The sequence below is a fragment of the Leuresthes tenuis genome, unplaced genomic scaffold (assembly GCF_036924035.1).
Source record: "Leuresthes tenuis unplaced genomic scaffold, fLeuTen1.0.hap1 SCAF_5, whole genome shotgun sequence".
NCBI lineage: Eukaryota > Metazoa > Chordata > Actinopteri > Atheriniformes > Atherinopsidae > Leuresthes > Leuresthes tenuis.
Genome location: NW_027325359.1, coordinates 686,722 through 758,810, shown reverse-complemented (window position 1 = coordinate 758,810; position 72,089 = coordinate 686,722). Strand labels below are relative to the sequence as shown.

Sequence of the window (72,089 nt, the reverse complement as noted above, 5' to 3'; positions counted from 1 at the left end):
ATATTATATTGCATTTCTTGAAATAAATCGCTGCACATGTCATAGACTGGGATTTAAATCGTCTCTGATACATCATGCACAAGATCATTATGCTCAATGCAGTCCAGGCCAGCGATTTACATTTCCATTGGCAACTTTTTCAGCCAAAAGAAGACGGCGTTACTCCCACAATGCATTGCATTGCACCGTCTGAGGAATGCGCAAAATTTTGATTGGCTCCATTCTAAGCAAATAGTTTAGCTGCTTCCCTTTTCCCTGGAAAGGGAAAGTAACATTAAACCAGTCTGAGTTGGTCAAAGGAAAAGGGATTTATTGCTTTGTGATGCACAACAAATATATACAACAGAAAACAAAGCTGGGAAAAGTTATGGAAAGGGGGGGAAATAACACTCACACACTCAACCGTGCAACCCTGAGTAGCACCTAGATGCTTAGAGACTAGTTGAGTAATTTCATAAACCCGAACTTCTCAAAATCAGCCTATGAAGCAGTCAGAGTTCGAATCCCTCCTGCATTTATAAAAACAACCATATCGGCAAGATGCTCACATTGAAGCACAGTGGCAACGAAAGACTGAAGAGACTGAACTTAGCTAGCTAAAAGGCTGAAAGTGATTGGTGGGTCAAGGCAAAGATGATATATCATCAATTTAATGTAAAAGCTACAGTGAGTAAACTAAAGACTATTTACAAATTACCTATTCTTTTCCATCATGTCAGCTGCCAGTATGTTCACCATTTTTCTCCTGGTTTCATCTGTAAGGGACTTGCTTCGATTGTATTCAGTCATTATGCGTTCCCCACCAGGTTTTTCTGTAAGAATGGATTCCACCAACTTCAAACAATTTAGCATGTTGAGAATACATCACATTAATAAGTAAACAAATGGTAAAAGACAGATAGTCTTTAAAGAGACCCTGGGGAGATAGAATATAATGTATAAAGTTAAGCAGCAAAGTAATTTCAGACTAATATCAAGGTTAAATAACACCAACGTTAGCTAGTTAGCTAGCAGCAGTTAGCTAGCACAGGTAAAAAAAAAAAAACGCACGTGCTCAATGTTGATTTGAACAGCCACTGTGGGGGTTAACGTTACAGTTTCCTCAACCCACGGCAATTCAACAGAATTTAAGTCATGTTTAATAAAACAGAACATGTTTCCTAAATCATATTGATAAGTTTATTTCCTTTTGCGGACATGGTCAAGTTGGACACGTGCGCATTTTAAGCTAGGTATTCACTCGGTCACGTTAGCCGTCTTTAATTTGGTGTTAAGATACAAAACCCGCTCAAATACGGGGACCAACAACACAATGTTGTTCTAAAACAACATTTCTGTTGAAATGCCAACATAAAATTGGGTTAGTAGGTGATAATAAGAGACTTACCGCGGCCGTTCGACGAGGAGAAAATGGCGTCCTTCTTCGTGGTGGGCGGGGCTTTCCAGAGTCAAATAGACACCAGGTCGTATAACTCTGGACATTTTCACCAACACTAGGGGGGATTTTACTCAATCGGTTGTTGTAATAACTCTGAAAGAGTCAATGAACACTGCATATTTAACACTGCGAAATTTACTGTGTAGCAACCAGTGATACAATGGAAGAACAGAGGCCAGGAGCCGTGCCTGAACTGGACCATTTTAGTGTCTAACCTGAAGCATAACCTTGGAAGCTTGGGTAACCCCCCCACAAACCTCCTAATTGTGGCTCGTTTACAGGTTTATAAGATTTGTCCGCACAAAATGAGGCATGTGATTGTAGCTGTTTCCAGGGTATTTGCTGAGTAATGTTTGATTTATATGTATCCATGGTTTCTGAGAGAAGAAAAATGGCACGCTTTACTGTGGGCTGTTGAAGGAATTCAAATTAGAACAATGACGTTGAACATGCTTTCACTCTGAAAATAGATCTTTTACACACTCAATATGGTGTTCTCGTGTTATAATATATCAAAACGGTGGGATCAAATGTCTAAATCATATCACCAAACCGGTCAAATTACTCAGGAGAATTTTTAGATTAAGAAAAACCTTCTGTCTCTTGAAGAATGAGCGTCATAGAAACACGACAGATGCCCACAGTGAGCAGGCGCTCCTCCTGGCATTTGGTTTTTATCTCTGTGTCTGTCTCATTCTCTCTGTTTGAGGACAGCAATGTCGTCAGTGGAGATGTGAGATGGCTGCCAGGGCTGAGCAGGGCACACACATCTGTCCACGTGCCCTTCTGATCCCAATCATTCATAAATTCACCCAAAGAGATCTGTATCCACCATCCGCCCTGTAGTCTTTCTTATCTCCATCCCCAACTCCCATTGGCTATTACGAAAGAATGAAATGCTACAAAACACGGTGGTGATGACAGCTGTTTCTTTCCTCCTGTCATCCTGCTCTTGCATCTTTTAATTCTCGACCAATTACTTTTACATTAAATATTCTCCCAAGAGTTAACTTCCTCCATCTTTCTTAGCTTAGTTCTTCCTCTTGCTCTTTACAAGTATCTCCGGTTTCTCACCATTTTCCCTGCCCCTCAGCCAGAAAAAGAGCAGTGAAATTTCCCCTCAGTCATTTAGCCCAGATTCAACACTGCAGGCAGGCCGTGTAAAGGCTGTAACTTACCAGAATGTAAATAGAGCAGTGTTTTTCACATTACTTCACCGCTTATTTTTAGTCGCTGAACAAGAGCAGGCGAGGGTGTGCCTTTCAAGCCACAACTGTAAGTCTTATCAGTTGAATACACAGAAAAAAAGGACAGAAATTATAAATCAAACATAACAATAATGGCCCAATACAGGAAGTGATGTGTTGATTTATGTTTTAAGTTTTAATTGTAAGGGGCAGACAATGCCGAAGGAGCTTTTTTAAACATAGGGAAAGAATGTTGTCTCGCTGTTTTTCTGTGCTGCACACTGACATAAAGTTTCATTTTAACTTGAAACCACTTCATTGTATTTAACTGGATTTTTTGGTGCTGGATTTATGCAGCATTAAGTGATCAGAAGCAAAAACCAGACTTCCGTCAGCTGGATATCCCCCCCGGTTCCACCTGTAGAAGGAAGATTAGTCAAACTTTAAAAAAGTTTGCCTCATCCTGCCAAATTTAAATCTATAAACCATTAATTGATTGAGAGTACACATCCACCTCTTAACATCCCCTTACTTTCAGTTATTAAACAGTGTGGTACGGTGGCTTTGTGCCTGTTTTCCTCCCAGTCACCCCTCTGCTCACATCAGGAAATGTATTTTTCCAAATCACGCTCCAAGGTTCTTAATTCCTCCCAACTCTCCAGTGACGAAGCCAAAGATAAAAGAGATAAGTTGGTGGCTCTGATTAGTACTTCTTATAATTTTTCCTTTAACAAAAATACTAGAAAATCAAACCTTACTGAGCAGAAAGTGCAAAGCAAAGCTCTCACTTTGCAGTGATCGTGCATAAATGCTTGAAAGCAGTTCAGGCTGATGTTTCTTTCTGAGGGTGTACCTGTTCTGTGGAGATGTTAAACACTGGATTCAGTCACTGAACACGATGACTCAGTTGAATTTCCACTGTGGTTAGCTGTCGCCTACTGATGAGCAGAGAAATCAGAAGCTCTGAGTCATCCACGTGCCATCGATGTCCCCAACGGGCTCACAGGCCGGCAAGAATTATACGCAGAATGTTTTGGATTGAGCCATCAATAAACAGCAGCTCTCTTTTGCTCTCTGTGATGATTTTGGTGCACAGCCATGTATACACACACACTTGCGCTTGGCCTTGTCCCTGTCCAAACAGCCCTTCTATAGTGAGGGGCTCCAATGGAGTGGATCGGCTCCAGCTAAGACACCCTTTCACACTTCCTCCCTTCCTTTCTCCAAAACCCTCCCTCCTGTGTGACTGCAGGGCCTTCCTTCCTTCCTCCTAATACAGAGGCCTGGGGGAGTCACAGGGGAGTCAGGATGGCCGGATGTGTCCCGATCATACAGACAGACATGCAGAAATGCAGACAGGAGGATGCTGCTGCTACTGTGGACCTTGGGCTTGGTCTTCTTCCCATCCGGAGCTACAAGGAGTATGACATCATTCCTGTTTTGATAGGACAGCAGGAAGGTGCAGGGAAACAAGAGGCCAGCGGAGTGTGTGGGTGACAAAAAGAAGGGGTATGTGGACACAAAAGAAAGGATTAGTGTTGATCAAATGGAACAGAGCTTCAGCCATGTCGCTGGAGGTATTTTTGACCTGCAGGAAGTTTTGATTTAGCACACAGAAATGTTTTTATTATCAGAAATATACACAATTTACAGCTCTTTTATGCATTTTTCTGAACATAATGAAACAAAACAAAGTGAATGGGGACTAGAGCTGGATTTGCCTCACAAGAGGTCTTTTATACACGAGCCTGAAAAACAGAGCGTAGGGTTAGCAGGTGCAAGGCCTGTTCCTGAACAGAGAACAGCCACAGCAGCTCGGTATTTATTAGCATTACAAGACTCAGGATCGTGTAGTTTCACAACACTTTTCAGTACAGTTTATCTCCTCTTCAAGACAGCCATTTCCTCTCCCATTCTCCGGGGGAAGAAAAGAGATGACTTCAAGTGGCTGGAGGAACAGAAGAAAGGGCAGAAAGACAGAATGAGAGAAAGGGAGGATCAGAATAATAGCAATCTCTCTTCTCTCCCCTCTTCTATTTTTTTCTTTTGTCTTTTGGAAGAGGTTACAGTGAGTGGCAGCTGTGCTCTGCTGCTGCTGTACAGTCCACACTACTTCAGTGGAGTCAACCTCACTGCACTCCATCCATCCACCCCATTGAACTGCCAGCTCTGGTAATCAATTCTGAGCCTTGTGCTGTCACTGCAGGCCTCTGCACACAGCAGCTGGCTGCAGGAAGACAAGCGCTCTTCCACAGTCTGTCCAAAGATCAGCTGCACCCAGCTGTCCAGCAGCAGCCCCACCATTCAGAGCGCTGCCGCTGCTGCTGGTGAGGGAGTCCTCTTTCACTGCTGTCACCGCTCTCTGCTGACTAGAGTCCCCTTCATCACACTTTCTTTTTCACTTCTTCCTTCCAAAATTTTCAACTGCACAGACACATCCGCCCCTTGAGCTGCACAGAAGGCCTCATATGTCTGTCTGGGCTCGCTTCCTGTCTTTCCTTTTCTTTCTTCCCAAGTCAAATTGTCCATCTGTCTCTCCATTTACCAACTTTTCATCCACTGTTCTCATCTTGCTTTCTCTCCTCAGCTATTCTCCTCCTGTCTTCCATGTTGGGCGTCTTAGATTAACTTTCCTTCTCTTTTGCAGCAGTAACTTTTCTTTCTGTTAGCTCCATCCATGTGCCTTCTGTCTGTTTTGTGGTACCCATTCCTCTTTTCCCTCTTTGTTGGTTGCCATGTCTCAGTTTCTGAACTCCATTCTCCACACTTCTTTCCCTTTTTTTTGCCAGTTACTCTTATTTCCGCACAATTTCCATCTCATTCTTTGTCACCCTGCAGCAGCCTAAACTATACCCCCTTTTTTCCAAATGTCACAATACTGTATCTTTTCTTCCCCCTTTCTTTAGAGTAACTTATTTTTCTGTCCCCCTTTCTACAGTATTTTTTTCACAGGTGTCTGTAAGGCGGGGATTTACATTTTCTCAGGACAGGCAGCCCGTGGAGAGAGGCCTGCTGGCAGATCAAAGGCTCCGGCTGTAAAACGATCTGAAAGAGTCCGGCATTAGCATCCATCAGGGTACCTTGAAAGCTCCCTGATCAGCCGAGAGGGAAGCTGAGGGCCCCCCAAAGTGAAAGCCCAGTCTGGAGAGGGGTGGAGTGAGGGTAGCATGAGGTTGTACAGAAAGGGAGAGGAGAAAGGGAGGAAAATTCCCATAACAAGTTGCAAATGTTATGATTTCTCTATTAGTTTTATCCCTTTCTCATCCTTTATTCACCCCCTAAATCTCATCCTATCTTCCTAACTTTGTTCTGCTACTTCAGGTAGTTGCACAGTTTAACCTGTTGTCTTCATATGGGGTCATTTCTGGTTGAAAGATGAGGGAGGGGTGAGGGAAAAAAACTGGATTAGCTTTTTATTTAGTACATCTTTACATAAATAACTAGAAATGACAACAGGGGAGAGGAAGTGTGCTTGTTCTTTTGTGCAATAGGTACCTAACATGTGTGATAGGGATCAAGATTAGAAGTGCATTCCTGCTGTGTTCCAGCACTTCAGTGTTTGCCTCCTTTTCAATAACAAAAGTAAGTCTCGTGAATCTTAGAAAGTAAATCTGTATCTTTCACATTGATCTTGAGGTAGAAATCCCTCAAGAAATTAGATTTATAGACTCGGAGAGCCGTGAACGCTGAGCTCATTTTTCTTCGGGAGACTTTTGAGCCTCAGCGTGTTGTACTTAAATATCTTTCAGTTTCACCATTTTGAAATGTATAAAGTCAAATTAAATGTTATCACCTTTCCTGTTGTTTTAAATGACATTTTCACACTGATGTCCATTACCTTGGTGCTCAACTAACTCGAGTTCTGACAGTTTGTACGACTTCAATGATCCATAGTTCTGTTGTTTTTTAGGTCACTAAAACCATCATTTATTGGTCCAGTCTAGTGTGAATTATTGCACTGAAAATGCATGCGTTATAGATGTCTGCAGAGTCAAAGAGGACTGGGAAAGTGAAGCTAGGACTTGTGAATTAACCCCTTTTTATTGCTCTATAAGCAATACAGCACAAACATAAAATGTGCCAGTTTTTTCTTCCTTACCATCCTTGCTGCTGTGACACTGAATTTCCCCACTGTGGGACTAATAAAGGACTATCTTGTCTTATCTTATGTTTCTTGTGTTGTGGCAGCTGGTCCAGTCATGCTTACAAGTTGCTGATGTTACTACATGAAAGTCCCTGCAGTGCAATGCTCTATAACGATCATACTTCCAGAGTTTTCTCCACTAAATAAACCATAAAAAGCTGTTTTTTGAAAGGTATAGAGGTTGTTTGAAGGGCTCCAAGTTAAGTTTTACTCTCAGATTCTGCTTCTGTGGCGCAACTCACAGCAAAAGTTGGACCTTTAAAGCATTTTTATGAATGTTCCAGCCAGGTATCTTGAAGAATTATGTTCATACTGCTCTATTTCACTTTATTATCAGAAATCAGGCATCAGTGTCCAGTACTTTAAGGTCTTTCTGTGGTCAGCACTTGTTTGCATTGTTGCTAGTTACAGTTTAGCAGCTGCACATCTACCTGCTATCATTACTCTTGTTCATGTTTGTGCTCTTTATTGTGAAGTTTGATAGGCAGGATTTCTTTCCCCACACTGTTTTGTCCTTTTGGAGGCTGCTGATCTTTGGAAATTGAAAAATGTTTCTCTGCTCCCTTAAACCAGCGTAATGTCTTGTTTTTCCCATGCTAATACGTCATCTTGGGACACTCTTTTTGGTCCTTTGGCTTCGCCCCTCCATTTTTAAACACTGTTATTATATGACTATGTGTGGTCAATGATTAATAATTCAGTTAAATAGCAAGTTTATTTATTTTTTTTGTAATCTGTCAAAAATCTTTTGTTTATGCAAATACGCTTGAAACAAACTGACTATTCTGCGAATGTGTCCATACTGAGGTGGTTAATTTACTCATAATCAGCCATCGGGTTTCCAGATGGGCCCAGGTTTCAGAATAACTGTTATTCAAATGCCGTTCACTGTGTTCTGTGTCTCAGAAGTTGAAATAAAGATCCAGATAATTCAATGTTGTTTCTCTGTCCCTTTTAATTTCTGTTAAAAAGTCACCAGCTGGCACTCAGATAATACAAGCTGTGGAAATATTGACATTTTTAATATGCCAGGCAACTTGTACACTGTTATCTATTTGTCTATGTTGACAGGTTGTTGTTTTCAACCAGTCTGTCGCACTTTAGCGCTGTAAGAACTGGCTGAAAATGAGGCACCAGCAGCCAGAGTGGCTCTTCCAGTCCCAGCGCTGCCAGGACAGCTGTCACAGCCTCGGTGGTGGTTTTGTGTTTGGCTTGCTTCTAATATTGTTGGCTGGATGTACTTTGGTGACAACTAAACTCGCTGATTCAAAGCGGAGAGAGCGAGTTCTTCCTCCTGTTCAATATTTGACTCTAAGAAAAGAAAAAACTGTTGGTATTTGAAGAATATTCCAATATTGTCACTTTAACAGTGCTAAAGAGCTACTTAAAAATACCAAAAACAGCACAACCAGCATGTCTGAAGTCTGCGTATTTATTTGTTTTACACACTTTTCTGCTCTTTGTAGTGAACTCTGTAATGGGTGATGTGTTGTTGACTTGTTGGACGACTGCAGCCAAGCCTCTTTCTTGGCTAAATTCCCATAATCCTTCACTCTGCCTAAGCTTAGAGCTGCAGAAACGGATGCAACCGTGCAACCATGAATAAGCTATAAAACGGAAGTAGTGTTTCCCTGATGAACCAGGGTAAAGTTTGAAAGCATTTCTCACTTTTTTGTTATAATCATGTCCATTTTTAACAGTTTTAAAACACATTTTGTTAAAAATCATCCAGTATTGGCCACTTCTTTTTGACATTGTCTGCTCTTTTTAAATTAATTTGTATAAAATCTAATAAATAATATGCTGCATGGACAGTAGATGCTAATCTAAATACATTTCTTGCAGGCAGTTCATATAGTTATGAACTATAACTATATACTTGCATTCTTACAGGGCTTCATACTGTAATACATGTTTATTGCTATAAGGCACACTCTCAAAAATGGACTGTTACAGATGTAAAGTACCCAAAAACACATTTTGTTAAAAATCATCCAGTATTGGCCACTTCTTTTTGACATCATCTGCTCTTTTAAAATTAATTTGTATAAAATCTAATAAATAATATGCTGCATTGACAGTAGATGCTAATCTAAATACATTTCTTGCAGGCAGTTCATATAATTATGAACTATAACTATATACTTGCATACTTACAGGGCTTCATACTGTAATATGTGTTTATTGCTATAAGGCACACTCTCAAAAATGGACTGTTACAGATGTAAAGTACCCAAAAACACATTTAGTTAAAAATCATCCAGTATTGGCCACTTCTTTTTGACATCATCTGCTCTTTTTAAATGCAGAATTGTAACTATGAAAATGAATTTGTATAAAATCTAATAAATAATATGCTGCATTGACAGTAGATGCTAATCTAAATACATTTCTTGCAGGCAGTTCATAGAGTTATGAACTATAACTATATACTTGCATACTTACAGGGCTTCATACTGTAATATGTGTTTATTGATATAAGGCACACTCTCAAAAATGGACTGTTACAGATGTAAAGTACCCAAAAACACATTTTGTTAAAAATCATCCAGTATTGGCCACTTCTTTTTGACATCATCTGCTCTTTTTAAATGCAGAATTGTAACTATGAAAATGAATTTGTATAAAATCTAATAAATAATATGCTGCATTGACAGTAGATGCTAATCTAAATACATTTCTTGCAGGCAGTTCATATAGTTATGAACTATAGCTATATACTTGCATACTTACAGGGCTTCATACTGTAATACGTGTTTATTGCTATAAGGCACACTCTCAAAAATGGACTGTTACAGATGTAAAGTACCCAAAAACACATTTTGTTAAAAATCATCCAGTATTGGCCACTTCTTTTTGACATCATCTGCTCTTTTTAAATGCAGAATTGTAACTATGAAAATGAATTTGTATAAAATCTAATAAATAATATGCTGCATTGACAGTAGATGCTAATCTAAATACATTTCTTGCAGGCAGTTCATATAGTTATGAACTATAACTATATACTTACAGGGCTTCATACTGTAATACGTGTTTATTGCTATAAGGCACACTCACAAAAATGGACTGTTACAGATGTAAAGTACCCAAAAACACATTTTGTTAAAAATCATCCAGTATTGGCCACTTCTTTTTGACATCATCTGCTCTTTTTAAATGCAGAATTGTAACTATGAAAATGAATTTGTATAAAATCTAATAAATAATATGCTGCATTGACAGTAGATGCTAATCTAAATACATTTCTTGCAGGCAGTTCATATAGTTATGAACTATAACTATATACTTGCATACTTACAGGGCTTCATACTGTAATACGTGTTTATTGCTATAAGGCACACTCTCAAAAATGGACTGTTACAGATGTAAAGTACCCAAAAACACATTTTGTTAAAAATCATCCAGTATTGGCCACTTCTTTTTGACATCATCTGCTCTTTTTAAATGCAGAATTGTAACTATGAAAATGAATTTGTATAAAATCTAATAAATAATATGCTGCATTGACAGTAGATGCTAATCTAAATACATTTCTTGCAGGCAGTTCATATAGTTATTAACTATAACTATATACTTGCATACTTACAGGGCTTCATACTGTAATACATGTTTATTGCTATAAGGCACACTCTCAAAAATGGACTGTTACAGATGTAAAGTACCCAAAAACACACTCTGTGGTGATGTGCCTCGGTGTGCAGCTTGCTGACATGTGTGCAGGGTCAGGGCTGCATGCCGCTGTCTCAGCTCGGTAATGAATGTCCCGTTTGCTGCACACACACTGTTGCACACGCACAAATAGACAGACGGACAGACAGGCAGACAGTGGCGGGGCTCAGCTTGGCCGTTCTGTCTAACCGAGGATGAGTTCCTTCTCTGTTTAGAGAAAAGGATGTGATCTCACTCACTAAAAATCCAACCTATGTCGCTTGCCACTCATGACTTAATCCAGGCTTCTCCTTTGTGCAGAGCGCCCTCCCCTTCCCTTCTTCTCCTCTTACGTTCTCTTGCTCTCTTTGTCACTTCCTGTATCTCTTCAGTCCGTCTATCAGTCAGTTAGTCCCTTTTATTCACCTTCCCACTTGTGATAAAAGCCTTCGGGGGAATAAAAAGAGCGTTGTTTGTGTTATTAAGAGTAGGCTCGTTATTTCCGAAGGTGCATTTTAGATGTTAGCTGATATCCGGTCAAGGCTTTGAGAGTAGAGATGAGAAAGCTGGAAATCCTAAAGTGGATTGAACCAAGTTTTGTCGGAACCTCAACCAGCAACTGCAAGAAAAACTCAGGATATAAGATTCTTTGTCCAGATAAGTCCCATTTATTCCTGATTGCAGCTTTATACATAAATATGCTGTTTCATGTGCTTTGAAATATTCATTTTTAAATGTGTTGCAGTCAAACTGAAAGACTGCAACTAACTTTATTTAATTAAAGCGTCCTCTCTTGCATCCTTTCCACGTAGATTCTCAGTCAACCGGGTCGCGTGATCCAATGTGCCGAAGAAGAAGGCATATCTCCAACTCCATTATCAAAATCAATGCACGCCAAAGTGCATTTTGCAAAGTAGGAGGAGGAAATCAATCAAGATGAATTTCAACACAACTTGGACTTTACATAAATTATCATACAGCGTTAATCTGCACCCAGGAGTGTTGAATGCAAGGAAAGTGTGAAAATTATTGAGAATCATAGATATTATTAGTTGTATTATCCATGTTTTACTCGTGTAAATTGCTGTCATTTGTTGCAAAGAGAATATTTTTTTACTCTGTGTGGGGTGAGAACAATGCAGATAGTAATCAACAGCTGCATGTGTTAGTCATAGATTGGATATACAAGATTAAAGCAGTTAGTCGGTGTCAGACATGCCTTAAAATGCAATACCACTGACAGCCAACACATTAAGGCGATTATGCGTCTCATTATTTAGATTCTCTCCTTTAGAACAGAGTTAAAAATGACCATACATTTTCCAATTTAGTTGCAGTTCCCCTAAAAACTGTTTGCATACAGAATAATCTAATAAGTATTTTACTTGAGTCTTACAGAATCAACAGGAGCGAGCAATAATTAGTGCATGTGTGAGCGAGAGAATGGAGAACCTTAACAAAGCCTATTGTTATCATAATGATGCCGGGTGGGAACAATGCTCAGGAGGTCGTCGTCTACCTTTGTTCTCAGTCTGCAGCCTGTTGTCGCCTTCATTCGACCCTTTGAACTACCGATTTATTTGTCAAAAGAAACAAGTATTCAGACCCTCTTGTGTCTCTCAGGTCCCCGGAGTTCAGATGTGGAATCGGTGAGTGATCTCAGTTTGAAAGAGGCAAACTTCTTTTAATATTCAATGCTCACAGAGCTTATTTGGTGAGGAAGTTGCAATGAAAAGAACATGTGGCAGAAAGAACTAGTTTGTTGAATGGACCGTGAACTTATAACATGAAAAACTGCACTGATGGAACTGAAGAGCATCTGCAAGTTTTTGAAAAGCAGAATTTAAGTCATCAGTATAATTATGTACACCAGAGACTGAATTGATGATAAAATTCAGTTCATCTGACAGCTTTGCAAAGGAAGAGCTGCATGAGTCACGTCTAATTATTCATAAAGTTGATACACTTCACTAAAAGTATGTCAAGATGCATCTGCCCTCTGGTTCAAACTCGGTCACTTTTGGCTCAAATTAGACCGAGATGGTGACAGCAAAGCTGCAAAAAATGACAGTTTAAAGATCAAAGTATGAGATCATGGTGGCTAACACAATCGCTGAGATACAGTCTACGATGCTAAACCCAATTTGATCACTTCCTGTTCTGCCAGTTTGATGGCTCAAGCATGCTGTAAAGTAAGAACAAGGAAGCCAAACAAGAAAAAAAGAAGGAAGCAAAGATAGTATGATGTATGCCAGTGACGGGCTTAAGAAACAGACAGCTTGGTTTCAGCTGTGCTTGCACTAGATTCTTCCATGATGGCCAGAACACTCCTGCAAAGTGCAAGTATACACAGATGACGTGTTGCACATCCAGTGTGGTCACAATTCATTTTAAAGAAGAGATGTGAACCACCGGTAGCCTCGTGATTCGATTAGATTTGATCATAATTAATCTGTTAACAGTTAAATGGATTTAAAGAAGGCTATTTAGGCATTTCGGTGCCTTGCATCCACAAAGTTTTCAATAATACAAATAGTCAGATTATTCTAAATCCCTTTTAATTTAGTGCTAATATGAAAAGCTGCATCTTTTCAGGACCATAATCTGACTGATCCACCTCAGTAATGTACTTAATGTTTGTTACATACACATTTGTTGCCATAAAAGGCTTAAAATCAAATGTAATAACTGCTGTCTACTTTCAGAGTCCTCAAAATCTGGTGAAACCCAAGCTTCTCCCTAACCAAATAAGTCCATAGATCCTAAACAACGAAAGCTGCCACGGATTTGGTGATTCATTTCTATTTCTCTGTCGATAAAACCCTGTTAATTCTCGGCTGATTAGGCGGGCTGGACCCGTTCCTTCAGGTCTGGGTGAAACCATTTCAGTCATTATACAAAAGAGCTTCCTTTTTGTGCGGCACATTTTGCACACTACGTTTTATCCAGCTTTTGCTTCTGGTAAATTCTTAAAATCTGAAGTGAAACCTAATTTCTGCTTTCAAAACACTCCCTCCCCCCATCAGCTGCTAACCACTGTTTTTCTTCTGCTGCGTCACGGTAACATTAGCATAATGTTGGAGCTACATCGCTACATAGCTTCTTTTTTTCTTCTTTTTTCTGTTTTTTTCTTCTTTTTCTGTTTTTTTCTTCTTTTTTCTGTTTTTTTGCAGCAGTTGAGCATAATGCTACTCTGTGACTTCATCTTTCCTTTGAGGCAGGTGTTGAATAGTCACTAATTACTCGTTATTAGTGACTATTTACGTCCAAATCAAGATGCATCTTAAAATGTGCACATTTTCACACTTCACACCCTTTAATTCTGCAGTTTGACCATTACTGCAGCTTGTTTCTTACTGCAGATTAAGCCCCTTTGGTGGCTGTGTGAGACCTTCTTCTCTATTGTTCTTATGCTTTCCATTGCTAGCGTAGGGCTCCATCAAAATGACCCAAAAAACTCAGCATATGTTTTGTTTTTTTCCCATCAATGGCCCGTTGAAAGGCACAGTTATACAGAGGCCCCTAATCTGTGTTCTACAATTACAGAACAGAACTGGACACCAGCTTGCTAAGGTCTTTGTCTTTTTGTCTTGACCAACGGTGTGTTTGTGTGATTTTTGTGTGTTTGTGTGTGTCTATATTCACATAATGTGTTTGTTTTCTTTGTTATCGTGTCCTATGCATGTTCAGTATATTAATTTGTCATCACCGACCCCCCCCTGTTGTCCTCCTGGCCAGTGATCCCCATCTCCCTCCAGCGTGTCTTGAAATCCTCACTTCATTCACTGTCTCACTTGTCACAGTTTGTCAGGGCAGCTGTCTGCATGCAGCAGTGATTGTGGCACCTCATAACTCAAAGTGCAGCACAGGGCAGAGAATGAGAACCAGGAACTCAATATAGTTCATGCCAATGAAATCTGCAGGACTGCTTCTTTTTTTTTTGTTCAAAACCACTTGAAGCGTAGTGTTTCATTTTCAAACATCAGATATCTCCCTGTTAATTTGCAACATGGTTATTACCTCTTGCCGGCCGGGTCCTATTACGTAATGCATGGGTCAGGAATATTAAAACATCATAGTCTCTGAAGACAGATGGTTGTATTGAACAGAAAAAGAAAAATGAAGGTCCCAACATTACAGATCCTTAAAATGCCTGCAATAATTATTAACTTTTTATTGCTCAGATGTTAGTTCGGACGTTTCTCCCATTTGATTGGCCTTTAAAGGATTTTTAGGTAGATTCTCCTTATCCACAGCAAGGGTGCTGCATGTCATAAAGATTGTAAATCCCCTGATTGGTATTTCAAAAGTGACCCGACATCTTTATTCAGTAAAGACTTTGTTTCAGATTGGTTTGATGTGGAAATGCATCATGGATAAATAGCTGATATTTCACTTATCTTTCAGATAAATGAAGCAACTCTCTCTTCGTTGAGAGTCATTGAGAAAAAAGTATATTTAGATTTATTATGTTGAGAAAAGGGGAGCTGAAATATGTATGTGAACATGATAATTGTCTTACATGATAAGTACTGCAGATGCTAACCTCAGCGTCTGTAGTTATGATTTATGATTTATTCATAGAGGTGCAATAGATTTGTTAAAAGCTTTTGGGGACGATATATATGCAGGCTCTAGAAATATGTGCTATACCACTGGCTAAAGACACATTTACAGATATTTTCTTTCTTTCTATCACACATTAAGCCCATTTACATGACACTATCCATCCATTTTCTATACCTGCCATCAGTCGGGTCACAGTGGGGCTGGAGCCTATCCCAGCAGTCATTGGGCGAGAGGCTGGGTACACCTGGACAGGTTTCCAGTCCATCACAGAGACAAACAACCACAACTACACTCACTCTCACTCCTCAGGGCAATTTTAGAGACACCAATTAACCTAAAGTGCCTGTTGGTGGGAAGAATCCAGAGAATCCTGGAGAGAAGAACCTGCAAACATGCAAACTCCACACAGAAAGGCCCCACCACACCACCACCTTATACTATACTTACATGTTCTCTCACAGAGAAAGTTAGAAGAGTTGAGCTAAAGTTAGAGTTCAATCTGACTATTTGATTGGCTCGGGAGCTTTGAGAGTTTAGATTTTGTCAACTTTTGGTCGGACTAACGTGTTTAGTCTGATTTTGGTCTGGCAAATACAATAATTCTTTTGTTTTGTGTCATTCAAACGGATTTTCTAACCTATGTCGAATTTCTGGAGTCAACTTTTGTCTTGCTGGAACCCCGGCGAAGTTGTGAGATCTATAGATATCTATTAGCCAGATCTATTTACATCAACTGTCCCCTGTTAAAAAATAAATAGAAAGGAATTTATAGTGACTTTCTTTGGGCAATCTTTAACAGGTGTCAAGATTGGCATTGACAGAAAGGGAAATATTGAAGCTGACTCTATCCTGACAAGAAGCTGAAACATGACACATTTATTACCTTCTGCATTTGCATTACCTGGGGGTATACTGGCTTTCCCAAATGCATGGGAACGAACCGTCAGGCATCTCTTAGAAGCTTTCATTAGACAAAATTATGTGAGAAACTGGACCAACCAGAAGCTAACTGAATTAGCACCTGGAAATGTCTCCCGGGCTCAAATACACTGCGGATTTACTTAAGCTCTATATGTTAACATTAGCAGTAGCATCTTTAGTTTTAGCAACATCACACGCATTTGTTAGCAGAGAAGCTAACTACCAAACATCTTAACAAACTGTGTCTCTTGAACGATGATTTTCTTCCTTTTCAGTAGGGGCTGAACCATTACCACACATCTGATTTCCTTCCTGCATTAGTATAACCAGAATGGAGCTGATTATCAAGCCTCCATCAGCTGTTACCCCAAACTATCTGCATAACAAAGCATTGCTGAGAATAGTACCACTATTGTTATCACTGACTGTGAAATTCGAATGCCGGTAACCACTGACTAAATCACATGACTGCAACATATTACTGATTTGTTTTATATATTTAAGAATAATTGGTCTAAAAGAGGATCTTCTCAGCTCAATTATTGTTAATCACATGTGTGGTCAGTGTCATATTTTACTGCAAACTCTGCAAAGTGGAAGTTTTGGTATCAGTTATGACCACACAGTGTGCCCTCATTCAGCCGAGGAATGTCTTATCAGCTGTTTTGTCTGTTTTGTCTGAGGGGCATCCGAAGAGGGCTTAGCGTTACGACTGATAGCTTTTTGGAATACACGCCTCTAACCTCTTCCTTTGCTCATCCTTGTCTTATCCTGTATAGTCCCTCCTTTCCTAGTCCTTCTTTCTTTCCTCCATATTAATTGTTTGCCTCCATATCTTCTGCCACTTTTAGTGAAGCTGTTACAACTGTATGAACATGTTTATTATGGATTATTATGGATTTAACCATTAACCATTCAAGAAAACACCTGTAAGTCGCTTTGGATAAAAGCAACTGCTAAATGCATAAACATAAACATAAACATAAACATAATCAGAAAACATAAACATAAACATAAACAGAAACAGAAAACAGAAACAGAAACAGAAAACAGAAAACATAAACATAAACAGAAAACATAAACATAACCATAATCATAAACATAAACAGAGAACAGAAACAGAAAACAGAAACAGAAAACAGAAACATAAACATAACCATAAACATAAACAGAAACAGAAACAGAAAACATAAACATAAACATAACCATAAACAGAAACAGAAACGGAAAACAGAAACATAAACAAAAACAGAAACAGAAACAAAAACAGAAACAGAAAACAGAAACAGAAACAGAAACAGAAAACAGAAACAGAAACAGAAAACAGAAAACATAAACATAAACATAAAACATAAAACATAAAACATAACCATAAACATAAACAGAAAACAGAAACATAAACAGAAAACAGAAACAGAAACAGAAAACAGAAAACATAAACATAAACGAAAACATAAGCAGAAACAGAAAACATAAACATAAACATAAACATAAACATAACCATAAACAGAAACATAAACAGAAAACAGAAACAGAAACATAAAACATAAACATAAACAAAAACAGAAACAGCAACAAAAACAGAAACAGAAAACATAAACATAAACAAAACCATAAACAGAAACATAAACAGAAACAGAAACATAACCATAAACAGAAACAGAAACAGAAACAGAAAACAGAAAACAGAAAACAGAAACAGAAAACATAAACATAACCATAATCATAAACATAAACAGAGAACAGAAACAGAAAACATAAACAGAAAACAGAAAACAGAAAACATAAACATAAACATAACCAGAAACAGAAACAGAAACAGAAAACATAAACATAAACATAAACATAAACATAAACATAACCATAAACAGAAACATAAACATAAACAGAAAACAGAAACAGAAACAGAAACAGAAAACATAAACATAAAACATAAACATAAACAAAAACAGAAACAGCAACAAAAACAGAAACAGAAAACATAAACATAAACAAAACCATAAACATAAACAGAAACATAAACAGAAAACATAAACATAAACAGAAAACATAAACATCAACAGAAAACAGAAAACATAAACATAAAACATAAACATAACCATAAACAGAAAACAGGAAACAGAAAACAGAAACAGAAACAGAAAACAGAAAACAGAAACAGAAAACATAAACATAAACATAAACATAACCAGAAACAGAAACAGAAAACATAAACATAAAACATAAACATAAACAAAAACAGAAACAGAAACAGAAACAAAAACAGAAACAGAAAACATAAACATAAACATAAAGCACCTCAAATCACTGCATAGAAACAAATAGGAAGCAGAAAACTGTCAGATTCATCAAATTTCTTTAGTGTATAATTTCCAAAGCTTTAGATCAAAAGCTGTTATTTCAAAGGATTAATTCAGACATAAAGGCTTTAGATCTTGAAGCATCACGAAGGAAAGGTTGGCGTTTCATTTAAAATTTACTGGCAAAATAAAGACATAAACCACATAACCACACCTATATACCCTTTTTTTCCCATCATGCCGTGTTGGAAACTCACAAGAAGAAAAAATGGTGAACAATTGGCCAGATTTCTTTTGTGTTGTTTCCTTAAGGAAAAAACAGCTAAACAAAAAAAGAATATGCAGAATATGGACTCAACCCTGGAGTGTTCGGTTCAAAGTCAGTTATAACCGCAGCAAAAACCCTTCATTTGATCTGCGAATCCCACAGATGCCGGTCCAGTCTCATCAGAAAATATGTAATATGTATGTAATAATTATCCAGATATCCAAAATGTATTAGTTTCACCTTCTATTATTAAAAACTGTGAGATCTAAAAGTATTCTTTGGGAGGCGTAGTTCACAGGACATGCCTGGAATCACGACCCATTATGCATATCCCCTCACCGTGTATTTTATAACATGTAGACCTAATCATGTACGTTTAATCAAACTTTAACGATGTACTCTGAAGCATAACCTTTTATGTGTGAGAGTGCAGTAGGAAAGCAACGAATCCTGAGTTAGAGAAGACCAAGAAATGTGAATATTTTGTGTTAAACTAGAGATTCTTTGCGATAAAAGTCTGCAGATTAGCGGTTATGCATCCCCTTGTTTCTGCATTTAGCAGATGCTTTTATCCAAAGCGACTTACAGGTAGGCAGATAGGGTAAAGGGGGCCTTGCCTAGGGACCCCTACTGGAGGTAATACCTTTAATGCAGGGGATTTGAACCCACATGAAAGGTGGCAATCTTACCACTACAGTATCCAGTCCCCGGGATACTGGGGACTGGATACTGTAGTGAAGCCCATCTTTATCCATTAAACTAACTGTGGCCTAATGAGCTCTGGCCCAAAGTGGAAATTGGATGTAATGCTGAGGCAAACATACAGAGGCATGAAACGTGAAAAACGTAGAAAAATGTTGTTTTTTGTACAGTTTTTGGGCCTTTATGGTGAAACTGCAACTCTTTGTGCTCTGGACCAACGAACCTATTGTGTCTTCTATGTACTTCCTGTTTTATTTTGACATGTTTGACATCTTTGTGCATTTTGGTTCAAGTTATTTCCTGTTGTTTCCCCACACATGAACTGACTTTTGTCATTAGTCACCCCCTATTTATTCCCAGTGCTTCCATGTGTTCTCTGACAGATTGTCATCGTCTCTATGGATGTACATCCGGTTCAGCTTTTTGCAAACTGTTTGCCTGGTTTCAGCTTTGCCTGTGCCGTTGGACTTTGTTTTTGCCTTTTCACTGATTGGATTTGTTTGGATTTTGTTAGTCTTTCAGTAATTGTCTGACTTGCTACTCGCAGGCAAAGTTAATGTAAAAAGATGCACCCCACCTTATAACCACACTTATCATGTTAATAGTGAGATCTGATGAGAAGGTTCTCAGATTTTATGCTTATTTTTTTACCTTTTATCCTTTCTCGTGGTGTTAATTGGAAGAAAATGTTCATTATAATGTTTTCCTTTTCCGCTGCACCTTTTAAGAGTTCATTAAACTTTTTTTTTGATGATTATTGGATCGCCATAAGGCCTTTATTCTAATGAAATACTGCTAGCCGGTACCTTGTTACCTTGTTCCCAGAACTACCTCCTGCAGCACCCGTACCCCTGACCCGAAACAACCAATTGATTTATCCTCAATTGTTAGGAGGCCTCCGGTGCTGCATCTCAATTGGCTCCATATGAGAATAGTGCCAAGAGGTCATCTATACCAATCATTTTCAGTGGCTCATTATTCCAAAGCCAAACAACCCAAAGACCCAATTTCCTACCACACTGTTCATAAAAGTGACAGATGGCCAAAACCTGGAAAAGCTTTCCTATAATCGTTAGCCTGCTGAAGTGCTACATACAATGCTCTTTAGTATGGTGAATGTTGGACTTCGTTCCCACTCCATTTTACGCTCACCAACTTCTTCCACCTTCCCAATCCTGTTAATTTTTTCCATTGTGAAGAATGTGAAGGAGGAAAACACAGTGTGTTTAATAGCTTTAGGCTATATTCCACCCGGTCCAGATTTCCTCCTCTTCTTATGGCCTACAATGTCGATCCAGCACTCAAATATTTGCCAGGTAGTTTATTTCTCTCTCAAGGTTCCCTCTACCTTAACCCGGGACAGCTTTTCAAGTCACATGGACGAACAGAGACCAAGACAAGGTCTCCTTTCATCCCACAGACCTGCCACTCTCTGGTATTCAGGGTCATCTATAGTCACTTTAGCAAGCCTGCACCCCTCTGTGGCTGCCTGTGAGGGTCTTTTCTTGTTGGGGAAGTGCCTGTGTGATAAATGTGCGGCTTGGAACAACAGCTGAGAATAAGACTTGGCTCAGCCTTCCAATTCCCTGTTTCTGTCACAAGTGTGGTTTCCTCATATCTTGGCTCTTTTTCATGAATGACCTCTTTCATTTCCCCCCCACCTCCAATAATAACCAAAATCCTCCTGTCAGCATTTTAGATTTTAAAAAAGAAAATACCTTTTTTTGTCATATTTGTTTCCACTTCTTCCTTTTTGGCAGACTGGAATTCTAGGTCATTTCAGAATCTGTATTCACTGCATGTTAGCCTGCTGGGGGGGGGGCAGATGCACAGTTTAAATTATGTTTAAAGCAATCAACCTCTTGCCGGTGAGGTTTTTCTGTCACTTTTACTCCAAATCTCCGCTGTTTTGGCTTGCACATGTGGGCCCGTGTCCACTCTTTTCTTTTCTTAGAGACAGAAATGTCATGTTACAAAAATGCCACCTCCTACATAAGCTTTTTGTATAATTTCCATATCTTTTATGGTAAATAAATCATGCACTAAAGTCCGGTCCACTCACTTGAACCCCTTGCAGATTTACCTTCAGTCAGTTCATTCATTGTGGTGCCACTTCAACCACCGATTCATCTTATGAAAACAAGGGGCCTAACCCCCATCTCCCTCAACCATCTTTCATCCTGGTTTTGTGGCCCTCCCATATGTGCCTCTAATCTCTCCCTTGTGTCTCTGAAATGTCAATGCGGAGGAGCGAACATGTACTTGCTCGCTATGGATTTCCCATGGAATGCACCATTTTCAGTTCACCCTGCGTACGTTGCCTGTTTTGATAGGCAGTGATTATGGAGTATTTATTTTCCTACTGGGTGTGGGAACCCAACCTGTTGGTACACTACCATTGTGAGGTGGGTTGCTGCTTCTTCTAAAGTTGTGACTCATACATGTTGACGCACTGACTCTAACAATTAGATTAGGGAGAATTAGATCATATCTGTAATTAACACTTAAGCCCACACCACAGCCACCTAAGGTATTTTGTTGATAGTGGAGGATGAAAGGAATGAACTGAACCACTGGGAATTAAATAACCAGAGAGGGATGATTGTTAAGCTAGTTGTAAAACACCCTACAATAAAAATGTGATGTGTTTACAAGTTTATCTGTCATGCATGCTCATATTCATGAGTTTCATGAGTGCATACCTTTTCCTGTTTGTTTGTGTTTGATAGAGAGAAAAAACTAGAAAGTCAGAGGTTAAGCTCCGACTATCTCACTCATTGCTGAATGTGGAGGTCTGGCATTGTGGCTCAGTGGAGGAGGGGTCAAAAAATGGAGAGAGTGAATGATGGAGAGAAGGGAAAAAAGGGAGGCCCCACAAGACAATTCCCTCGACGTTGGGTCATTCACAGACACAGGAAATGCTTGACCTCACACCCTGAGAAATGTCCACAGCGGCCCACTTGTGTTAAAGGTGTAATTGGGCATAATTAGAAGCTGGCAGAGGGAGAAATGTAGATGGACTTGCCTTCCTTCCCCATGCTTGCCTCTGTCTGGCAGCCTGCGACACACGGGAGCCAAGCTCTCGCTGCACAGATTTACAGCAAATACCATTTCTAAACAAGCAAGGAAAACTTCACAACAACAAGGAACCTTTCAGCTCAGCTGCTTATTTTCAGGCTATAGCAGGAAGGGTCTCATTCGCAGAGTTTTTACTGAAATATTTGCTCTCTGTGTTGTGCAATCAAGAACTGCAAACATCCCTATTATTTTTCCATGCATCGATTACATAGCTTTGATGAAGAAAATCTAAGCCATCGCAGCTGAAATTAGCTCTTCTGTCTGACCCTTCACCTTGACACCAGCTTCAGTTCCTCCTTTGTCCTGGTCTGCAGTTCACAGGAGCAACAGCCACAGGTGGTGTGACAGCGTCTCCTCAGATATTCTCTGTGCATAAACCTCCCGGGCACCATGTCTTCTCCTTCTTCTTCTTCTTCTCTTCATACTCTGTCATATGATGCCTAATTCTCCTGTGCAGAACATGCATTTAAAACAGACATCTTTTACGTGAACTCACCAAAGAGACAGCTGCTTCCTTTCAGAGCCGAGGCAGGAATGCACTTTCATTTGGGTCCTTCATTCATAAGAAATAAACCATCTACCCGCATGCTGGGGTTTTAGAGAGAGTAAAGGCTGTCAGCCATTGATGTGATGGGGGTGGGGGTGTGTTACAGCGGGCTGGAGGGAAGGTGGGTGGGCTAAAGCATGGGAATGGGAGCACTATGCATGTAGCATGGTGCAGATATCTGGACAGAAACATGAGGCTCCTGAGACAAATTCCAACTGATAATTTGGCTTTTTAGTTGTATTTTTTCGAACTGGAAAAGTTAGATTTGTCTTGTGACGGGGAAGATTACACTAGGGAAGGCGTGAGTTAAGCAAAATAAAAGCTCATGATTTGTATCTCACCATATATACATCTCACCAAAACGTGCACGACATTTTGCAGCAGTCTTTGAGGTGTGTTTTCTGCATTTTGGTGGGTGTCAGAAGGGTTTCCCAGTCAGCAGTCGCACCTATTTGGGCATGATATAAACCTTTAAAAAGGACTTTGCATGAATAACACAACAAGGAGCTCACTGCCCCACTGTCTCCATTTAGATAAACTTTTCATCTGGACTAAACACAGAAAAAAAGCTGCTGAGGCAAGAGGAGGAATGGATGGTCGGTCTGTAGGAGAGCAGAGGGGGGGTTAGCAGGGAAGTCAGAGAAGTCAGTGATCACTCAGGAGGTCTGGAACTCTGACCTCTGACCCCATAGCAGAGCGGATGCCACCATGGTGAAAATGCGAGAGGTGAGGTATGTGAGCCCCCCGAGCCCTGGCGGAAACCATTCCCCCCATGATGAATGGGATGTTAGCATTGACACAAATTGGCCCATAATAATGACACAAGGCCACTAAGCACACAGAAACAGAGTGACAGAGTGGGAATTACAGAGTGAAAGGCAAGCAGAGCGAAAGAGAAGAAGAAGTGGAGGAGAGAAGGAAGGAAAAAGGATAAAAAACTCCTGCAGGAAAGCATTACCTTACCCAATGGGACAGTCAGGAAAGGGGGAGAAGTAGATTTATGACTGAGGATATCTGTGGTGTTTTCTCTCCACTCTCCTAAACGATGGGATTGCAGAGACCTGGTGCTCAGAGCCACTCTCTCTCTCTCACACACACACCCTCTCAGATTGTTGGCTTTCCATTCTTGCGTGTACCCCAGTTTTTTTTTCTCTCCTTTTTTTCTTCTTCTCTCCTCTCCAACCCAAATTCAGCAGCTCAAGTGTTTACATCACCCCCCGACACAACATACAGTATATGTCCTTCTAAAAATAGATGCTGACTTCCGAGGCTGAACTAGGAGAAAACTGTGGCATCCCTTTTTATAGCTTCGGCATGACACAGCATGTTGATGCATGCTTCTTTTTTTCCCCTCCTTCTACCCAAACAAGGCATCCCTCTGTCTTTTAGGAAACACATGTATTAGATTAAGCATGTTGGGAGGCAAGGGTCACACTCCTGTCAGTAATTGAAATGCGATTATGTATGAGCTAACATGATTACAGGGGTGAGGGGCCGAAGGGAGGGGGGTGATTGAAAGGTGAATGCCACCCTGTGATGTGCGGCTGCTCCCTTATTCCACTGTAGACATTCCAGAGGTAATGGAACATGAATGAGGCTGCCGCCTTCATGCCAGTGGGGAACGAACAAAAGTTGAGTTTATGTGTATTCCTCATGGTTCTTCCTTTGGTAGAAAACTCCTTTGAACCACATACTGTGGAATTACATTAGACAGAATGGCCTCTGGAAATAGCCGTCTTCACTGGTCCACTCATTTGCTGGTGACCAACACTTGAGCTTGGACTTGAGTTCCCAACCAGATGAGACTAAATGGACTGAGGATCCTGCTTTATTGATGGGGGTCTTAACCTTTGTGATGCCTGAACGATTCTGAGCAGACTTCAGTCAGTTCTGATCATGTGGGGAAGCATAAAACTCGCTTTAACTATGGAAGATGTTGTGAATGTAGGTCTTTGCAACTCCAGATAAACATGAGGAGGCATGCCCTGAAAGATCACCCCACATGCCCCTGGTTTTCAGCAGTTTGACACCACCAAACAGTTGCTTTGTTTTGCTTTAAAAAATCAACCAAGCTAAAAGGATAACATCATGGTTCGGGATATTTAAGGCCAAGGAGCAGTCACGGTCATGGGTAAAAGAATCTACTCTAAAGACCTTTTAATACCAAGTCCTCTTGTGTCAAGTTTGCAGAGCAGGTTTGAGTCTTGTAATTATTCAAAGTGACTTCTGACAAACAGATTCACTGTGATTCAATGACTTTATGACGAAAAATGTAAAGGAGACGGAAATAAGTGGTTCTCCTCTTTAATGTGTGATTCCAGTATTGCCTACAGGGTATCAAACTTGAACACTGACATACTGAAATACATCTGGAAACTATAGAGACGATTCCGCAGCTCTTCTTTCAGCTGGTGAAAGCTTTTGTTGCTCTTGACGCCGGATCGCCAAGATTCACGATTTACTCAGAATAAACTAAAGAAGCGCAACGTATTTCATCTATTTTGCCTTGTTACAGATAGATTAATAACCTTTTAGCTTTAGTTTGCAGGTTTTCTGTGTCAGATGTCGGATGGCGGGATTAAAAAATGTGACTTTGGACTGCAAAGGTCTGGAAGTGACCCATGAATAACTTCACCTGGAAAAGATACGCATTCACAGAATTTGAGAATTTTGATTTTCAAGGACCTTCTAAAATTTCAAAGTGTGGCCCCTGGGACCACCCTGGGGCTGGAGGAGACTAACGTGCAATAAACTAAGATATAAAAATGATTGGCTGACAGAAAGAACCAGAAACATAATCCCAATAAGTGAGTTTGCATGATAAAAACCTAAAAACCTTGCAGAGGAAAGGTGTCATACTCAAAAAGAGCGATAAATATTTTCCTATTTGAATTGGCTCAAGTACCTTCTGTTTTTTCACAGTTGAGTTGCCATTTTGACTGAAGATCCTCTGTGTAGAAGTTACCAAATATACCCAGTATACATATGGTAATGGTGTAAGAAAGAAGACAGAAATGTACCAAGAAAAGGAAAGTGTCCATCAAAAAAAGGGAGTAAGAGAAGAAGATTCTTCAGCTGATACTCAAGGACTGTTTGCACGTTTTTCTGCAAATGTTTACTGCAATTTCAAGAGAAAAAACATATCTAGCACATCTTTGGTTCCAGTCATTGAGGAAGCAGTCAGAAGAAAAAACACATTGAGAATAAAACAGCTCGGGCTTATCAAATCAATACAAACTGATTACTGGTAAAGGCATGTTTTCGTTAGCTGAAAGAAGGGCAGAGAAGTTTGGGGATATCCAGATGCTCATACATCACTTACAGCAGATGAATAAGAGAGGAAAGGATGTTATCTTATTGATGCAGTCACTGCTGGATTGGTTTTGAGGGAAAATAACTAATCTAATACTCTAATCTAATTCATTTAGCTGGAATACAAACCATATCGATTTATTTTCCTTTTTTTTTTGAAAGCATGTTTGTTTAATTATGTTTTTGAGTCAAATGTCAGTTTGGATTGTACCAGCGAGACATTTTTCCTTGGAAACTTAACTCGCCTAACCTGCATGTCGATACTCTCCTCACAGGAATGATCTTCATTCATAAACCTGTTCCGAAGTGACAAGTACGAGCAGACCGACGCTGATGTGAATTCAAAGCTGACAGCTCTCATTCAAGTAAAGCTGAACCACCTATATCACATGTTCACATGTCTGCAGACGCAGCGAAAAGCAGTTTCACTTTGCCGATTCTTATTCTGCAGCAGAAGAGCTGCACCTGACTAGCTTCAGGACACTCAGCCAGTGAGCACCTATTGCTCTAAATGTGGCTCAAAGTGCACCTTTGCTCATATCCGGCACTTTGAGAATCAATGCTTTCAGCGTACTTCGGTGTGTTGCAGGTTTCTCTAATTAGGTATAAACAGTCGTCACCCTTGCAGAACCCAGAGAAAACACGTCTGCAGCAGCACAGCAGATAGGCAGATAAGAATAAAGTCATCGCAGGCAGCCACACAACAAGCAGGTGCAACCAACAAACACAGGAACTGGTCTTTTCTTACCCTCAAATGGGCCCTCCAGCTGCTTTGATTAGTCAAGGCTATGATGCAGAGTTACAGTAATGATCACGTCTGACTTTTAGGAGCACAATCCTCTCATTGATCCAGTCAGAATGAATGGGTTTTAATTGCTGCTGTGGAAAAACTGCTGTCCCTCGTATGTTTCCACAGATCCATCACCAAGGAAAGCGTAAAACTGTGAATCACAGGAAATATGCATCATGTATTTGAGTTTGAAATAAAGTACCTCACTGGTTTCCTCTTTTATAGGTGGGAATATAATCTGAAGCTTCCAGTTTTATTTCACTAGAGGACTTCAAATTACTCATAGGAAGGCTGGTGAGACAGTCAGTGGGGGTCTGCACATGTTCTGTACTTAACTAGTTCCTTTTTTCTTTAATTTTATTATTATTAATTATCATATGTTCCTGTTTTTGTCTCTTGTACCTTCAGTTAATCTGTAACTTTGTGTTTTGCTGCTGCCTAAAACAGGTCTCTCTTGCAAAGGAGACCCTGGGTCTCAATGAGATTTTACCTGTATAAAGAAAGGTTAATAAAATAATGTTAAAATAAACCAAATTAATATATTTTTTCAAGTTTCGTCTTGTTTTCAACCCACTAAACACATGTGGGTCATTCCGCTGTTGGATTTTGAGGACAGTGTTTCTTTCAGGCTGTTTACATCTTGCATTATTACGTATTTTAGGTGATTCCAACACATATAGACAGCTTTTAAGTGCAGTTTTAAATGCTCTCCGAGGAAATTGGGGATCCATTCTATTCATTTGAAGTGGTCTCAGACGAACGTGGCCACATTCTTATGAGTTTGAAATATAGTACCTCACTGGTTTCCTCTTTTATAGGTGGGAATATAATCTTAAAATAAACCAAATTAATATATTTTTTCAAGTTTCGTCTTGTTTTCAACCAACTAAACACATGTCACATGACAGTGTTTCTTTCAGGCTGTTTACATCTTGCGTTATTATGTATTTTAGATGATTCCAACACCTGTAGACAGCTTTTAAGTGCAGTTTTAAATGCTCTCCGAGGAAATTGGGAATGCAATCTATTCATTTGACGAACGTGGCCACATTCTTATACCAAATGTGTCCTGAACAACTCTGAAGAAACTGGCCTGGATGGAGTTTCATGGGGCGGTTTGTCTGATTTCTGCCAGAGGAGGTGTATGTAGGGATCCTTCTGGTATCAATACCAGAACTGCTCATTAATACCGATGCTTTCCATGAGTTTGAAATATAGTACCTCACTGGTTTCCTCTTTTATAGGTGGGAATATAATCTTAAAATAAACCAAATTAATATATTTTTTCAAGTTTCGACACGTGGGTCATTCCGTTGTTGGATTTCGAGGACAGTGTTTCTTTCAGGCTGTTTACATCTTGCGTTATTACGTATTTTAGATGATTCCAACACCTGTAGACAGCTTTTAAGTGCAGTTTTAAATGCTCTCCGAGGAAATTGGGGATCCATTCTATTCATTTGAAGTGGTCTCAGACGAAAGTGGCCACATTCTTATGAGTTTGAAATATAGTACCTCACTGGTTTCCTCTTTTATAGGTGGGAATATAATCTTAAAATAAACCAAATTAATATATTTTTTCAAGTTTCGTCTTGTTTTCAACCAACTAAACACATGTCACATGACAGTGTTTCTTTCAGGCTGTTTACATCTTGCATTATTACGTATTTTAGGTGATTCCAACACCTGTAGACAGCTTTAAGTACAGTTTTAAATGCTCTCCGAGGAAATTGGGAATGCATTATATTCATTTGACGAACGTGGCCACATTCTTATACCAAATGTGTCCTGAACAACACTGAAGAAACTGGCCTGGATGGAGTTTCATGGGGCGGTTTGTCTGATTTCTGCCAGAGGAGGTGTATGTAGGGATCCTTCTGGTATCAATACCAGAACTGCTCATTAATACCGATGCTTTCCATGAGTTTGAAATATAGTACCTCACTGGTTTCCTCTTTTATAGGTGGGAATATAATCTTAAAATAAACCAAATTAATATATTTTTTCAAGTTTCGACATGTGGGTCATTCCGCTGTTGGATTTTGAGGACAGTGTTTCTTTCAGGCTGTTTACATCTTGCGTTATTATGTATTTTAGATGATTCCAACACATATAGACAGCTTTTAAGTGCAGTTTTAAATGCTCTCCGAGGAAATTGGGGATCCATTCTATTCATTTGAAGTGGTCTCAGACGAAAGTGGCCACATTGTTATGAGTTTGAAATATAGTACCTCACTGGTTTCCTCTTTTATAGGTGGGAATATAATCTTAAAATAAACCAAATTAATATATTTTTTCAAGTTTCGTCTTGTTTTCAACCCACTAAACACATGTGGGTCATTCCGCTGTTGGATTTTGAGGACAGTGTTTCTTTCAGGCTGTTTACATCTTGCGTTATTATGTATTTTAGATGATTCCAACACCTGTAGACAGCTTTTAAGTGCAGTTTTAAATGCTCTCCCAGGAAATTGGTGTATGTAGGGATCCTTTGGATTTTATCTACGCTGGTATCAATACCAGAACTGCTCATTAATACCGATGCTTTCCATGAGTTTGAAATATAGTACCTCACTGGTTTCCTCTTTTATAGGTGGGAATATAATCTTAAAATAAACCAAATTAATATATTTTTTCAAGTTTCGTCTTGTTTTCAACCCACTAAACACATGTCACATGACAGTGTTTCTTTCAGGCTGTTTACATCTTGCGTTATTATGTATTTTAGATGATTCCAACACCTGTAGACAGCTTTTAAGTGCAGTTTTAAATGCTCTCCCAGGAAATTGGGAATGCATTATATTCATTTGACGAACGTGGCCACATTCTTATACCAAATGTGTCCTGAACAACACTGAAGAAACTGGCCTGGATGGAGTTTCATGGGGCGGTTTGTCTGATTTCTGCCAGAGGAGGTGTATGTAGGGATCCTTCTGGTATCAATACCAGAACTGCTCATTAATACCGATGCCTATCAATAAGTTGGGACTCTGGGTCACATGTGAATTAAAAACAGAATGCAATGATTTGACAGCATCAAAAACATCAAAATATTGTATTTACAATAGAACACAGAAAACATTTCAATGTTCAACGATTTCATCTTTAAACGGATCGCAGCAACATGTTTTTTGTTGTTTTTTTAAACTATTAGTCACCCGATTATTTACCATTTGGACATTATCTGCACCGGCTGAATATTTTATTTATATTAATATATTTTACTCAGCTGCCAGTTGTTATTCAAGGTAAACAACAACTATAATAATATTGTTAGTAATAATTATCTATTTTAGGCCTCATTAGTGTTATATGTTTATTTGATTTATTCTCATTAGCTATGGACATTTGCTTTCTTAAAATAGATCTACTACAGCAAATAGAGACTATTAAGATCTTATAGTTTCAAATTTGGGTTTTCAGCACTTTGTTGACACTAGATCAGTTTTTATATAGATTATATACGTGTAAATCTTTAAAAATGTTGTCATTTTGGCTTCACATAGTGATAAACCCAGCTATCTAAATGCTCATTAGCTTTTGTCACAAATTATCTGATAATTTGTAAGCATTTTTTAAATGAATTTTTAAAAAAATGAATGAGTTAAACTGAATAAGACCAACAAATATTTACATTATTTTCCAAATGCTGTGAGTAACATGTGAAATTAAGATGTTTGCATTTCCAAGCGTTTGTTATGGATTGAATTAGTCTCTAGAAATCTTCATTTGAGTTATTTATTAGTTGGTTATCTCACACAATGTGTCTTACAGTTGTTTTTAGACTGTGTCGTGCCTGTTGAATGCAAACTGGCCGACTATTAGCTACTATTACAGCTTCTATGGTTCATTCATTCATGTTCCATCAAGCTGAGGGGAACAGCTCAACAAGCTGTGTTACATTTTTCTTTTTTTAGCTGGTTTATGCTACCACAGAAACCCGTTACTAGGTCTCATACAGTCTCACACTGCATATAACTGAAATTAATATCATTTCTGTAGCTTCAATTAAACTTCCACTAAAACGTGTGCTTTGGCAGTGGAGAATAGAGCTGCCAAATTTTATAAATAGCTGTAAACATAGTTGAAAGTAAGAGTCATTCTTTACACAGCAAGGCTCGGGTTTGTGATGTGAAACTTATTCAAAACCTCTGTTTACTCTAGATAATTTACCATCACATTTTGGCCCACATGCCTTCACTCGGCATTAAAGCCAGAACAAGTAGGTCAACAAGGATCAAATGTTCAAACTAAAGCCGAATCACTTTGCATTATTGTAAAAGGACTCAAATCTCAATTTGATCCTCTTTGACCCTCTCAAGCCAGCTACAATCTGCACAAATTGTATCAGGAAAATGTAGATAAGATGCATTCAAAATGATGGAGTCAAATGACATGACTGTCATCTGATTTTTCCACAAACACCTTGGAGCCCTGCAGCTGCTCCCCTTAGATCTCACTTAAAGTCAGGATTCCATGATCGTCTTAACAATATCACACATATATATATATATCATACACAGTTACTCTAACCTCTACCATAACTGCTAGTTTTCTCCTTCCTTCTCCCATTTATCTTCCTCCCCCCTCCTCACCCCTTCCCTCTTTCTCCCTCTGTAATGTCTCAGCTGTTCCCTGCAGGCAGGACTCTCTGACTGAGTGCCTGCTCTGTTATGGGTTCATTGGGCTGGTATGCAGCAGGAATCTTTGGATCAAGGTAATTTCACACTGTTCAACTTTTTCCCAGGCTGTTAAGCTTCCCTTTACCTTTGTGCCACTCACAGAGCGAGATAGGGAGCGACACATGTAGCCGTTAAACACACACAGTGGCTCAGCGGCTGACGCCACCAGCAGATCCGAGGGAAAGACATGAAAGATACGGCCTATAAATTACAATCCAACACCTCAGTTTCCCAAAAGGATCAGATTATTGCAGCCTGATCCAGAGTGGTGGGGAGGATGGCGCACATTCATGTGTGGTGCTGTAATGAGGCTTCACGTCTGCCAGGGGAGCCACTGTGGTGGGCTCCCCCTCGTTTGTTTCTATTACTGATCACCAAGCAGATCAGATACTCTGTGTGTGTGGGTGTGAGTGAATGTTTTAAATGCTTATCATTTTTGTGCACTTTTATCGTAAGTTGTTTCTGCTTTCAGTCACTACATCTGCATCCTCGCCTCTCTCTCTCTCTTTTGCACGTGTGCAGCTTCTTTATTAAGCTCTTCGTGCCAAAAACAGAGCACAGTGTTATTATTAGTGACAGTAAAAATAGGTGAGCACCTGATGCAGCTGCAGAAGGAGGGAAACCCTCTATAATTGCAGAAATAATCGCGTTCTCATCTCTGCTCCGTTGGATTTTACATCCTATGCAACATCTGTTAGCACCTGCTGCAGAGATAGAGAAACAAGGGCAACAGTAAACATCACGTTCCCTCAGCTGTTCAGGTTGTTGGGCTTATTTTTAACAGCTTTGGTAACTCTATGGTTAACTTTTTCGTGCTGCCATACTGCTTGAAAGGCTGAGTGTCAATAGGTAGATTTCCTTTGTTCATAATTGGGAGCGGTATGTGAATCATAGACTAAACAAGGTTTGTATGAATGGGCTGACGTACGAAGTTATACCAGCAGTTCATTCACTCTTCATTGCAACGAAGCTGTTTTTAACCTTTATTTTAGCAGGATTTTTCATTTTTTGGATGCTGTGTTTTCCAATTCGTGTCATTACTCAAATGCCAGCGAGCTTTGTTGATAAGCTGCAGGATCTCTTTGACCTCAAGCCTTGTGTGTTTTAGTCTGAGCTTGTTGTGATCCCAGGTGGAAGTCTTCAGGATGTTGATCCTCCCAAAGCACCAACAGACACAATTTTAGAATTTTTTTTGCACAAAAAGTCCTTGCATTCTGTATGTGTCAAGGTCTGAGTAGGATTAACAATGCCTTTGTTCTTGGTGTGCATAGCGAAAGAGGGGGGAGCAATAGGCTGCAACAGTGATGTGGTATCAGCAAGCAGCTGTTGAATGAGTGACAAAGTCAAGGGCTAGTGATATGAACATGGGAAAATCCTAAAGGAGCTGCAGGGGAAGAGACAGCAGCAGCAGCTGAGCTCAGCCCTCACTGCTGCTGCTATGTGGAGAAAAAAGTGAGAGAAACGAAGAAAAAAGAAAGCAGTTTAGCCTCTGTTAGGGCAAGGAAATATTGACATTATTTAGCTGCCACTGAAACAGACCCTTGGCTCATTTAGCCCAGATTTGATGAACATATGAATGGCTGTTTGTTGAGTTCAAAACACAGGGTCAAGCATGTGAAAGAAGGGAGGGATGCAGGGATGAAGGAACAGGGTGGAGGGGTAGAAGAAAGGTAAATGAATACCAGACGGTTGATGTCTTGTGTTAACTGAAGGTTTGGCCAAAACTACCAGACCTTATTGTTCCAGTGGCGTTCCTTCCACAACAGGGAAACTTATCTGTCTCTCAGCAAGCTGTCAATAATACCTGTGATGGATTGAGACACTTTTAGTTATTAATGATGCTTTCACTTTGTGTTTTCAGCCGCTTGTGTGTGAAAAGATGGACTTTTTCAAAAGGGGAAAAAAATGTGACATTAGTTATTTGGGCTGATGACAAAGAAGAAAGAGTAACAGTCATCCAAAACTATTTTCCCATGGTCGGTTGCACCTGCAGCACGGTCCTACCCAAAGAGCAGTGCAACACAGTAACACCACCAATATGTACAAGTAGTTATTTATTATAACTTACACTTTGTTTCATTCCATTAACAGGAGTGGAGAGCAAAAAAAAGCCTATAAATGAATTGTTGCATCTACTTAAGTGTCCACATAGGCTCTCATATCTGTAATATCTGCAGCAGCAGGTGGCAAATGGTGTTAAATGGTGACTGCATTTAAGTCTTATTGACCTCTCAAAGCTCTTTGTGCTCCGAGACACATTCACCCTTTAACACATTCATACAGTTCTTCTTGGTCTGTACATTTTTCTCAGCTTATTTAGTGCTTTTTTACCCCATAAGACCCAATATTGCAGTACTTTTCTATTAGTTGCAGCCAGTTAATGTTCCACATTATAAGTGGAAGGTTAGCATCTCATAACTTCTGCACTTGTGTTGAAGCAAATGTACATATTACACATTATCTTGTTAAACTGGACTCAGAAAAGGGAGTCGTTCCTTTCCACAGTCCCTCAGGCTCAGGACGGGAAATTGGACTGAAGACAAGTTTCGGTCCAATCTGTTGGTTTCCTTAGCTCGGATATTATTTTTAGAATTGGCTCCATATGAATTAATTGGATTATGATTACAATGAATTGAATTCCAATTGGCTTGAATTGGACTTTATTACTTAAGTGCCTTGAGATGACTGTAATTGTTGTAATCTGGCGCTATATAAATAAATTGAATTGAAATTGAATAGATGGATGAAGGCATCAGGGGAAATGTGGGGGAGGAAGATATCTCACTATGTGAAATGCCAAAGCCAGTGAAAAGGCATCTTTTACTGAGCCGCAGTTTTAGCTGACGAATACGGCTAAATGCACAGGTCACTTTATGTTTAAAAGTAACACAAAATGATAGAAGAGACTCACGTTGACTTGCTTTCTTGAAGTAAGATTTCCTCTGTATGAACAGCCATCGGATCGGATTAAAGGCTAAATTACAATGAAACTGAGTTATTCAGCTCATGTAGACGCCTTAATCTGACTAAAAACGGATCGGATTGGATTAAGATCGAGATAAATTGATCCAAATGTTCCCAGGATCATCACCAGGAAGTGGAAGGAGACGATATTCCTGTTGTTGTCGTCAGAAAGAAAGAAACAAGGCGATGGAGAATGTTGTGCATCTCTGTGCCATAACCAGCTCATCACAGATGGAGAGGGACGCAGCTTCATCTCGCTCTGCGTTCGCCATCTTTCTGAATGCCTGAGTTTGTTGCTGTTGGCGGTGAAGACGTCAACAGGAAGTGGCTCTATTAGCGATAGCTGAAATGGGGACAGCGCCACCTATGGTACCGGGGTATTACACGCTTTGTGCCAGTGATTCCATTCATTCACCGCCATATATCCAAGGATAATTACCCTCAGATAAGGAGCAGAACCCAACTATAATCCAGTTAATCTCATCATGGAGACCCACTGACTGTCTTCAGAGAGTTAGTTTTTAGTACTTTAGCTTCAGATCAGGAGTCGAATCCTTCAGTTTTAACCCAAAACTGAGGCATGCACTTGGGTTAACATTGTGTGCACCCCTAAAAACAAAGAATTACTAAAAAAGTATGATTTGGAAAAGAGTGAGTAACCAAACAAATGATCTGGCAAAGAACAAATAAAAGTAAAAGTGAAATGGGGACAGCGCCACCTATGGTACCGGGGTATGACCTGCTTCAACAGGAAGTGGCTCTATTAGCGACAGCTGAAATGGGGACAGCGCCACCTATGGTACCGGGGTATGACATGCTTCAACAGGAAGTGGCTCTATTAGCGATAGCTGAAATGGGGACAGCGCCACCTATGGTACCGGGGTATGACACGCTTCAACAGGAAGTGGCTCTATTAGCGATAGCTGAAATGGGGACAGCGCCACCTATGGTACCGGGGTATGACCTGCTTTGTGCCAGTGATTCCATTCATTCACCGCCATATATCCAAGGATAATTACCCTCAGATAAGGAGCAGAACCCAACTGTAGCTTCAGTTAATCCCATCATATAAACCCTCTGACTGTTAGCTTCTTGCAGTGTTGTCGAAAACCTTCGAGACGACAAATATCAGGAAATACTGATGTTAGGCAGATATTTCTGTGAATCCCTGTTTATATCGAACATATACTACTACTGTCAAGTAAAAAAGCCAAATATTTCTGAATTTTGGCCATTACAAGTCAGGATAACTGCATGAAATAGATCGATTGATCAGTTACTTCAGCTTTAGTTTAGATGACTTCACCACTTAATGTTAACTCGCTCTTTGGAGCCGGAACAGAAACTTTCTCCGGTTCATTTCGGTTGAGTTGATGGATTTAATCAGAGCTCGGGACTGATTGTGATTTCTGACTTTGTTTGTAGCACAAACGCGGATTAAAGAACCTGCTGAGTTTATACAGCGCCACCTATGGTACCGGGGTATGACCTGCTTCAACAGGAAGTGGCTCTATTAGCGATAGCTGAAATGGGGACAGCGCCACCTATGGTACCGGGGTATGACACGCTTTGTGCCAGTGATTCCATTCATTCACCGCCATATATCCAAGGATAATTACCCTCAGATAAGGAGCAGAACCCAACTATAATCCAGTTAATCTCATCATAAACCCACTGACTGTCTTCAGAGAGTTAGTTTTTAGTACTTTAGCTTCAGATCAGGAGTCGAATCCTTCAGTTTTAACCCAAAACTGAGGCATGCACTTGGGTTAACATTGTGTGCACCCCTAAAATCAAAGAATTACTAAAAAAGTATGATTTGGAAAAGAGTGAGTAACCAAACAAATGATCTGGCAAAGAACAAATAAAAGTAAAAGTGAAATGGGGACAGCGCCACCTATGGTACCGGGGTATGACATGCTTTGTGCCAGTGATTCCATTCATTCACCGCCATATATCCAAGGATAATTACCCTCCGATAAGGAGCAGAACCCAACTGTAATCCAGTTAATCTCATCATATAAACCCTCTGACTGTTAGCTTCTTGCAGTGTTGTCGAAAACATTCGAGACATGAAGACAAATATCAGGAAATACTGATGTTAGGTTAGATATTTCTGTGAATCCCTGTTTATATCCAACATATACTACTACTGTCAAGTAAAAAAGCCAAATATTTCTGAATTTTGGCCGTTACAAGTCAGGATAACTGCATGAAATAGATCGATTGATCAGTTACTTCAGCTTTAGTTTAGATGACTTCACCACTTAATGTTAACTCGCTCTTTGGAGCCGGAACAGAAACTTTCTCCGGTTCATTTCAGTTGAGTTGATGGATTTAATCAGAGCTCGGGACTGATTAGGATTTCTGACTTTGTTTGTAGCACAAACACGGATTAAAGAACCTGCTGAGTTTATACAGCGCCACCTATGGTCCCGGGGTATGACCTGCTTCAACAGGAAGTGGCTCTATTAGCGATAGCTGAAATGGGGACAGCGCCACCTATGGTACCGGGGTATGACACGCTTTGTGCCAGTGATTCCATTCATTCACCGCCATATATCCAAGGATAATTACCCTCAGATAAGGAGCAGAACCCAACTGTAGCTTCAGTTAATCTCATCATGTAAACCCACTGAATGATGTGACTGACATCTTCTGATGAACTTATATTTCTAATGTGTCCATTTAAAAGTCTTTGAAATAAGACACTTTTACCTTTTTACCTTTTGTTTCTTAAACAGAAGCTAAGTGGAAGTCATTGGTGCTGCTTTGTGTTTCCAAACGTTTGGGGTAATTCCTCAAAAAGCAGCACATGTACTTTAACTAAAGTCCCGAGTAATGGGGAATATCTTGAACAAAAGAAGAACAGATGCACTGAGATGTTTTGCAGTATCTGGAGGTTCTGAGTCTTAAGAAAGCTTTAAGTTACCTGTCGAAGCTGTACTTTTCTTTCATTAACTAAATCACCGAGGATTAACAGAAAAATGTCCGACATGTTGTTTTCATTATAGTTTCTGACCATCCTGGCAAATTAGCCTGATTTATTGCTTGATAACACACAAGGAACATGTGTTTAGGGTTTGCTCTGAAAGGTACTTGTACCTGAGATAGATGTTCTCACCTTTTCCAAAAGACATCTATATGTTTTTGGCTGTTTTTAGCTAATGATATAAGAGCATGTCTCAAAGAATTCGGGAGGAGATGTTTGCATGAAGAATTTCTGAGGCAGCGCAGGGACTCCTTGCCAAAGCTGCTTTGTTGTAACATCATACATGAAGGGAAAATCACGCAGATCCCTCAGGTGGTTAGTGGAGATGTCGGGGTCGATTGGGAAAATGCTCCCAACAGTGGGGGAGGTCTTAAAAAAAACTAAAAAGCATTATTTGTCTTATCAGCCGGAGATATTCACCTCGGTATTCACTTTTTGGATCAGTTTTAAAGTTTTCAGAAGCCGGTTGTGTGGCTCTTCCTTTGATGATTTGAGACGAAATGACTGTTTCTGTTCTTCTCATTTATTGTCATTTTTCTCAGAGCCATGATTCAGATGCTTAATCATTCAAAATCCACTCTGTAACTGTTTAGATCCCAAGCTAACGACGACACTTACTGACAAGTGAGATGCAAAAGAAAACAGGTTTTATCAAGATGTGTCGATTTAGCCGGTAACAGTTTGTGTTTCGAACCAGTAGCTTTTCCTGTGAAGCTTTGCATGATGTCTGGTGTTATTTTTATCATGGATGAGTAGTTTTTCTCTGTGTTGTTGTTGTTTTTTTTGCCCACACATCTGCAGTTATTCAAGCACAGAAAAATAGAGCTAAAATGAGGAAATGTGGGCATGATAAACAAATGATTTCCAAAGCTGTGTGAGGGATGTTTTTATGAGAGTTGAGATGTGATTCAACAGTAGACATGAGATAAGTCAAGCCCTATTTGACAGCATATGTGCGGCATGCATTTACAGTTTTAATTTTTATTAAATGCCTCTTGCACAACTGTTGCATCTGCATCCCGCTCTTTTTTCAGCTGGCAGGACTGTCCCTGAAATCTTGGCTGCAGCAGAGGGAGAAAAGGTTGCTGGAGGTGCAAGTCAGAGTTGCTGAACACGTCTACCCAGAACTTGATTATTCAGATAAACATTTTTCTTATTAATCTGTTCCTTTGTAATACGGTTTCAAGACATCTATAATGTCTCTATGTGTGAATTGGTATTTTTAAGAAAAAAAGGGAGCAAGTTAACAGACTAGATTTGTTCTCCTGCCTCTAATTTCCACATTTGGAACCATTTTCTTGCATCTGATCCCTTTTATTTCAGTGGTTCATACATTTAATACACTCACAGAATCCAAATAAAACAGAAATCAAACACAGTTGTTATTCAAAAAATTAATAATTGACAACTGGCTAATTTTAAGAATGAAATTATGCATTTTATTCCTTTTGTTATCTTACAAACAATTAAATATCTGAGCTAAGTCCCAATAATAAGCTGGTTTTTTTCTCCTATTTAACAATTCTATTATATATCTATTATAGATATAATATCAATAGATTTCTCAAAACTCTTCCAAAAATCATTCTAAAGACCAGTTTTGATGAATAATTATGATAACAGATATAAACAGTTTAAACTCATATATATTTAGTTAATGCTTGGGTCAGACTGAACAGACACAGGTGGAATTTCATAAATATTTGCTTTATTACATCAGATTTCTGTTTTTTCTCTTCTTTTGATACTTAAAAGAAATATAGCGTCTCAGCCTACAGTTTATAATCATGCAAGTAATCCTTTATTTAATAGTATTTAATTTTATTTCATACAGAAGTTGTTCCTGTATAGCAGTGGCTGAGGCTTGTTGTTTTTAGATAGCATCCTCTCACATACCTGAGCAGATCTTATCAGCTTAAACAGGTTTATCTCCAGGTTTTCAAAGCCTGTTATCAAAAGAATCAAATAAATAAAGCTCCTAATAATCCTTTTGTTGATTTTAGTTTCACTTTGAGGTTAATGGGAATTAAAAACCAGAAAACCTGCTTCACACCCAGCTGCTCTTTTAGTCCACATATATTTTTGTGCATCAATTTAACGCATATAAATCTATTATTTCTCCTTTGATTCTGATAATAAAAGGTCATAAAACCCCTGTTTCACGTTCTTAGGAAAGCAAAAGGTGTCTGATGACAAATTAGCAAACAGATGTGACGTTCTTTTTATTATCGGGGCTGTTGTTATTATCTAAATCGGTTTCATTTGGCTCTCTGTGTGTTTTACTTCAAAACACAGTCAGACATGAGATGCTGTCATTTCACAACTGTTCGAGCCTCGATGGGAGTCTGCCAAATTCCCCTCCGACACTTTTCTTGTGTTGTGGGACAGTTTTCTCAGAGTCACATTCCCGTGTTGGTGCCGGTAAAAGGAGAGATAAAAGAGTCGCGCGGCGGCTGTCATTATCGGGCTGTTGGCTGATTGCACGTGATGGCTGTACTGGTGATCTAAACTGTGAAAGGTGCGGTGATCGTGACTCACTGGTCGCTGCAAAAGATGACTTGTTACTATTTTTAGACGTGACTTTAAGTCTTCTTGTTTTCTGTAACAAGGCTGAAAAATATATCCACTGTTAGAGGGAAGTAATTAGATGCTTTATGTCGTTAATTATTTTTGTTTTCGGAGATTTCCTTGGTGGCTATAACACAAACAAAGAGGAATAAATGTGGATTTATTGGCTTCCAAATGATAGAATTATTTCTCCAGGACCTGTCCAGTGTTCCCAGGTAGTTTCTCTCCAAAGTTTCCCTATAAAAACACGGTTTTAATATTTGGCAGAACAAAATTACGGATATTTCTTGCAGTGTGCAGCGCCGGAATATCCCAAAACTTTTTAAAAGCTTCAGTATGTATGGGCTGCTGCTCTCCAGACGTGCTTTGGACCGTGCTGGTGCAAGCCGTTGCCGTTTTTAAAAGACAGGGTGTGTGCCGACTTTATTTTGGTGTGATAATTGAATGCTTCCGGGACAAGAACGCGCCGCTGCTGCATCTCACTCAGAGGAGCGTCGTCACTGCAGGGAATAAGAAAAACTAAAAGAAGCTGAAAAACTTCGCTTAATACTGGAACTTTCTATGGGCTGCTGTGCTATCTTGTCAGTGTTTGAGTCGGGGACTAGATGGGACTTTTCCCTTTAGGTTAGACAGGTTTCTTGGCTCTCATCAGCTTCATTTAAAGATATTTATTCATTTAAAGAAGACCCATTTAAACGGGTGAATGCGCTGTTTTAAATTGAGCCCAATTTGAAGATTGATGAGCACCCCTGCGTGTGGGTGAAGATTTAGGAGTTTTTTTCTCCTATAAATTGATTCTTTTCCTGTTAAAGCACTTCTGCCTACATAAACACGTAATAAATGCTGCAAATGGCGGCTTTAAGGTGCGTAATTGCGCACCTGGAGAGCTGCGAGCAGCTGTTGGATGTTTATAAGATTTTGATCATCTGCCTCTGCTCTGTAACGCATTGTTAAGCCACGTGTTGATTGGTTTGGCTCCTATTCTAACTTTATAAAGGTTTTTTTGTTTGTTTTTTATGTTTTAATCAGATATCGTATATTTTTTCTATATAAAAATGTTTTTCTCATCCTGTGCTGCTCTGTATCAGATAGAATACGGTGGTGAAGGTAAAAAGGGCTCAAAAGCCTTAATAAGCAACAAAAGGTCCATTTTCACAATGAATTTAACCCGCTGGAGGATAGAAGTCCACATTTTTCAATGGAGCACCTGTCGTTATTTGTACTTTTTTCGATTTTTTCCGCTCTAAATTCACAAGTCTGAATCATTTTAATGAACTAAGAGTCATTTTGTTGGTATCAGAGGGTGAACTGATGTTGCTTCCTTGCAAGATACGGGCGCTTGTAAGAAAAACTGCAAGTAGCTGTCACAACTAGTGTCTCACAACAGACTTAAGATTAAAGTTCAGTCCTTCCTGGTGTCAATCAAGACATTCAAAGTGTCTGTCAGGTAGGCTGGCAGCAGCAGCGACATCCTTTAGGGGTGTAGACTTACAAAATGACCACGCCGATGTATGGAGGAGAGGCAGAGAGGAAGGTGATGAAGTCTGCCCAGTAACAGTCGCTGAGGAGCTATTGGCTATGCAAATACACTCAAAGGGAGGAGGAAAGAAGTTAGAGTGGGAAGAAAACTTTAAAGAGACATTTCCCCCCGCTTTTTCTCACATGCATCGCTATACAGACACCAAACTTCGGATGGAAATTAACAGCTCTAAAGCTGTGTGGACTTTACAGTCCCCAGTCTTCCCCTCACGCGCTGATGTCTCGTTTCATTCAAGGCTCGCTCTTTGAAGTTGACGAAGAATGGGACGGGGATTAACATATTTACCCATGCAGATTCTCTTTGTGACTGTATGTGCAGCTAAATCATTTGGCAGTTATTTTTTAATTATCCGCCCAGTGACTGACACTCAGCTTCGTTTCCACCTGCTTGTTTTCCATGTAAATGATACTTAAAAAAAGGAAAAGAAAGAAGCATTTGAGTGGAGAGAAACCAATAAGTCTCATCTTTGTTTTATCTTTAAGAGAAGATAATGAAAGAAAAAAAGTCAACCCTGCCTGAAATTTCCTAGAAAGCTATCTCATAAACCACAAGCAGTTTGTGGCTGCTATTAAAAAAAGGGTAGCTAAGACCTTATGTCCGCGTGTGTGCGTGTGCGTGTGCTTTGTATGTACGTGTCATTGTGGGTGGGTGGATGGCTTGTGTCCTATCCGCATGCGCTTGCATGCATTTATATGTTCACATGCACATTGATACATGCGTCATGTTCTGCTCTGATGTTCGGTGGGTCCACCCCAGAAAAAGCAGACCAGAAAGGCGAGATTAAGCATCCATCCATCAAAAATCTGCCATTTGTGTTCATTTCCATCCGAGCTAATACACTGAATTATTTTTCATACTTCATAGTGCACGGTTCACTTCCTTGAAGCTTTTCAATGCCTTATATACGCTTAATTATGACGTAGAAATCAATAAAATGTTCTTTAATTCTTTCAGATAGTGTTAAGTGACTCAGTTAAGCATCACCATAAAGAAATCCATCTATAAAGGGATAGAAATGTGCCTGAAAGTCTTCAACACTGACCAGTGAACACTGGCTTGATATAATTCGCCTATTGCAGCTTAATACAGACAGTAAATAAGACTAATCGTGTTAGAAAAGAGTTTAGATGCATGTTTTCTGTACAAGTCGCTCCACTTTGCTGCATCTCGTCCAAAACCTTCTGAAACACAACAACTTGCTCGGAGTCTTCCTCACCAAAACAGACAGAAAGAGGGGCAGGAGTGCAGCGTGTTGCGTCTGGCCCATACAGAGGTAATGAAGTGAATTGCGTCAGTGGCGCACGCAGGGCTGGCTTGAAATGCGCCAGGCGGATGAAAGTAGATGCGCACTGTGGGGAGAGAGGAAAAAAGTTCTCAACAAGGAGAGGCAGGACTACTCACGGAGCCCCTGCAGTCTCACTTTTTATGCCTCTAAACCACCTTCCCTGCCAACTTATTGCATTTTTCCTCCGCAACGCTGCTTTTACGTTTCCGAGGGAGAAATCCTACTTTTTGACTTAAGTGAAAGCCCCAGCACCATGGAGCTGCTCTGCCTCGAAATGGACACCAACATACGAGCACGTCCCGATCCGAACCTTCTGTGCGATGACAGAGTCCTGCAGAGCTTGTTGACTATAGAAGAGAGGTTTCTACCCCAATATTCATATTTCAAAGGCGTCCAGAAAGATATTCAGCCGTTTATGAGGAGGATGGTCGCTACTTGGATGTTGGAGGTATACCGAAACATCGAGTGCTGTGGTGACAAGTTATTTCCGTGCTTGGTTTTAAAGCCTCCCGTGCTGTTGCTTCAGCCTTTTGAGCGATGTCTGTCATTTTTGAACAGTATATATGTTATATTGATCGTATTTCCGACTGCTAATTCCTCACATGCACCCGATATGTCGTTTAATGCGTTTTCTTTTCATTTTTAAAGTCCGGTTAAAAGGACCGAATTTATTAAACTGCGAGCTGTGTTATCAATGACACCATTTGTATGTGCCTCACGCGACGTGTGAACGATGTGCCCGATGATTTTTTGAAATGTTATTATTTTAGATAGGCTGAATATTTCCATGAACACGTATGCACTCCCCATTGCAATGCTGCCTTGCGCTGCTCTCGCCATGTTGGTTTTTAGATGAGCGCTTGTGCTTTTAAGAGGATTTACAGTGTCACCAACGGAATAACAGCGCTTATAACCCATCGGCATTGACAGAGGAGAGTCTTGGGTGTCCGCTGAATGTAAACATAATCGCAAAAGTCGTTGCAAACATTTTAGGTATCTATTTGAAATGTCGGAAGGGGCGAGGGCCTTAGCTGTTCTGTTGGTCTTCCTCCCGTCCCAGTGTCTCACTATGGAATTATGTTCATTTTTTGACACTTCGTCTCATATTTGTGGTCAACATCTGTCTGTAAACAAACCTGAGACTTTGATCTTTATTTTCATGTGAATATCGTCAAAGTCCGACGCACTGGGTATTTTTAATTAATTTTTGAAATAAATATTTCGAGGCGGCGGTGACGCACCTCAGACCAGCCGCTTGGTACTTGCTCGCAATTTTGACATTTTATTCATATTTATTCTTCATGGATTTGGATAGGAATTGTCGGGTATGATGTGGAAGACCCTGCTTAACATTATGATGTGAAAAAAATCAGTCTAGGTAATTTATTTATATTTTTAATTATTTTATGAAAATATGACGAATGCAAAAAAAAAAGCGTGTTTCCGTGTGCTGCGCTGTCGGGGTGTTTTTTTGGCTCGGCTGATTGTGACTTGAATTCATTTCTTAGTGAATGAACTGCAGGAATGCGACTCTATTGACAGTATGCATTTGATACGTATTTCATTCTTTATAAAATAATCGATTTTAAATTAATGTATGATGTCGCAACCGATATGGGTTGGGCGCAAATTCTTGGCCGGGCCCCAACTATGTGTGTCATTGAATTTATGTGTGTTCTTTATGCGATTAGTCTTTTTTTTTTCGTTTATTCATAAAAGTTTTATACACATTTAAAGAGAAATGGGAACTGAAAAATAAGTCATGTGACCGCTGGGGCTGCAAATGCTCATCACTGCTACATTGTCTGCTGTCTCTTTATTCAGGTTTGCGAGGAGCAAAAGTGCGAGGAAGAAGTTTTCCCCTTGGCCATGAACTACTTAGACAGATTTTTAGCAGTGGTACCCACCAAAAAGTGTAACCTGCAGCTGCTGGGAGCAGTGTGCATGTTTCTTGCATCCAAATTGAAAGAGACTCGTCCATTAACTGCAGAGAAGCTTTGCATCTACACAGATAACTCCATTAGACCGCAAGAGCTGCTGGTAAGCAACAGTTGGTTCAACATATTTCACCGAGTTTTCTGTGACACCTCTGAGGATTCATGCTGTCATCATCAGCTGCTTCAACATAAACATGTTTACATGTTTTTTCTTGCATCACGTGTGCTGTATAACATGTTATGAAAATCAGTGGTTATATCAGCTGTTTAAGATATGTTTACTTTGCTAATCTGAACACAACATATAAATCATGGGGGCTCTCCTTATTCCACTGAGGCTGCTGTCCACTCTCCACTTTGCACTGCATCGTCATCAAAGGCACATGAAAAGCGAAATCCCCACAGTGGATGGTTCCACAAGGGCTCTCTTGACTGTACAAGACTTTTACAGTATCAACCCAGGCTGTGCAATGGTCTCCATCGCCATCTTGTGGCAGATATTTACACAGAGCAATGAGGTCAGCTGAACTCCAGCCAAAGCTCTGACTGTGTTCCTGTCAGCCAGAGAGGGAGAGACACAGAGAAATTCAAGTTTGCCTTTTACAGTTTAGCCTTCATCCCAAAATAACCATAGATGCACACATTTCTGATTCTATCAGAGGCCTCGCTCTATCCAATTTTAGCACAGATCTGCAGTGCATGGCCAGTGATTGTTTTAAATGTACATATAACTGATGACGTTTGGAGTCAAAAATGTCAATTTCTGGCTTTCTTGTCTTGATAATATCAAGAGTGTATGACAGGATAAAGTCATTAATTAGCTCAGTTTCACATCAGATAAGTATTTCCACACTGCTCTGTGGTGCTACATAAACATTCCTCAGTAAACAACAGCCAATCCCACCCATGTTGTGAAAGAGGCCACATATTATGATTCAGACGTGGCTGATGGTTGGAGGCCTGCTCTGCTGCCTGAGTGGCGGCTCGACCCGCTGAGCTGATTGCCACAGTGTATTCAAGTTCCCGCGAAGCTGCTGGGAGTTTTCTTGGTGTCTGATCATTTTCTGGAATGCTCTCCTGCTTGTGAATATGCGACAGATTTAATTCCCCCCTTCTCCTTGGTCAGATGTCGTCTAAAAGTGCTTTTTCCAACAGAACGTGCGTTTAAAATGTAAAAGTGGCTGCAAAACGCCGCACTTCACAACAAAAACCGAGTCTATCTGACCTTTACAGCTTGTTCAGACAGAAGACAAAGCCCCCAGTCCTTGAACTGGTTTGCAGAGGCCTCTTCTCTGAGTTTCTGTATAAGGCAGTATTTTGGCTGAGATGCAGATACAGGAAACAGAGATCAGCTGCTCAGGGCATGTGATCGTTTTTTTGTCCTCATCTTTGGTAACAATTTCTTGTAAAGAGAACCGCAATCTTGCAAAGAAGGTGTGACCAAGAGGAAGGCGGAAGCAGAAGGAAGTGGGTGCCTGCCTGCTTGCCACTCTGTCAGCATAGTGTCTATGTTGCAAGTTTTGTCACATCTTTGGCTGTTCTGTTGGCTTAGATATTGCATTGATTGCAAAGGCTTTTTAGACCAGGAGGTAACAAGGCTGCTGAGGAGAAGTCAGTCATCAAACACTGGGATTGGGATTGGTATGTGTTCAAAAATACTTTGCGTTTATTTCCTCATATGCGAGCAGCAATAAGTGCATTTAAAATGTTCTATGTCTGTGATAGAGAGGAGATCTGGGTCTGACAAGGTCACTTTGATCAGTAAATTACAGGCTGGTAGCAGCGTCAGAGGCAGCCATGTTGAATTGTCTCATGACTGAATCCATGTGGTCTTTCTCTCTTAAAGGGAAAATGAAAAGCATCCGTCACATCAGTCACAAGACTGCAGTGTGGAACCAAACTGATTTTTTCTTTCCCCAAATTAGTCACCAACTCTTCCATTAATCATCTCCTCCTTTAGGAAGTGAAAGTAACAATGCGTTCTAAGAGAAAAGACCACACCTGATACAACAGCACCATCCCACGCTGATTTCACATTTGTTCATTTCAAGTAGCATGAGTCAGATTTAGCTCAGATTCACGGAGGTTGGGAGCACCTTATTCTGGTGGATTTGTTGCTAGAATGTCAAAGGTTTCTGTAGAAATGAAACATTTACTCCTGATCCTGCTCAACGGATGCAGGCTTCCTATGAGTCTCCACTCCACACTCACACAGTGGAACCTCTGGTGGGCCTCTTTAGGAAAGTCCCCAGATGCCAGACAGACAGACAGACAGGAGGGAGACAGTGTTGTGAGGTCACCTGGGTTGGTGGCGCTGCTGGTTTGTCTCTGATCCAGAACCAGCAAGGCAGAGACTAATCTAAAAGCAAAAATGCTTATCCTTTACATGTGCATCACTGGATAGGACCAGGGCCTCACAGAGTCTCATTCAAACACTTTAGGCTAAAGTGCAAAATTCAGTAAAGTGCTTTGTGTAATCTGTAATCTGTCTTGTAAAAAATGTAGACTTGTTTTCACTCATTTCATCGACTTTCTATCCTCTCTTTTCTCTCTTCAGGAATGGGAACTAGTAGTTTTGGGGAAGTTGAAGTGGAACTTGGCAGCTGTAACGCCAAATGACTTCATTGAGCACATTGTGAGGAGGCTGCCGCTGCCCAAGGATAAGCTGGCACTTATACGGAAACATGTTCAGACCTTCATTGCCCTCTGTGCCACAGGTAAGACCCAGTGATGTCACATTTAACAGCCTTTGTTATGAGGAGATGAATTCTGATGTTTGACCAGAAAAGATGCTCATCAGTATGCATCGTTGTCTTGGTGACGTTTGTTTCCTCCGGGATCGTAACTATGCTAAAGCGTTTCATCAGAATTGCTTTATCTGTGCATTCTTCTCTCTCAGCACCGTATCAAAGGTCTCCTTTCAGAAACATGCAGCAACAGCTCTGTTCAGAGGTGTGCTGTGGGCCAGTCACGGCGAGCCGTAACTTTAGCAAAAAGCACTGCATCTGATGAGAACACGTGCTCTCTAAGTAAAGCAGGCATCGTGACAGACATCTCAGCGTTAGACGCTCTTAACGCTCAGGCCCAACATCCATCATCTGTCTTCTCTGAGGCTGCTATGTGGTCATGTTTTGGAGGTGTATCAGTGGCTTCCAGAGCATCCAATAACACTTCAAAGCCTGGTTGAAGGGCATTCCCATGTTACACACGCTTGAAAAGAGGAATGTACAGGGTTGAGGCAGGCAGGCAGGCCATTGTCTTTGTCTTTTTGTCTTTCTACATTTGAGGTGAGCTCTTCCCTCGAGATCAAACATCCAATCAGTCATGGGAGGCACAAGGAACCTTTAACTTGATATGAAGAGACTGTGAGGTTGAGGTGGAGAGGATGCAGGAGGGACCAGGGGAGTAATGAAAAGCCAGAGGAGTGTATTGTTTTTGTTCTGCCAATTCTAAGGCATGTCGTGTTTTCATATCTCTTTCTCCTGCCGCCCTCCTTCCCTCTTTCTCTCCCCACTAACTTCTCACGATTCCCCGCCCTACAGCTGGAGGATATGATAGCTTTCCCATGCTGAGATTCTTGGTAGGGCGCATTTGCGTCACCTCTCCAGCTCCACATTCAAAGAAGACAGGAGTGATAAGCGAGAAGCACCTCCACAAGAACATCCTTTAAGAGTTATTTAAACTGTTTCATGAAGTTCAGCCCCGTCTATTTCTGCATAATCTTGCTCAAAGATGAACAGACAGAAATACAACCAAAAAAAAAAGGCGTAACTGTGCAGTTTGGCAATCCCTTCTTCCTCACTTTCTGTGTGACCCCCTCCAGCAGCAGCTTCCCTTTCTGCAGGCCAGAAACAGGAATGCTAACTGCACCCCCCATGGGAAGCAGCTCCTTGTGTTGCCATCATTCAGAGGAGTGTGCATAGTTACTTCAATAGATACAAGGGAGGTGACAAGTATTTACACCATTAAGCACTGATTGTGCAACGGATATGATAGAGTAAGAAAAGAAGAAGAAATGCTTCTTTTCACTCTTTCACTGTGTCTCAATTTCCTCCATTTTCCCCTCTCTGGATCTCTCACCCCTTATTCTGTGCCAGCGGATACATGTGTGGAATGACAGCGTGTCAGTGATCAGACCGATTCCCAAAGCAACATTGTGAAAGACTCAGCATGCACTTTGTCCTTAATTGCTTCAATGAGGCAGTGGAACTAAATTTACGAGCCTCCTGGATTCATCCTCCTCACATTGTGTATCAGGAGAGGGACGTTCTGAAGATAGCTCGGGATCAGCAACAGGCTCTCCTCAGACTTGTATCCAGGCAAACAGAAAGTGAGGGCAAAACAAAGAGTGCATGAGAGAGTCAACAATTTGGTGCATCTGAAGATCTCTGGGAATTCAAAACCCCATTTGTGGGACTTTCCCAGCCGTAAATCTTTGGGTTATCTGGTGAGAATCCTCCTTGAGACATCCTCTGAGCAGAGTTTAGAAGGTGAAGACGGAGCAGGAGGAGGAGGATTTACATTAACAAAGAAGTTGCCAACAGTTCACCTGTGGCCTTCCTATTTTACCCTGCGCTACACCCACTGCTGCCATGCCTGTAGGGAAAAAGAAAACCTGTTTTCGAGTGAGAGAAGTGGAGAATAAGGCCCCTCGTTCCTAATGGCTCCTCTCTTTTGATGAAACAGTTCCGTTCAGGCCACTCGGTGGGATTTTGTCAGGTGGCGCAGGCTGGCTCTGTATTAATTAATAACATTGGTTAGACCATTCAGGCCATGCAAATGGGCTCAGCTAGAGACTTGGAGAAAGGAAACAAAAGGCCTGGCCCTTACATTTCATATGCAGAACCATGTGAGGGTCAGCTCTGCAGGGCCACTTGATAGGAAACACCAGCGTTTCCCTCAGGCATGCCGCCGGATAATAGCCCAGAAACAAGCTCATTAAGGGAGATTATGAACCTCCATTCCTGCACACAGACACCAAGCACTCAGAGCTTCCTCTTCTATTCTTATTCAATTGATGTAAAGTGGGAGAATGGACGGGGTGCATGGGGCAGACAGATGCAACCCAACCTGTCTGCTCTGGTTATTGTGCTCCGTCTTCTTGCCATATTGGCAGGGATTATAGTGTATTAAACACAGGATCCAATGGCCCTCCCAGTAATGGTATGCATGGAATGGTGACAATGGTCATAGAGGTTGATCAAAAGGAAATTCTGGATTATGGCCAACAATGTGGGTCCAAAATAAGAGTCAGGACAAAATCAAGATCTTGCTACAAGTTGGTATCTAAATATTAAGTGATTACTCATTATTTTATCTATGAAATAGTATTTTATCACTTATTTCTGTGTCTTTGAACTGTGGGAGAGGAAACTTGATCATTAACAGGTTAGTTTCCCTTTGACAAACTAATGATTCACTAGCTAACAAACATAGGAGAAGTAAATCCTTGCTGCATTGGCTTGCTTTCTCTTTTCCAAGAAATTTGTCAGGATTTTTCTTTCTGTTTTCATGTAGCTCAGCGTTAAATGTTATGTGATATACTGAGAGTTATTCATTATAATCATCCTTTTGGTTTGTTGTACAGCTTCTAATCCATAAGAAAGATTGGGATTAAGGTTCTTTTCAGTGTCCTACTCTGGTCTCAAGCTCTGTGGCTCAAATTCTGGAGATGAATACATCAATATATGCACAACAGTGGCCACTCAGATATTGTTTTGCTTTGATTTTAAGGCAGGAATTCTTATAGACTCTCCAAGTGGCTGCTACATTGAGAATCCCCTTCCAAGCTCAGGGCAGTATTCAAGAGATGGATGATTCATCTCAGATGTGGTCAATAAAAAAGGTCTTTACTAGTGTTTGTTTACATAAAAGCCCCTTCATGTTTAGTGAGTCAGAACCCAAACCAATTAGTCACCTCCTCCAACAAATCATCGTTTCTGCCCTGATGTGAGGAATCATGTCCGGCCTTGGCTGCAGTGGCAGCAGATGAAGCAGGAAGAAGCTTCTGGAGCCCAAAAATGTGGCAGGCAGGGTGAATCATCTGCTGGTATGTCCTGAGTCCCCCCCCCCTCACCTCGCTGGTGGAATCACCACCACACTATAAATATTGTTGCCAGCTGAGTCACACCAGAAATACAGAGATTTTTGCTCCGGATGCTACAATTATCCGAACAAAGATGTTGAGAAATCCAACTCTTTTTAGCCTCACGTGTTTACACTGGAGGTCATGTTAACCACAAAGACTAATATTTGTGGTTTTAAGTAAAGTAAATGTTAGTGTTTGCTAGTTTGAGCAGGGCAATTTTTGTCATGACACCAGAGAGTATCTTAGTAACCACAAATGCCATCGCAGAGCCTGGCAAAACATGCAGTTGCTAATATATATATATATAAAACAGTTTGTGCTCTTCTGCCTCCCGATCTGTATGCTCCTCTACTCTGACATGAGCAACGCCTCAAGGATGCAGCTGTGACAGCAGAGATGATAGAGAAAGGCTGAAGAAAGCACTCACGGGACGCGACAATTAGGAAGGAATTCTGCTTTCTGGCAAATTGAGTTGAAATGAGTGGCTCAGACTCTCCTGAGTTTTGCTGTTTGTGTTCCTCCAGAGAGACTGTGTGGAACAGGAAGCAGTAGTAGTGTCTAGTTAGTCGGTTATTCTCTATCCTATTAGTTAAAGAACCTCTATAAGCTCCCAAACCCAGTGGGGAGGTTGGTTGTTTGATTGTAGGTTGTTGTTTGCGTGACTCAGGGAGCTATGCTAGGCACACCATCTGGACTGTAGCTCTCCACAGGACTTGTTTTGACAGCCAGTCTGTGCTGCATTAGTGGTGAAACACACTGTCATGCCAATCCCAAAATGATGTTTGTTTTTAACCTTAATCAGTCAACAGGCCCTGGGTCCTCGTAATGCTACTCCTTTAATAAACAAGGTCAACGCATGCAGTATAGAATACAAGACCTTGATTTACAGCCCTGCAAAGGGTGAAAAGAAGAGTTTGGGATTTATTTTTCCGTCTTTTGGCAGTTGCTCAACTTTCCGACTTTAATTAATTTACAATTTTAACGTGCACACTGTGCATCGCAGCCACCCAGAAGGAGCAGGCCATGTAGGGCAGCAGCCTGTGTGACCAGAGGCCCGGGGACCAAGTTTCACGGGGTAGGAACATGCAGGAATGGAGACGAGGGGGCAAAGGGAGGAGAAAGGGCCATTGAAGGGGGTGAGAGGCGTGCAGGCCAGGCCAGCCAGCCGCTGCTCACAGGGAGCTTTCCATCGCAGGCGTCCCCACTCAGCTACCTACACTGTTTATCCTCAACATGAATATCAATGAGGGCCTCCTAAAATACAGCCATTCTTCCCCCGGCATGCAGCAGCCACCAGGCCGCAGCGTCAGCCCGCATCGGCTGCACGCGCACGTCCTTGTTCTGCTACAGACCTGTCTTGTCTTGAGTGTGAAAAATCAGCTTGTTGCCCACTGCCCACCACTCAGCTTTCGCACAAAACTACATCTGTGCTGTGTGTGTTGGTCTGTCTGCATCTTAATGCACGCAGGGCATTGTCTCGTGCATGTGTCTCTGAGGTGTCTGTCGCCTTGCCTGTCAGGCTGCGCTCACTGCACACTTACATTAAGTCTGTGTATGCCTTTGTACTCCTTCCCCTCCACAGAAAGCTGTGGTCTTACAGCAGTGATGTAATGCGGGGGGCTGTGTGCCCTTTCCTCTTGGCTCGAGGTGGCCGTTAATAAATCTCTACTTGGCAGAGGCCCAGCAGCTAACACAGGGGTGTATAATAAGTTCATTTATTTGTCAACACAGAGCCCACAAGATGAGAAAGCGCCTGGCCGTGCATGTTAAAAAGGCAGTGAGACGCTGCCTTTGCAGCTATCAAAGGGCCTACCTCTTTGATTCCACATATAAAAAAAGAAGGAAGAAAAATCTCCTTCAGAGCCATCGCACCCAGTTTGCTTTGCATATGGCAATATGTTAATGCGCAGGCAGTTTCAATGCCCCCAACTGCCTAATGCTCGAGCCCATAGGTGGCCCAGGAACAGAGAAATATTCTCAGGAAGGGAGGGGCTGGATGGGAGGCAGGAGGTGAGGGTCACTGGAGGGCAACTCCTTTCTTCTTCCAAAACCTCACAAGGGTCTGGACACAGACTTGAGAGTGATATGCGGTAGAAATGTCTTCCCCCCTCTCACTTCTCACTACGCCCACCACCTTTCCCCTCTTTTCTCCTTGTTGCCTTGTCGCCACACCGTCCATCCCTCCCTCTTCATCTTCCTCTCCCTGTCGACCCCCCGCCCCGCATGTCCAGCCGCTGTCTTTGTCCAGTCTGTCTCGCTGAATTGGTATCGGCAGAGAGGGGATGGATGCTGTGTCTCTCAATTGGGTGAAATGAGGTGATGACTCTGGACAATGAAGTCACACTCTTCTGCCTTCCCTCTCGCAGGCCCTCCACTCTATTAATATGCTAAAAGATAGGAGGACCGCCAATGCAAACCACTGCCTGTTGTAGCAACAAAGACTGGGGCATGTGTGCCATTCACTGGCCCTTCTAAGCAGGCCATGTGTTATCCAGAAAGAAAGGTAGAAGTTGAGCAAGACATAAAGAGAGAATAGAGAAAGTAGTGAGTGTGTGTTTGTAGGGAGGAAAAAAACTCTCCCTGTCTGTCTCCCTTGCTCTTTCTCCCTGTATGCCAGTTGCCTTGCCTTTTCGGGCTTCTGGCCCGTTCACAAGCTGTCTCATTTGCATTATGAATGACAGTGAGGGGAGCTAACAAGGTTATTGGTCTTTGAGACGCACGCCTGTGACCACACGTGGAAAAAGGACCTACAGCAGTGCGCATTGGCAAAGGCACTGAGCCTCTTTATTCCTCCTTTTCCAAGCGCTATGGGGCTTTTTTCAGCGAGCACACGATTTACTCAAGAGATGGAAGAAAAGGGGCTGGGCTGGGGAAAGGGGGACTGGATTGGGGAGTGGGTGAGGGTGGTTGCTTTTCAGCTCCTTTACAAGCCAAGTGAACCCTCATTATCCAGGCCCCTGGTCATTAGTGAGCGCTGCGTTCAGACCCAGTGCAATTGAAGGGGTATTTATTAGCTGACTGCTAGATTACCAAATCATATTGTCTTGGGGCGGGATGCATTGTATCTTTTATATTTTACAAACTGCACCAGGTGAACAAATAACCCAACGATAAATGGTTAACCATTTAGCCGCTGAGCCAAAGATTTTGGCCCTTTAGCATCGCTTAATGGTTACTTCTTTGGATTATTTGCAAACTAACAGCACAAAAGGCACATTTAACTCAACTGATATTTCATCCCTTATCAGATTTCAGATTCGCCATGTACCCTCCCTCCATGATCGCCACAGGAAGTGTGGGGGCAGCGATCTGTGGCCTACAGCTGGACTCAGCTGACCAGTCACAGTGGGGTGACAGTCTGACAGACCTGCTGGCCAAAATCACCAACACAGAAGTGGTGAGTTTCTGTAATACTCCGGAGTGAGAACACTAGTTTCAGCAGGTTACAGCAAGACATGCTTTCTTTTTTAATTTTTATAAACAAGCCCCAGTTTGGTCTTGTTGGCCAGAGATACTTGACACCTGGAAAATGATGGTGGTTCTATTTGGAAAGGGTTGATATCTCTGCAGTCATCAGATTGATGTTCACTGGTATTTATCTGCGTAAAACCTTTACAGTAACTATGATTCAAAGCTGAATCAGCTGCAGCTTGCACTTAAAGATTCTCATCTCTGCAATTAGTTTACATCCCCACTCAAATACCACAAATAAGTCATCGTATTACAACAGAAAAACTGTTTTACGGGTTCTTTTTTCAAGAAAAAATTGCAATATCTGTTTCGAAATTCCAAATTTTTGTTGAGGTTTTTGTGTTTGCAGCACACAAAAGGTGAAAAGTTGAATAGTTTTGACATTTGGCTTCCCCCACATCGGTTTCTATGGAGATTTACCGTCAATAACTGTCCCCAAAAGAAAAGTCTTTATCTAAAAGCATCGTCAACATGCAGTTTTCTCTCTGGGTGACACGTTTCTTTTGGTCTCCATCTATCCCATGTGGCTGTTAAGGCCCCCCCCCCATGTAAAGAATCTTCTAAATCAGGCCAGGTTGAGGGCATATACTGAATGCTTTGTCGCTGGCCAGGCTGTTGTGTGGCTGTCTGGGTAGAGTGAATGTTGCAGAGGTGGGTGAGTTGAGTCCAAACACGGGCAGAGCCCCTGCTGACTCTGAGATGCCTGGCTTTCGTCATGCAGATGGTGGAGGGCTTCAGATTGCTGTAGCTCACTCCAAGGGTGAAGAGATGGGCAGAGCTGTGGGAGGTAAAGAGAAGGAGACCGTGAGATGATAAGTGAAGTTATTCTTTATTAGTCTCTGCTGGGAAATTAATCGTCTGAATTTGACCCATGCAAACTATTCAGGGGCAGCAGGCAGCCACAGAGCAGTGCTCAGGGACCAGCTCCAGTTCTGAAGCCACTGGCTTGGCAGGAGTACTTGTAATACCAAACATGATGAAAAAGGCTTTTGGTTAGTAACAGCAGACTTAATACAAACATTTGAGTTAATGTGTGCACAGTGCATAGGGAGCAAAACAGCAGGCACAACACTGATCCCAGGCTTCCGCCCTGGTATGTTAAATACTGTCCCAAAAGAAGGCGAAGCAGGAGAAGGAGGAGGTGGAAGAAAGCTGTTGAAGTGTGAAAAGGACACTGAGGGGGTGTCATGCCTCCCTTGCGGCAATCAGCCCTCTCTCAGCTCCTCCTATGGTCCATAATGCATCACTGCTGGAAACCATGGCTCCCTCTGGTGCAAGCTGTGTGAAGTCTCGCTCAGCAGTGGAGGAAAAACAAATAGCTGGCCTCAGCAGCACAGGGCCTCAGTGTGTTTAGGTTGTAGGGTCTAAAGACTTGGGGGAATTAAGTCGTTCTGTGTCTCTGTGATCAACTTCTTGCATTCCTGGATTCAGACAAGCCATGGCTTGCAGTAAACACCGGAGGCAAAGTATGGGGCATCTTTCCTAATTCAACATATATGAGAGGCTTTTCTGCAGAGAAGCCAACCAAAACCTAATGCTGTGGCTTAAAAAGCCTGATGACAAATACGCAGAAGGAGCTTTGAGTATTAAAACGTGGTTTCTGTGTTATTTATACTTTGTGCTTTCATGTAGACAAAATGAAGAAATGGTGACACTGACAGGGACGTTTTCATACTAACCCTAACTTCTTTTCCGAAAAACTCAACCGCTTCATGTGCAAATTTGATACCCAAAGGCCACCTCAACCTCAGCGTTGACTGCATTCATGAGTCTAAATGTGTACACATAACATGCTGTATTTGAGTTTGGGCCTCCAGGGCAGACAGTCGGCGAAATGGCAGAGCAGCATCTCAGCCAAAGAGCCAGGCAAAATATGAAGGCAAAGCAAGTTTCGCCAGCCTCTGCAGCTGCTCCTGCCAACAGCATCACAGCCAACGCCACCCCCCTGGCATCTGTGGTATCCAGAAGCTGTGGTTTTCCAGTGGAAACGTGATAGGGCCAAGTCACCATCTTGGGTCACTGGAAGAATGCGATTTGCCTCACGCACACACACCTGGTGTGGGGCACTGCTGGAGAGAGCAGACGGGGTCTCGAGTTACGATGTGCAGAGAAAAAACGTGAAATCGGTGTGAATGTGTTGATTCACAGTGTGAGACCGATCGATGTGACACACAGAAAGAGCCTGTACAGTGAAGCGTGGAGCTTCCGTTTGTTCTCGATTGATTAAAACAGGATATGGAGGTTAGATTTTTATTGTTTTGACACTCGTTTTCTCTCCTTTTTTCAGTCAGGGTCATTCCTCCCTTTGTTTCTCACTACAGCTCTTATTAGTAGTAACTCATCAGAGCCAAAAGAAATGGTCATTTATTAGGAAAGATGGTCTTTATTAACACAGCCTGTTGCATCCCAGTTTGTGGTGTTTCGGCATGCCGGTCCAAAGAAAGACAAAGGTCACGTTTTCTATCGTAACTTGTGGAAATTCTCCTCATGTGGCTTTGTATTTCCAGTGTCAGCCCTCTGATATTTTGCTTTAAGATTCCCTCAGCTCTGTAGTTTGTGTCTGCCTGTGTGTTTGCTTCAGCTGTCTGACCACCAAGTCCTCCCAGAGTTCCTAACACTGTCTTGTGTGGTACAGTCAGCAGTTAAAACACATTCCACGGCTTCACACATTTCTTCCTTTTGGTTTTGTCTGTCTGCACGACTTCCCGCTGCTGCCAGTGTCACAAAGGCCGCCCGGGAATAATGTGCCTGCCTTGATTTGTCAGAATGACACACTGGCGTAGGATGGCGCATGCTTAAGTCACGGCAGGCGGAGGATTTGAAGTGGTCACCGGTTGCAAAATGAGATGCACAACCATGAGATGTACCACCCCTGACCAATTTATTCACTGCTGCTGGCCCCCACATTGTCCAAGTACCTTGGGCTCCTCTGAAAACAGCGCTGGTGTTTCCAGGAGTCGCACATTGAAGTCATTAAAGGTTCTCGAATGAAGCCCATGGGGCTTGGCATGGGATCCGAACACAGACTGGGGGAGAATGTCTTTTAAGAAGCGAAGGCATGCACTCTTGCGGTAAGACACAGGCAGTTCCTTTACATGTTCTGTGCTTTGCTTAATTTTCTCACAGGATTTGAGATTTTATGACCAATGGGGCTCATGTTGGTGGGAAGATTTTGTTTGTCCCTTTCATGTTTGCAGCTAGCTGCAGAGATTAAGGGACACTGGTTCAGGTTTACCCATTGCTGGTTAGAAATATCCATGTTTCCAACCCGCTTTGCACAAATTTAATCATCATGGACTGTGAAAATAAACAAGGAAGGATTTAGTTTAGATATCAGCAAGTAAAAAGCTGATTAATTTGGACTTACTTTCTTTTACAATGGTCATATGAGCAGAATTTCAACAATTCTGCTGTGTTGAAAGCTGGTTTTGACTTAGCAGCTTCTTGACAACACAGTACATGTCTCACCCTGTAATGTGTCATGCCTCTTGCCCTTTGACACCGTGACCTTTTGCCACTTAGCCCTGTTCATCTCCCTACAAGAATTTCTGATCTGATCTGAGCTCAGTTCTCAGTTCATCAAGGCCCAGCGGCACCAGGGGCTACAACACAGGCTCAAACTGTGGCCCATCAGGTTTAGATTAGCTGTAAATTTCTTGAGAATGTCTCCCTGCTACTTTCACCCATCCCTGTCTCTATCAGGATCCCGACAGATGCTTGGTGCTCCAAGGTGGGAGGTCATGCATGTGCGTGCATGTGCAGAGCTGAGATCAAGAAAGCCAGCTTGAGTTGTTTTTTAGTATTTCCCCAGCAGAGAGCGGTGTTAAGTTAGGATCTTTCACATTATTCTGCACTGGTGCAGCAGTATCCTCTTACCTCTGGAGTTCTTTAATGACTATCATCACTGTTCCTCTCCTTAAAACAGTTTGACCTTTCTCTGACACTCTTGCAAACAACCTATTCAGGGATTTTTTTAACCTACCCCCAACTCCCCCACACACATCCCCCCAGAGAGTCTTTCTCTCTTCCTGCCCTGCGCTGTCCCTTCCCTCAACCCTCCATCAGAGTAAGGATATGAGGCCTCAGTGCTGTTGAGGGCCTCGTCTCCCAGGTGGATTCTCAGATTGCCACGGTGGCCTTTGATGGTGAAAGTCGAGGCGGCCAGGTCTTAGATGGATCCCCTGCAGGCAGGCAGGCACACAGACTGGCTCTCGTTAAAAAAGCACCACCTTTGTGTTCCCACAGGAGGTGGATGTAATTAACATAGCTTTAATACTACCTGTGTTTTCAGCTGCCGTTGTCAAGGCTACTTCTGTTTGGGTTTTGTGTGTTTGGGAATAGCAGAAGTGGTGGGATAAGGGCGTGCACGCACGGGTGTGTGCACGTGAGGACTATGGGGGTGGTATTCAGTGCACAACCCTGGTGGGCTGATGTAATGCACCAGTCTGGCCCTTGTCTGCGCTCTTTTTTTGGCATTAGCTAGAAGCCAAGAAGTTAGCGGTTATTCAAAATCACTGGCCCACACTGTGCAGGGGTCCCCTACTGAAGGAGGCAAAAAAGATGCAGAAATGTGTAACTCTGGAGCACGTGCACAGTATTAGTCGAGCATTTGACCCCAGCTGCATTATCTGGGAGTGTTTGTGCAGTTTTGAGAAGCTCGATTCTGCATGATTTTGACTGGACTTACATGTTTACACGCATTTAAAAGCCCAGTTTAGTGTCATGACTAAGCTGACTACGGTCTTCAGACATGTATCTTATAAGTCTGATGATGCTCTTCATGGAAAACAAGCTGAACAGACTTTTAAAGGTTTAGTGCAGGGATGTCAAACTCCGGTCCTCGAGGGCCACTGTCCTGCAGGTTTTAGATGTTTCCTGCTTCAACGCAGCTGAATCAGATCAATGCATCATTAGCAGACTTGTGCAGAACTTAACAATCTTTCGAAGAGATCCATTTAATCTGAATCAGGTGTGTTGAAGCAGGGAAACATCTAAAACCTGCAGAGAAACATCTAAAACCTGCAGGAAAACATCTAAAACCTGCAGGGAAACATCTAAAACCTGTAGGGAAACATCTAAAACCTGCAGGAAAACATCTAAAACCTGCAGGGAAACATCTAAAACCTGCAGGGAAACATCTAAAACCTGCAGGAAAACATCTAAAACCTGCAGGACAACATCTAAAACCTGCAGGAAAACATCTAAAACCTGCAGGGAAACATCCAAAACCTGCAGGGAAACATCTAAAACCTACAGGGAAACATCTAAAACCTGCAGGGAAACATCTAAAACCTGCAGGGAAACATCTAAAACCTGCAGGGAAACATCTAAAACCTGCAGGAAAACGTCTAAAACCTGCAGGAAAACGTCTAAAACTTGCAGAGAAACATCTAAAACCTGCAGGGAAACATCTAAAACCTGCAGGAAAACATCTAAAACCTGCAGGAAAACATCTAAAACCTGCAGGGAAACATCTAAAACCTACAGGGAAACATCTAAAACCTGCAGGAAAACATCTAAAACCTGCAGGGAAACATCTAAAACCTGCAGGGAAACATCTAAAACCTGCAGGGAAACATCTAAAACCTATAGGGAAACATCTAAAACCTGCAGGGAAACATCTAAAACCTGCAGGAAAACATCTAAAACCTGCAGGGAAACATCTAAAACCTGCAGGAAAACATCTAAAACCTGCAGGGAAACATCTAAAACCTGCAGGAAAACATCTAAAACCTGCAGGGAAACATCTGTAAAAAGTCATTTAAACTCACTAATTATCATATGAATTGATAATGTAACAACTTGGCTTTCCTTTTCCGTTGCAGGATGTTCTCAAAGAGTGCCAGGAGCAGATCGAGCGCGTGTTGGAGAGCAGCCTACGCGAAGGGCGGCAGCAGCAACAGCAACAGCAGCAAACTCAGAGAGGCCCCAGCGGAAAAGGCCTGGACGAGCTGGATCAGTCCTCCACCCCCACAGACGTCCGCGATGTCAACTTGTGAACCACCGGAGGGCCTCGTTGCACGGGATTTACGAAAAGAAAAAAAGAAAAAAAAGCATCATGAAAAAAACCCTCAATTTTCTTAAAAGCAGAAAAAAAAAGAACAAAAATGTTTAAAAACACAAGCCCTTTAAAAGAAAAAGTACAACGCTTGCTAGTTTTTGTAGATCATCTGTTCTTCAAGTCAAAAAAAAAAACCACACACCTGGACATGAAATAGATTTTCTATGATGTTCTGGTCTAAAAGCAACAAATTTGATACAAGATTAAGCTTTATGGTGCCTTGGATATACAGAAGGGAAGCCAATCATATTTGCATTCTGCCTTTGATTGTATAGTATGATCTTTAAGTTATATTTTAACCATAGCTTGATAATGACGCTGTTATGGTTGAAGTCGTGGAAACCATTAAGAAACTGCATACACAGGATCACAGCGGGGCTTACGTTTCTTTTTCTCTGTCTAGTTTTATGAGTATTATCACCTTACATTTGTTGCTGGTGTAAGAGAGCGCACGTGTTTGAGCTCCTCGACCCTCACAAGGTCTGCATGTTTGTCGGGGGAAGAAGCGAGGAAGCCGAGAGAACCTCGCGCTAAAAGTCCCATTTCCAGGCAATAGCTGGGATGATAATAGATATTAGTAGTGTTAGTAATTACTATTATTAAGGTTATCATTGGACATATTTTGGAACTGAGTGGTAGATCAATAAGCTCCTTTTGTCAGGCTGCTTGTATGTGTCGGTTTGTGGATGCAGTGCCGTGTGCAAAGTTGCATTCCTGCGTGTGCATGTAGAAGGCATGCTTGATAATTAGTCTGTGTGTGTGTGTGTGTGTGTGTGTGATGTGAATGTTACATGTGATCCTGTATCTAAATTAGCGGAGGCACTTGAGCAAGTTCTATGTTAATGACAGCAGATTAAGTTGGGGTTATACAGACTTTGTCCATCCGTGTAACAGGGCATCTATGCTATGTCACTGCCTTCATGCATTAACGGTAAATCGTGGTTTATTGCTGGCCAGCAATAAGCGTTTTGGACCATGAATTAGATGGAGAACGGTTTGGCTGAGGAAGATATGGGCAAAGGGATATTGTTGTTACAGAGCCCCATAGATCATGTAGGGTATATTACTGCCATTAACCTCCACCTATAAACTTCCTCTTGTTGTTATGATGTGACGTTTCCTCATCTGTGAAAGGCTCCAAGCAGAGGATTAAAGACTTCCCACATGTGCAGCATGGTGTGGTGCATGTGGAACCACGAGAAGACAGTGTTGTGAAGAAGTTGAAACTCCTCTGCGTTGTTTAGCAGAGAGGGAAGCGGAGTGAGGTGCGGGGAGATTTAGACGGACAGGGACAGCCAAGTAGCCGCTGTGGTAGGACAGAGAGGGTTTTAGTGTTGCAGGAGCATGCTGCTGTTTAGGAGAAGTGGAGGATGTTCAGCCAGAGGCTGGAAGATGATCAACAAAAGACACCCAAAAGCCTCAAAATGAAACTTTGATGTCTGCATTTTAGACTTTAAGTTCTTCTAATGGATGTCTACAATTACATTATTAGGCGAGCGAATATGTTCTGGGTTTCCATTCAGGTGGAAATGGAAATGGAAAGGAACACAACAAAGACTGCACGCTGCCAGATAATGCAAGGATCAACTTTTTGGGGGGGAGGGATTAGAGGAGTACATGGATAGAGGATGATAATATACTGTCAATGCATCTGGAGTCCCACATAGGGTTGTGTTCAGCTCCCCTATATGATTTCAATGTCAAAGCACTTTGAGAACATGCTCCCCAGGAGACGAGTAAAATGAATTGCGTCGGGTGGTGATTTCAGTTGAATGGATGTTTTCTTTCATTTATTTTTTTATTTTTTTCCTCATTAGCCTTTTCTTTGGTTTACTTTGTAGGGCTGGTTTCCCAAACGTCAGACACCCCCTTGTCAAGCAAGATTTAAAAGGCTTTCCAAACACTTAAAACGAGAGGACATTCCAATCCAAAAGTACATTCCTTTTTCGAGCAAATTGCGAGTTCGTGGGGGGAGAAATTTGACGGATTATGAATTGGAAAATGGCTTCTCACAGAGTTCTGATCCACGGGGGCCTATCAGATTTTCTTTTCCACTGTCAAGACATGAAACATTTGTTTTTACTTGAATTTCTTTCTTTTTATTTATCTGCGTCACAGCCACAGAGAGCCACAGACGGCAGCCATGAGCTATAAGACAGGGTGGTTGTAGCGTCCAGTATTTGCACACGTTCTGCAAAGGGCAATGATGTCGGATCCCCACTCGGCCATTATTTAAAACCACCTAAACTGATGTGTGCCGCAGTGGTTGGTCAGTTTTTTACGGTGCTGGCTGGCTGGTGCAGGTCCGAATGCATCCCCTATGAGCAGTTTGTGACTTTGCTGAATGTATGTTTATCAGTCTGAGGGGATCTGATGTTTTTCAGTGAAACTGAACGATTCAATGACACGTTTGACTGGTTTTGACCCTTTCAGTTCGCCTGATGTTAGCTCTCTCCCAAACTTAACGGTTGTGATTTTCTTTTCCTGCAATTTACTGTTGCATGTGTTTTATATTGACACCGCAGTTCAGTTTGTGTTTGATATATATTTTGGGGGTGACCAGATCCGCAAAAGGGTTTTTCTAAGATTTAGAGATACTGTATTCCAAAGTGAAGAGAGGACCGAGGAGGTGTGAAGACGTCAACAAAAAAAAAAAAAAGTGTCAATATTTTATTGTCTTTTTGCGCTGCTAAAAGCTATGAATTTGTTTCATTTATACAAAAAAATAACATTACCTAGTCGTGATGTGTCACTTGTGTGCTGCTATTTTATAAACATTTGTATTATAATATAATTATTTTACTCCTTAAGAGATACATCCAGAAAAACAAAGTAGATAGTGATAGAAGAACATGAAATGAGTATTCGACTGGAAATGATCTTTGTACAGTTAGATAGCATGTTTCATTTCCCTTTTTTGTTATCTATTTTTTGCTGTCCTTCTTCAGTCACATTCTGCATCAGTGGTATTTCCCATACCTCAGGATTACTGGACAAAATAAAACACAAACTCATCGCCTATACCTCTGCAGCGAGGAAGCCTGGAGCGGAGGAGAAAGAATGCATTTGGCCTGAGGGGAAGCTACAGATTAGCCTTTTTTTGTGGATGATTCCCACTGTTTCAGTGGGGCAAGAACTTGAGAAGGAAAGCAGGAAATGTGCAAGGCTTCCACTTGGACTTAACCTATAATGGAGGAGGAGAGGGGGGGTGTAATTGCATTGTGTCCACTGTAACCTTTTCTTTGAGGTGTTTATGCTGCAGATTCTGTTCGTGTTGGTGCTACGTCTGACTTGCTAAGTGCTAGCGAGGGAAAAACAGCCTTCCCGTAATGGCCAAAGTACAGTTCTTGCTTTATTCAACCCGTGATCACGTAGAATGTCAGTAAATATGGATTCTGTATGTGAGAAAGACATGTTTGCATTTAAAACTTTGTGTTTGTGCACCATTGGAATTGCCCCACCTGTCACGTCCAGTCATAAATATTCTGATATCTGGAAGTTTCAATGGTGCAGATTTCCCCTTGAGTCCCCCCCCCTCCCCCGCTCTCCTTCTACTATAACTCATATCGTGTACCTCAAATGTCTGTTGCACAACCTCTGTTCAATAAACGTCTGCTTTAAAGGGTGTGACACCACATCAGTTCACTATTTCCCACGCCTGTGTTCCTTTTCAGCTGCGTCTGAGTGTCTTATGATCAATAGATTAGTTTGGAGTGAGTCAGTCAGCCGAGTTTTATCACTAAATCACCAGAAAGCTTCACAAAGCAGACAAACGTGGGACAATATCTATTTAAAACTACTTCCTCCACATGTGTAAGTGAGGAATAAGGTATTTATTCTTTAAACCTTAGTCTAATAAATCATAGAATCATATTGTTACTTGCAGCTCCAATGGTGGAAATGACAGTATTTCACATTTCCCACCACCTAAAACTCAAAACCTTACAGAAATAAGCTTTATTAAGTTTGCAATCCCTTTAAAAATAAAAGAACAATGCGTTTAGATTCAGCCAATCACATTAAATAGTATTTATTCCACTTCTGCCATCACTTAAAGTGACTCGGATTGACTCCAAATAAAGCTCAACAGCTCCCGGGATTATCCAAAAAACTTCTGATCCAACTGCAAAAAGCTGCGGTTCGCGGTTCTGGTATTGATCAGGAATTGGGAACAAATTAATATCAATGAGAATGTGAGGAAAGGTAGTTGTCAGCAAGGCTGCCAAGAGGCGAGGGCAACAATAAGAAAGATCTGAACTCTTTGTCTGTCTGGGCTGAGGGAACAAGACCGAGGAAAGAAACCAGTGGAGACATTTTTCAAATAACCGTGTGAAAAAGCGAGCAAAGTTAAGATGAGACAGAGCTTCTGTGCCATTAATAGCACAGAAAATGGATAAAAAAGCCCGGTGCCAGCAGCGGATAGTTGTGGTTGCAACATTAAGCTTTAGGGCTACTTTTCTAAGTTAGAGGAAATCACATCTGGCTCAGGTAGCTGGGATTATTCATGCGTTAAATCGTTCTGAGAGCCAGATCCTGGACCTGAATCTTTACGAAAACGCACGCATAGAAGATGCTTTTGGCAGTTTGACTGATGTAGTTTCCTTTTTGTTTCCTCCTAACAGGGTTTCTGAATTTCACAACATGATTTATCTTAATTTTCACAAAATCCTGCCATTTTAACAGCTGGGACGTTTGATGGTCACTGCTTTTGTTCAGCTCCTGTTTTATGTTTCCTTAGTATTTGATTAATAATTCTGTGTAATAGAGTTGGATTGTTTTCATGTTGCATTTACTCTGGATGTCCCCAGTCAGACATTTAGACCCTGTTCCTCCACTCATCCTCACTGCATTTTCTTTCCTCCACACAGCCTCGTTGCTGAAGCACCCTTTTCTTTGTTTTGGACCTAAAATCAATCGCCTCCTGGGACATTATTTGCTCCAATTTGATTGCATTTAACAATTTTCTCTCCATTTTACACGTTAAAACTTCTACACATCTTCAGCTTTTCTTTAGATTAAAATTAGCAATGACAGGTGACTTTCAGTGTGGTCTCAGACTGTTAAAACCACGTGTCGGATATTTTTCTTTTATATAGCAACAGGGAAAATGACATTATTAAGTATTCCAGGGGTATTAATGATGGGAAAATCACCTCCAAACTTAAACTTAAAAGGACGTCGTGGCTGAAGCATCTGCAGGACTGATGTCCTGTGAAATTTTCTGTCAATTCGACGACAGGTGACAAGAAGCACAGCCACTAAGCGTCTGAGACCCACTGCGGACGCCCTCCTCAGAGCAGCTTTTCCCACCAATGCGCCTGTGTTCCGTCCTGAAGTGCCACGGCATGAGAAGCCTGACGTTGGGGCTAACCCTGGTCCGACAGTAAGTGTATTTGACTTTGTTATTTAATGTCATGTTATGAAACAGTGCTTTTCCCAGGAGATTAGCGTTAGTTTGAAGCTCAGAAATGTGCGTTTGGACCGGTTAAAGGTAGCCTAGCTAGCAGGTGCCATATCCCGTATCGCGCGTTAATGACAGTTAAAGACATATGACTGCGTTTATTTTTAACTTGGATGGACTATTAACACCAGCTCACACCGGTACTTCTGCCTGTAAGGTGGCTGTAAAGAGGAGCAGCTGATCCATGACCTTTATTCAGCTCTCCAGTCCACTTTATGGCGCTTCGTGCGCTTCTGTGGACGCTGCCTGCAGTTCCTCACAGTGACCACAAGAGGGCAGCGTGGGGGCGCTCTAATACTTACGTAAATCAACTATTTTTAGTAGGAGTTTAGTTAATATTTATAGTTTTATAGTATCACTTCAGTTCTGCATTGCACAGTAGTTTTATTGGACTGATTCAGTCAGTTACCAAGCAACAAATTGGATGATTGTTTGCTTTTTAATCTTTTTTTATTTGTAAATTGCATGTTTTTTGTGTTTTGTGCTGTTGGTCAGACAAAAAGTCAAAAAGTTTTTGGTCACCCTGAGCTGTGGGGGAGACACAAAACTCTATGGTACTATAAGAATAAATCAGTTTAAAGAAGAAGATATAAATCCTGAACAGTAAAACAGAAGCTGTTGTTTCAGAAAAGTCCTTTTTGGAGCTCATTGGAGTGTTTTGTCATATTTAGTTGTATTTTCTGTTTTTTGTTATGTGAGATTTGGTTGTTTTCAGTTTTTCTTTCCTTTCTTTTTGGGTCACTTTTACACAAATTAATTCGTGATAAACACTGTGAAGAATTCATTAAACTCTCAAGCATCTTCTCTGGGTTAAAGTTTCTGAGTGAAAAATGCTTTTCAAGTAAAAAACAACTTATATAAGAACAAAATACATGTTATGTTACATAAAGTTAATAGTTTCCATTCAGGTTTTATATGAAGACCTTGATTAAACTTCACTGTTTCCATGTTTGATGATTGGCTGCTCGTCTTATAATCATTTCTTCTGTGGTTTAATGGCACTTAAGTGGAGAATTAGCAGCAGCAGCTGTTCCTGATGAGCCTCTAAACTTCTAACACTGACATCGATATAGATTAAAGTGCAAAACCGAGCTCTGCAGCACCACTTTAACAGAGTCCAGTAACTTGGAGGTGAATTGTGGGATTTGTTGCATAAGGGCAGCCATTAAAGTGGCCGAAACCACAAATGATTAAACTTTTAATGTCATTTCCAGTACTTTGGATTATTAGCATTAATAAATAATTAATTTTCCGTAGTGGGGAGACGCAGTACAACAAAGAGGGACTGTTGCAAGGTAGGTTGCTACCAGAATAAAGACGTTTGCATTCATTCATATTCATCTTTCTGCCCTTTTCGCCGTTATTTTGCACGATTTCGCCGTTTCTCTCCACCCAGGCCAGGCTATAGATTCGGCTTTGTCTGAGACGGGGCTCCAGCAGGCCGACGCTGCAGGACGCTACCTGAGAGACGTCGTCTTCAGCAACGTGTTCGTCAGCGACATGCTGCGGGCCCGACAGGTGAGGCCCAGCGTGGGGGTGAACTGGGACTCCCAAAGAAGGAAAATGAATGAAAGCACGGCAGGAATCCTTTTAGTTTGACTTTGTGTGTCCGAGGACTGCAGAAAACAAACTCCCAATGTCTGAAACTTTGGGTGATTAAGCACTAAACTTCCCCCTGATGATGACTAAATGAGGTTTTTGTGTTTCCTGCAGACAGCTGAGGAGATAATGAAGCACAACAGCAGCTGTTCTTCTCTGCAGATGCTGTGCGACCCTCTGCTGAAGGAGAAAGTGAGTGATTTGCTCAAAGTTTCCTCTCGGTGAAGCCTTTACCTAATCATGGCGTTGCTTCTCAGAGCTTTGGGATCGCTGAGGGGGGGCGGGTCCAGGACTTTAAGGAGATGGCCAGGGCAGCGGGTGAGTCGTTTCCAGACTTCACCCCCCCAGAGGGGGAGACTCCGGAGCAGGTGAGGCGGATAATTCTCTGATATTTCACCATGAAGCTGGGTATTATCCATTTCCTTCCTGGTTCTTTTGTGTTTGCAGCCATTTTCTTTTGGGAATCTTACACCAAGGGATCATTTATTTGTTCCGTGACGTGATTATTGTTCTTATTATTGATCTTGGTTCTGAAACAGCGGTCAGTGAGCTGCAGGAACCTATGACAGCCATCATTATATCCGGTAGTTCTTCAGCTTAGAGCTGCTCCGTGTTCATAGTTTCTATAGTTAGAGCGAGGCCAGTGATGAAATGTTGCATTTACTCAACTGATATCTTCGCATTAAAAGATCTATTCGACCCTGTTTGAACTAAAGGATGTCGTTAAATGTAGTTAATTACTGACCAAACATCGTCTTGTTAGCAAAAATATGTTCAAAAAAGGCTTCAAACAAGCAGCAGATGAACATTTCCAAGGATCAAGACCATTTAATTTAGAGTTTGTTCATTAAAAACAAGACAAAGCAGTGAAGGAACGCATATAAAACAGTTAATTTAAAATAAAAATAGGGCAACACACAAGAAATGATAATAAAGAAAAGAAAAAAGGCCAATTTAGGTGTGAGTGTTTGACCAGAATATGGTTTAAGAGGAGATTTAAAAGATCTAACCGGCTGATTAGATTGTTTTGCAGTTTTATAAGTCTCTAAAACAGCTGAATGTCCACTTTCAGAGGATCTCTAACTAAATGGTCTGAAAAATAAGACGGTGAGAGGCAACAAGGGGCTTTGAAAGTCAGGATTAAGACTTAGAGATCAATTCTAAAGCATACTGCTAGTAAAACATCTGCTGCTTTATGCTCCAGCTCCGTTCTTCGTTTAAAGAATAAAAGGAGTTGTTTGTGAATCCATCTGCACAGAAGCACTTCTTCTTCTTCTTCCTCCTCTTCTTCTTCTTCTTCTGCTGCTGACCCAGCGGCAGCTCTGCAACACGCTGTTGTTAAACTTTGATTTTATTAAACTTTGAAGCTTTGACTATCAGCTGATCCTTCCCAGGTTAATGAGACAAAGTAGGGAAAAGTGTGAGAGCCGAGTCAGGTTGACTGAAATCAAATAATATCATCTGTGTTACACTAAACAAAGACAATTTATATTTATATTAGGAGTCAGTTATAAGTGGTGTGATGTGGGAAGTCTTTGGGCCTCCCGACTGACACATATATATATATATATATATGATATATATCTGATATAGACAGATATATATCATATATATATATATATATATCTGACATAGACAGATATATATCTATATAAACATTGGTCAAAGTTCTTAAAGGCAGCCTTATAGCAGTTTCTGCTGAACTTTTTGTCTCCAAGACGCATTTATCTGTGATGATAAACATGAACGTGACTCTTAAATAATATTCTGTCACAGCTGGGAAAAAGAACAAACAAACAAAAAGGAATATTAAGCATTATAAACTACATCGGCTTAGTTAAATAGCTGTTTTAGATGAGTACTGGAGCATTTCAGACCTTTACTTCACCAAAGTTGCTAACTGAATATCTAACTGTGTTTGTATGAAGTTGGAAATTTAAGGCTGGTTTCCTGAAAACCTTCATTATTTTGTAGAAAATCCCACGCTAAGAAAAGCTTTTTCCAATTAACTAAGATCAACTTCTAATTGATCGTAAAGATCTCTGATCTTTTGACTATATGCCACTGACATATACTGATGTAATGTACAGTTTCTGCCACTAGGTGGCAGCAACTCTCAGTTCCTCAGTGCAGCGGCTGTTTTAGGATGAAACTTTTATGTCATGACCTCTTTGCATCCACATGATTGTATTCCTTATGCAGTTCCACAACACATGCAGCGGATCAGGGATCAAAGTACACGTCCCTCCACTGTCAAACAACTGCAGAGTGTTCGTCATTACCTCGATTAAAAAGTCACCACTCCAGTTTTTGTGGGAGGACGCAGTGTGGGAAGGGTTGGAGCTGGAGGTAAAGATGTTCTATTTCAAAAGTGCTTTGTCAGAACTCATCCATTAGATCCTGGTTTGGATGTTAACTCATTGTGATGATGATGATGTACTAAAATAGGCTGGACGGAAGCACAAAGCCTGCTTTTCAAAACAAGTTAGAGGTTTTTACGTCACAGTGACGTGTGTTTTTATGAGTAAAGGCCGCGTTTCACTGTTTTTATTACAGCGATCTTTGACTTTCATCCTTACACAGCGTGATGGTGCAGAAAAAGAAGCCTTTTATAACAGCTTTGTGCTCTGTTCAGGTGAAGCAGCGGGTCCAAACCTTTTTGGAGAAAATGCTTCAGCTCACCGGCTCCCAGCACTGGCCTGATGGCGCCGCCGTGCCGGCGCCACCGGAGCCGTCTCCTGTGGAGGGGATGGCGGATGACGGGGTCCGGGCCATGCCGGTCCACGCTCTCGTCGTCACCCATGGCGCTTACATGCGCGTGGCCGTGCGCTACTTTGTGGAGGAGCTGCACTGCTGCTTACCTCAGGGCTGTGACGAGGCGCAGATGTTCTCTTTGAGTCCGAACACGGGCCTGTGCCGGTTTATTCTCAGCATTACGAAAGAAGGCGGCAGGTTCATATTGTCAGGGATTCGCTGTGTGTTCATCCACCGGAGGGACCATATGAAACAGTAGCAGCAGGACAGTTTGGGGGCTGTGCACGGCTAGTTGGAAATGCACCATTTTGGTTATTAGAATTGTTTTCACCAATTATATAGAACATAAAAGAAAGTCATGCCATGTTGTACCTGCTGCTGTTAGCTTTTGTTTGGCTAAAATTCACCAAAAACTAAAAGAAAAGGGCAGACTGGAGAGGAAAGAGATAAGAAGCCTTACAAGGAATGAGATAAAAACCTAAAAAAGCTGGACTGGTTGCACAACACGGACCCTCCACTAACCTAAAACCCTCTTCAGTCTTCTGCCAACTTCAAATCACTTCAATTACACTGTAAAAGTTAGGTAGTTTATAAAGAAATATTGGCAATAAAGTAACTTTAAACTTAATTTGATATTTCTATCACTTGAGTTTTTATTTAACATATTAAACAAGTAAACAAAAATTACACAGAAATGTATGGAAAACCAAATTATGAGGTGATGCTGCCCCAAAATGTTTAGTGAATGTAAATCATGTGGAAAATCCACCTGAGCTACATTTATTAAATGTTCCAAATATCCTGAGAGGGAAAAAACTGGGAAAAAGTGCAAAAAAGTCACACAAAAACTCATATTTGACCAAATCGTTGTAAAATTCAGTGCTTTATGGCTCGAGATGCACTGAATGTGGAAGAAGGACAAAGAAACTGCAGTGATTTTCCATGTTTTGCAACACTTGCTTTTGTCTGCAACACATTACCACAACATGTGGGGACGGGGGCTTTAGTAATGATGCCAAAAAACAGAAAGAAAGAAGAAAAACAGCCTGAAAGTCACATGATTTATTGCATAGGTTAGGCGTTGGGGGCAGAGGATTTCCATCCTCAGCAAACATGGTTCCTTTTGCTATTTTTCTCCCTCTTCAGTGTGTGGAATAAATAGATGATTCAAGGAATCTGGGAGGACTTTAGCGCTTAAACGGCTCTGAACTGGACCCCAATGAGCTCTGATCCCACCGACAGCATTCATCAATGGCTGCTTTAAGCACATCCAATACATTCAGTTACAAATGCCTATTGAAACTGTGCAAAAAATTTGCTTTATGCTAACCTTAGCTAACCTTTATGCTAACCTTAACAGCTTATACAGAGAAAGTGTCACTTCGAGGCATCTGAGATGGGCCATAACACAGTGGAATATGTTTAAAGGTTAGAGGTAATGCTATTAAAGATCTTACATAGAAAACATTCACACTTTGCAGAGGAAGAGGAGGGTACTGGTACCAAACTGACCCGCCTGCAGCCACACAGAGAATCTACGGAGAACATTAAAATGGAAAATGTTTGCAGAAATAATGGGACAAAAGAACAACTGAGAAAGCTTCACTGCTTTGTGTCTTCAGTGCTCGAAAGCCTTGAGGTCTGTGAGGAGGTCTGCCGTAAGTTTTGTGTGTTTTTAAGGCCTGAAATGTTAAAAATAAATGGATTTAGGTTAAAAAATTAGCTTTATGCTAACCTTTATGCTAACCTTAGCTAACCTTAACAGCTTATACAGAGAAAGTGTCAC

General features: G+C 41.1%; 2 protein-coding genes across 3 annotated transcripts; both read left to right on the top strand.

Annotated features, from left to right (window-relative positions):
• Positions 1-42,961: 42,961 nt before the first annotated feature.
• ccnd2a (cyclin D2, a) lies at positions 42,962-64,137 on the top strand. 2 transcript variants are annotated; one of them, XM_072385387.1, is made up of 5 exons: positions 42,962-43,380; positions 44,757-44,972; positions 47,427-47,586; positions 54,206-54,354; positions 56,246-56,526. In XM_072385387.1, the coding sequence occupies exons 1-5, from the start codon at positions 42,967-42,969 to the stop codon at positions 56,303-56,305; spliced, it is 999 nt and encodes a 332-aa protein (XP_072241488.1). In that variant the 5' UTR covers positions 42,962-42,966; the 3' UTR covers positions 56,306-56,526. The 2 variants fall into 2 exon arrangements, with proteins under 2 accessions (XP_072241488.1, XP_072241487.1); XM_072385386.1 differs by lacking the exon at positions 56,246-56,526 and adding an exon at positions 60,254-64,137 and having other exon boundaries at positions 42,967-43,380.
• Positions 64,138-65,786: 1,649 nt separating this feature from the next.
• tigara (TP53 induced glycolysis regulatory phosphatase a) lies at positions 65,787-70,902 on the top strand. Its single transcript, XM_072385162.1, has 6 exons — positions 65,787-65,872; positions 67,208-67,245; positions 67,347-67,468; positions 67,664-67,741; positions 67,807-67,917; positions 70,185-70,902. Exons 1-6 carry the CDS (start codon positions 65,802-65,804, stop codon positions 70,560-70,562), a joined length of 798 nt encoding a protein of 265 aa, XP_072241263.1. The 5' UTR covers positions 65,787-65,801; the 3' UTR covers positions 70,563-70,902.
• The last annotated feature ends 1,187 nt before the right edge of the window (positions 70,903-72,089 follow it).

What these genes read in the sequence shown, in the direction of transcription:
- tigara (XM_072385162.1), top strand. Translation starts at nt 65,802, where the DNA reads ATGCGCCTGTGTTCCGTCCTGAAGTGCCACGGCATGAGAAGCCTGACG. An exon ending in ACCCTCTGCTGAAGGAGAAA is followed by an intron (nt 67,742 to 67,806) that starts GTGAGTGATTTG and finishes GTTGCTTCTCAG; the next exon opens with AGCTTTGGGATCGCTGAGGG. An exon ending in AGGGGGAGACTCCGGAGCAG is followed by an intron (nt 67,918 to 70,184) that starts GTGAGGCGGATA and finishes TGCTCTGTTCAG; the next exon opens with GTGAAGCAGCGGGTCCAAAC.
- ccnd2a (XM_072385386.1), top strand. Translation starts at nt 42,967, where the DNA reads ATGCGCCAGGCGGATGAAAGTAGATGCGCACTGTGGGGAGAGAGGAAA. An exon ending in TCGCTACTTGGATGTTGGAG is followed by an intron (nt 43,381 to 44,756) that starts GTATACCGAAAC and finishes CTCTTTATTCAG; the next exon opens with GTTTGCGAGGAGCAAAAGTG. An exon ending in AAATCACCAACACAGAAGTG is followed by an intron (nt 54,355 to 60,253) that starts GTGAGTTTCTGT and finishes TTTCCGTTGCAG; the next exon opens with GATGTTCTCAAAGAGTGCCA.